At 31.5% G+C, this 54,789-nt stretch overlaps 6 protein-coding genes across 10 annotated transcripts; 4 read left to right on the top strand and 2 right to left on the bottom strand.

The window, feature by feature from the left end:
* Positions 1–1,164: 1,164 nt before the first annotated feature.
* Positions 1,165–10,326, top strand: LOC100776852 (COP1-interacting protein 7). Of its 3 annotated transcripts, XM_041010040.1 has the most exons (14): positions 1,601–1,681; positions 2,097–2,168; positions 2,299–2,478; positions 2,891–3,011; positions 3,089–3,146; positions 3,276–3,328; positions 3,401–3,456; positions 4,181–4,336; positions 4,467–4,663; positions 5,103–6,469; positions 6,666–7,619; positions 8,170–8,575; positions 9,717–9,782; positions 9,901–10,326. In XM_041010040.1, exons 8-14 carry the CDS (start codon positions 4,218–4,220, stop codon positions 9,957–9,959), a joined length of 3,168 nt encoding a protein of 1,055 aa, XP_040865974.1. In that variant the 5' UTR covers positions 1,601–1,681; positions 2,097–2,168; positions 2,299–2,478; positions 2,891–3,011; positions 3,089–3,146; positions 3,276–3,328; positions 3,401–3,456; positions 4,181–4,217; the 3' UTR covers positions 9,960–10,326. The 3 variants fall into 3 exon arrangements, with proteins under 3 accessions (XP_003519712.1, XP_040865974.1, XP_006574510.1); XM_003519664.5 differs by lacking the exon at positions 2,097–2,168 and having other exon boundaries at positions 1,165–1,681; XM_006574447.3 differs by lacking the exons at positions 1,601–1,681; positions 2,097–2,168; positions 2,299–2,478; positions 2,891–3,011; positions 3,089–3,146 and having other exon boundaries at positions 4,227–4,336.
* Positions 10,327–13,558: 3,232 nt separating this feature from the next.
* On the bottom strand, positions 13,559–15,350 carry LOC100817659 (probable 60S ribosomal protein L14). Its single transcript, NM_001377985.1, has 5 exons — positions 15,292–15,350; positions 15,089–15,190; positions 14,109–14,238; positions 13,913–14,025; positions 13,559–13,742 (listed from the first exon to the last, which is right to left on the bottom strand). Exons 1-5 carry the CDS (start codon positions 15,292–15,294, stop codon positions 13,689–13,691), a joined length of 402 nt encoding a protein of 133 aa, NP_001364914.1. The 5' UTR covers positions 15,295–15,350; the 3' UTR covers positions 13,559–13,688.
* Positions 15,351–17,287: 1,937 nt separating this feature from the next.
* On the top strand, positions 17,288–23,194 carry LOC100527133 (uncharacterized). 2 transcript variants are annotated; one of them, NM_001248465.2, is made up of 7 exons: positions 17,288–17,390; positions 18,380–18,509; positions 19,128–19,183; positions 19,457–19,587; positions 21,270–21,405; positions 22,011–22,142; positions 22,837–23,194. In NM_001248465.2, exons 2-7 carry the CDS (start codon positions 18,392–18,394, stop codon positions 22,870–22,872), a joined length of 609 nt encoding a protein of 202 aa, NP_001235394.1. In that variant the 5' UTR covers positions 17,288–17,390; positions 18,380–18,391; the 3' UTR covers positions 22,873–23,194. The 2 variants fall into 2 exon arrangements, with proteins under 2 accessions (NP_001235394.1, XP_006574362.1); XM_006574299.4 differs by having other exon boundaries at positions 17,376–17,554.
* Positions 23,195–25,055: 1,861 nt separating this feature from the next.
* LOC100776318 (CRIB domain-containing protein RIC7) lies at positions 25,056–28,784 on the top strand. 2 transcript variants are annotated; one of them, XM_003519663.5, is made up of 5 exons: positions 25,056–25,445; positions 25,770–25,936; positions 26,485–26,582; positions 26,675–26,735; positions 27,965–28,784. In XM_003519663.5, the coding sequence occupies exons 2-5, from the start codon at positions 25,879–25,881 to the stop codon at positions 28,375–28,377; spliced, it is 630 nt and encodes a 209-aa protein (XP_003519711.1). In that variant the 5' UTR covers positions 25,056–25,445; positions 25,770–25,878; the 3' UTR covers positions 28,378–28,784. The 2 variants fall into 2 exon arrangements, with proteins under 2 accessions (XP_003519711.1, XP_014628279.1); XM_014772793.3 differs by having other exon boundaries at positions 25,056–25,454.
* Positions 28,785–31,505: 2,721 nt separating this feature from the next.
* Positions 31,506–35,636, top strand: LOC100785231 (KIN14B-interacting protein At4g14310). Its single transcript, XM_003519899.5, has 3 exons — positions 31,506–32,814; positions 33,810–34,417; positions 34,904–35,636. Exons 1-3 carry the CDS (start codon positions 31,762–31,764, stop codon positions 35,433–35,435), a joined length of 2,193 nt encoding a protein of 730 aa, XP_003519947.1. The 5' UTR covers positions 31,506–31,761; the 3' UTR covers positions 35,436–35,636.
* Positions 35,637–36,945: 1,309 nt separating this feature from the next.
* On the bottom strand, positions 36,946–50,518 carry PHO1-H1 (phosphate transporter PHO1-like). The gene is made up of 14 exons (XM_006574446.3): positions 50,162–50,518; positions 48,190–48,481; positions 46,723–47,059; positions 45,171–45,219; positions 43,287–43,358; positions 42,972–43,101; positions 42,255–42,375; positions 41,317–41,566; positions 41,053–41,157; positions 40,860–40,904; positions 40,599–40,751; positions 38,169–38,447; positions 37,941–38,077; positions 36,946–37,390 (listed from the first exon to the last, which is right to left on the bottom strand). Exons 1-14 carry the CDS (start codon positions 50,390–50,392, stop codon positions 37,300–37,302), a joined length of 2,292 nt encoding a protein of 763 aa, XP_006574509.1. The 5' UTR covers positions 50,393–50,518; the 3' UTR covers positions 36,946–37,299.
* Between the last annotated feature and the right edge of the window lie 4,271 nt (positions 50,519–54,789).

Here is a 54,789-nt window from a genome sequence, read left to right as displayed (position 1 = left end):
TGAAAATGGAGTAATTTATAAAATTATAACAGCATAATTATAAACTTAAGCAAAGTGAACAGACATAAATGTCAATAGCTAGTGATAATGTCTATAATTCTATTATCCACAAATGTTATTATTGAACCCATGCATTCATAATAATTTCCAAGTCAAGCGACAGAAAAAGAAAGTTCTGGTATACATACATTGCAATTTGAATGATTTCTTCATTATTAAATAAGGAAGTTAAGCAGCTCAATAATGAAGTGAGATTTTAAAAGTGGTACATAGATCTTGGAGGACGATCGACGACCATCCACCATAACATGCTCTAACTAAATTAATTCACTTTAATGATATAGTTAAGATCAATAAACTATTAGCATATCATTAATTATAATAGTTATTAACTTATTATTAATTATTTATATGTTAATTTATTGGTCTACTACATTTTAACTCAATGCAAGTTTTAATTCTTGCTAAATAATATAAAATTGTTAAAATATTAGCCAATGCAATTATAAGTAAATATTCACACAAACTGTGATCCACATAATCTAAAGACGCAAAAGTTGCAATAAAATTGTGCTCGCGATTTGATTTGTTTTTTTCTTCTTGTTTGTGTTTTCTGAGTGTGCGTGTTGTGTTTAGTGTCTGTGTAGTTTTTGTTGATGGTGAAGAAAGAGGAGGCATGGTGGCGCCGCCGCCATAGAAGAAACAACAACGGAGGATTTGCGGCTGAAGGTTGAACTGTCCATGAATTCAAGAGAGATATGGTTTAAGATTAACATGTCTGATTATGCGAAAATTCAGAAGGGAAAACAGTTTTAATATAAAATTTTGTGACTAAAAATACTTTTGAGCTTTTTCTTCATACAAACATGTACTAAATCTATAACAAGTTTCCAAACATATTATAATTAATTTTCATTAAATAAAAAATTATACTAAATTAAGTAACTTTTAAAATAAATAAAAAACAAAAATATTTGCCACTTCACCAAAAATCAATTTTTGCATTCGTCACTTATTAGTTAATAGGGCGTCAATTCAACTTCAACGGTACTCTGCAATGGAAAACTATAGAAAAAACTTTTTGAGGGCAGCAAGGTAATTTCAAGCAAATAATGTCGATTTCGAAAGACAAGTATGTGTCTGATAGCGTCACTATGTTGCCGTTTGTCAAATTTGTGTGAAATACCGGCTCTGCCCTCACTGTTTTTCCACAGTTCCGAAAATATTTCACCCGTTTTTTTTTTTTTTTTTTTTGTGATATTTGTGTGTGAAGAAGAAATTGAAGGTTGATGATCCCTTCTACGAGTTGGTATCGAAAGAAGAACAACGTTGGATCCTGTCCTTGATTTGTATTTGAAAGCCATTGAAGAAGTTCTTCTTCAAAACCCCATTTTCTAAGCTTTATTTGCAACTTACCCTTTTTCTCTCCTTTTTGGGCCCCTGAAGCATGTTTTTGAAGCAAAGCTTGCCTTTTTAAGTCACCAAAGTCTAACCCCATTTTGAAACTTTGCCTTTTCCTTTTTGGGTAGTGAGCTTAGCTTAGCCTCACTTTAGAGACTCATGTGTGATCCCTGAGAAAAGAAAACCCAGTTGCTGGTTTTGGTACTTTGCTTTCTCTCACAATGAACTCTTCCACAAGGTTGGATTCAGCTGTGTTTCAGCTCACACCAACTAGAACCAGGTAATAATAGTGTTTGTTACCCCATTCATCAATGTATTTTATATCATTTTATTTATTTACCATTTGTGCCATTTCTCACTACAAATAGAAAGCAAGAACTAAGGAATAAGTTTATTGATTTTGTGTTTTTTTAAGCAGTTGGGCTATTTGATAAAGTGATTTAAAATGGAGATGACTACGTGTTTTTAGAAGTAATGATAACTTGAGTTAGAGGACTATGATTCATTTGGTTGTCAAGTGATTTAGTTCAGTTTTACTCTGAAGTGTGTTGAAATGATTGGAGCCAACGTGATTTTTGTTTTTGCAACTGGAGTGTGTTATCTTCCAGTTATTTATAAATGTTGTAGCTGATGGGTGCTTTCATCGGTGGTTAATTTGATATGTGATCATTATTGAAGTTCTTTGGATGGTACAGTGCGGTTGCTGATGAGCTTCAGTACTAGAAGAACTCGAACTTAAGAAATGGGTTACTAACTACTGAGAGAGTGTATGCTATTTTTACTAGTGTTTTTTAGGTCACTAATTGATCTATGCAAAAGCTCATTAAAAACGATGGTTGTAGGTGTTCGCTGCCTGACTTGTTTGATTTGATTTTTTTACCCTCCTCTCTAAATCAGGTTTGACTTGGTTATAACTGTGAATGGAAAGAAGGAGAAAGTTGCCTCGGGTTTGCTCAACCCATTTCTATCCCACTTGAAGGCTGCTCAAGATCAAATAGCTAAGGGTGGTTATTCAATTGTTCTTGTGCCTGAGCATGGCAGTGACGCCTCATGGTTTACCAAGGGAACTGTTGAAAGGTTTGGCTTGTTAGTTATCATAATTTTTTTTTGTTAACTATTCCTATCAATGCAACTTGAAATTTGAATTGACACTGATCTTTCTTTTAAATATGCTTATTCAATGTTGTGATTGCTGTCATTTCTTCCAGTACTCAACATGGATCTAGTATGCCGTTTTGGAAGTACTGTTTTTGGTGTAATATGTTCTTCAAAATCCCTTTTATATTTCTTGTGTTCTTATCTTTCAAAAGAAGAGGGAAGTACTGGGGAAATGACAATGAAACTATGCCTTTGAAAGTTAAACACATAAATTAAATGACTTGTAACTCTAAGGTTGGAAACTTAAAGTGTGTCCTCTTACGAATGATTCTAGGTGACATTCAGTTTCATATAAATTAGCATGCAGAACTAATTTCCTCTGCTTCTGTAGGTTTGTTCGCTTTGTTAGCACTCCTGAGGTATTGGAACGTGTGTATACTATAGAATCCGAAATTGCACAAATTGAAGAGGCAATTGCAATTCAAGGAAATAATTCTATAGGGATTAGCATTGTAAGTAAATATCTAACAATTTTCAAATTCAATCTCAGCAATTAAAGGTCTGTTTAAAGTAACTTGTATACCTGCAGGTGGAAGAATACCAAATAAAACATGTGGAAAGCACTGACGGTAATTTTGAAAGAACAGGTACATCTATTGCAAATTATTATTGTGTAAAACTATCAACTAACTTGTATTCAACAAATTTGGATATATTTAAAGCTTTGCTGAAATTTATAATTGTTTGCAACTAAGAAGACTTGCTGCTTTGCTCAGGCAGGAAGACTCAGCAGAATACGAATGAGGAGAAAGCTATTGTTCTTTACAAGGTTAGAAGGTCTTGAATGCCCTAATCTTATATTAATTTATCATTTTCTAATGTCTGTGTGGATATGTACCAGTCTGATACACTGCCACCTGAAACAAATGGAAGCACCAAATCAGAAGGAAACTCAAAGTAAATTCTAAATCTCTTCAACTTTTTTCCTTCTTTTGTATGATCATCCAGTAGGAAATTTTAATTGACGGTTGTGTATGATTAATATAAAATGCAGCCCATGCCTGACCTGAATATCACACTAAATTTTTTATCTAATTTTATTGGGGCTTTGTAACATTTGCTAATACATGGATTGCAATTGGGAACAATTGATTCCTTAGTGACTAACTTTTACCCTTGTTTTTTTGCCCTATGATAAGGCTTGTTGTATTGCCATTTAAAGTAAACAAATTTCTTGTAGCTTATTGTGATAAATTGTATTGTAAAATTTACACCAGCAGGTCAACAAGATAATATGCTATCTTGAAATCTTCAGGTCTTGTCTTATCTTTATGGATACTATGATTGCCAACATTTTCTCTGGCAAACAATAATAGATTTCTCGTACTTGGGGTTGACCTTCCACCCTTTCCAACAAGGTTATCTACAATTCAACATAAGGACTCCTTATTGAATTTAGTGGATTAAAATTAGCACTATAACATATGATAAATGAAGTGACATTGACTGAATTTTTGTTATAAAAATTAGTTAAGCTAACATACAAACCTTATTGTGTAGTTCACATATGTAGAATCGGTGCTTTTTAAAGTGTTGTACTCGTTGAGCATCTGTTCATTGTGTAAAATTGGTTGTTAACATCTGTGTTGTATTGTATTCCCTTCTTTATGTATTGTTTTAGACTTCAGCTTTTGAAAGTCCTGGAGACACGTAAATCTATGCTGCAGAAAGAGCAAGGAATGGCATTTGCACGTGCTGTTGCTGCGGGTTTTGACATTGACTACATGATGCCTGCTTTGATGTCATTTGCTGAATGCTTTGAAGCATCACGCTTGATGTAAAAATAATTATCTTTCTTTACCAATTTTCACCTTAAATATACCGATTAGTGAGATGTTGGGTTCTTGGCCAATTGGTTGATAACATATATGTGATTTCTGGATGATATTGCTGATGTCATATTTCAGGGATGCATGTAGAAATTTTATTTCTCTTTGGAAAAGAAAGCATGAGAGTGGCCAATGGCTTGAAATTGAAACTGCTGAAGTGACGCCCAATCATGCTGACTTCTCTGCAATAAATGCATCAGGCATCATATTTTCCAATATGGTTACTACTTCCCATACTAAATTGGACTTAGAAAGTAATGGGAAAACTAATTCAGGTACCTGAAAACTCCAGCACATGTGGACTTGTATATTTGCGCACTGTTTGACTTAGTAGTGCATACCTTTATATTAACCTGGGGCTCGAGGTCATTCAAAGGATTATTATTTTCTTGAGTGGATTAAGGGGAGAAAATAGTTGGAGGAAGATTCATTGGGGATACATGAAAGAACAAGGGTGGTTTGGAATCAAGCCATACACAAGTCTTATTATAGTGGGTTTTAGGAGGTTTTAGGTTCTGTGAACAATGCCTGCAAATTTGGGTTTGAGGGTTTGTCAATTTCATAGGTTCTATGACTAATGGAAGAAAGAATTAACTGGGGTTTTGTTGAATATAATTTTTTTATTCTGGTTACCAAGAATACTAGATCTGAGCCCGGTGTCTATTTTTTCTCTCCCTTAAAAATGTACTAACATTGTTGTTTACACATTTATAGATGTGTTTCCAACGGACAGACAACCAACTGCAGGTTACAAAGATGATGTTCAAGGTCATTTTCCAAATAATGGGTTTTCCTCCTGGTCTGTTCATTCTTCCCCAGGTGCTTTACCAATGTTTCAGCCATATCCAGTTCAAGGGATACCCTACTATCAGACTTATCCAGCAAACAGCCCATTTATGCAGCCAGTTTGTTCAACACCAATGGGACATAGAAGGCATTCCATGGATAATGGACAGCTTATAGAATCCGAAACTCGGGATGAAATGGATATGAAGAGGGAGCGTTCACTGACTGGAGAACGATGGAAGAAGGCTGGCCGATCAGGCAGACAGAAATCTGGAATGGTGGTCATTAGGAACATCAATTACATAACAAAGACAGAACGATCTTCGGGCAGTGGATCATGTTCAGATTATTCCTCTGAAAGTGATGGAGATAAAGATGCTCATGAGTCAGTTAAGACCTCAAAAAGAAGAGGGACCAGTGACAAATCTTTTAAAATGTTGAATTCATCTGATAAGGAAGTAACAGACTCTGGGAAAGATGCTGATGGAGGACAGTGGCTAGCATTCCAAAATTGTTTACTGAGAGGAGTAGATGAAGATAGACATGCCATTGACCAAGTTCAGTTTGATCAAGTGAGAAGAAAAAAACATGTTGCAGTTGATGATCCTATAGATTTTACGGAGCGGAATATGCATGAAGCTCGAGGAGGTGGAACCATAGATATGCTTAGCATTAGCAATGGATTGACCCGCATGCCTAGGTCATCCAATGATGTCTTGTTATCTAGGTCAGGACAGTCTGTTAATGGTAATTTACATTCTTCCTCAGATGTGGCATCTGTCAATGGACAAGGTTATTCAAGCAATAAATTGGAAAGGAAGTTGTTTCACGATACGAATGATGACTCCTATATAGTCAGAGTCAAAGATTCAGGAAATTTTGAGAGAAATGCTATTGACATGGACTCCGAGTTCCCAAAGGTGTACAGGAAGGAAGAAAATACTTCCAATTATCAGCCAGATGAATTGAGTTTGATGCCTGAACGAGGAGCAGAAAAGGGGTCAATGGGTTATGACCCTGCCTTAGACTATGAATTGCAGGCTCAGTCTGGAAGCGGTGCTTTGCAAGATAAAAAAAACAAAGGTTCATTATTAGCTCACACGAAACTGAGATCTAAGATGTTGGATAAAGATCTGAAATCAAAACCTACTCCAAATAATTCTGATGTAAAAAAGACTGTTGGGCCAATAAGGAGAGGAAAGACTAATAAACCAAGTCCATTGGATGAAGCAAGAGCACGCGCTGAAAGACTACGGAACAACAAAGCTGATCCCCAAAAGCTGAAGAAAGAGAAGGTAATCTATATTCCCCTACCTACTAATCCTCCTTTCCCATTTCATATTTGTATTGCCTATGCATAACATAAATTTGAAATAAACTTAACATTATATTTAGTATGTTTAACATTTAGATAAATAAGAGATTCATGTTTCAAGGTCATTCATATGTTTCTCAAATCTATTTATCTTCTCTTTTGTTTATAATGATTAGGAAGAGGAAGAGATAAAACGCCTCGACGCTTTAAAAATGGAGAGGCAAAAGAGAATTGCTGCCAGGAGTAATTCAATTGCCACCAAGTCATCCACGCCACCACAGCAAACCAAGAAACAGATTCCAAGGAAATTTTCACCTAGCTCTTATATAGGATCCAAGTTTAGTGATTCAGAGCCGGGTTCATCCTCACCCTTCCCAAGATTTCCCATCAGAATTGCTTCTGCTGGATCCAGCGAGTCTTCAAAAGCCCCAAAAACCAGCAGATTGAGTACTGGAAGCCAGTTAGCTACAAACAAATTAAGCCGATCAGTGCCTTCTCTGCCCGAATCTAAGCTAGAGAAGGGTGATGGTACAACTGATACTAAGGCATCGATGACAAGACTTAGAAGATTGTCAGAACCTAAAATGAGTACCATTCGTCATACTTCCTCTGTCTCTGTTAAACCACGAGGTGCTAGGACAACTTCAGTGACTAAAGCAGCTAATGAGACTGAGATCAAAAAGATTTCTGCTATTGTGAATCATGATAAAAGCAAGACTGCAACCCTTCCCGAACTAAAAATTAAAACACCTAAAGCTAATAACATCGTCCAAAATAAATCATCAATTAAAGAGAGGACACAGAAGCTGAATGTTAACAAATCTTCTATGAATTCAGAAGGTGCCGTGCTGAAGAGAAATGAATTTGGAATTTCATCCATTGATGATGAAGATGATAATCCTATAATTGAAAAGAATGTTGTAATGCTTGAGCGTGAAAAAACTTGTGGCCCCAATATTAGCAATGACAAGTCAAAAGAAAAAACAGGGATGCCAAAGAGACAGTATGACAATGATAAAGTGATGGAGAAACCTGAGACAGTGTCAAGTTATGTTGCTGTTCGTGCCCCAGTTTCAGTAGATATGGAAACCTTGGAGAACAAATCACATGTGCTACCCTTATTGTCCAAGGTGTGTTTTCATAAATTTATTTATTGTTAACTGTCTTGATAGTTTATACTCTTGTAATCAGTATGCATAAAAGAAAAATATGTTAAAATGATCATGAACTATTCGTGAATGTTCTGTCTGTCTGAAAGCATATGATCTTTTAAACAAATAACAGTAATTATGAAATACTGAACAAATTACAGTAACATGTTTTTGTGTGAGGCTTGAAACTGCAGCTAATATGTTTCCTCTAATTTATTCTTGGCGAAGCACAAGCTTGTACTGCCAACTTTACATCCTTTTTTTTAAAAAAATTGTGGGACATTATAACATAAAATCAAAAGCAGGTACACATTTTTAAAATTTTGGTTTTCCTCGAACTCTTGTAGTATTCAGATATTTTGTTGGGAAGAGAAGTCTATGTTCAATATTAGGATAAATTTGCTGATATTTGATTTTTAATGTCAGGAATGATATGTTATTTTGTGGTGTAGTTTATCTTGAATTCTCCATACATGAGAAAAGTTCTTATACATCAGTTAATTTTGAATATATTTTCTTCCAAAATCAGGTTAAAACAAATGATACAGATAAAGGGCATTCAAAATCATCTAGCATTCATATTACTGATGAAGCATATCATGCCCCACATGCTCGAGTTTCTTCTTTGGAAGATTGTTGCACACGAAACTCTGAGCATGGTAAAGTACCTACCACAAGCTTGGACAGTGCATCACTTGGTATGGAGACTTTTAGATCACGTGTGTCTGATTCCAGAAACTCAACACTTGAGAAGATTCCTGAAGTGATTGAGAAGCCTCAGGTAAAGGAATCATCGAAAGGGTTGAGACGGCTGTTAAAATTTGGAAGAAAGAATCACAACTCGCCTACTGCTGGACGTGACATGGAATCGGATAATACCAGTATTGATGGTTCCGAAGCAAATGAGATTGGAACTAATGGTTCCTCGAATGAAGGTAGCATGATCCTAATGGCAACCAGCATATTACCATAGTATATATTAGGAATTACATTTTTAGAGCACTTTTTGATATATGGTAGTACACTTTCACTTCAAACAGTTCTATTCTACAAATCACATTGTTGATACCATGATCCTTACAACACTCAAAACCTTGTGTTCCGACCAATTAGTTTAAACTATAAATCTAAAAATATCAAATACAATTTTGATGTGTCTTTTAAGGACTAAATTGTGGACTCCAAACCCCTTAGTTCAAAGCTGCCAGTACCTAAATGAGTTCATGAATCTCCCTCCCCCAATACTCAACACTGACATACACTCTCCTTTCCCTTCTCATTTTTAGTTATTTAATTTGAAGGCCATAAAAAAGTTAAATATATAACCATTTTGGTAACATCAAGCTATACCTGTGAAGATTCAAGATTATGACATACAACATAGCATCTCATAAAATCAAATTTTTGAATGATTAATGTATTCTCTGGCATATGCATTTACCTGAACTGCATTGCATGTTGGTTAAACCAACATCATTCCAGTTGCTGTCATGGATTGCCATATTGATCTGGTATTGACTTCACTTAAACCAACATTCAGAAATGGTTTGCTTTCTCAATACTAAAAATTGCAAGTTACTTGAGAAAGTATAATGAACATAAATAACCATACTAAGTGAAAATCCAAGGTGCATTTGGCTTGTTTTCTGTTTTCATTCAGTGGATATATTTTTCACTAATAATTACAAAATGAGACATTGTTTTCATTTTGTTTTCCATTTTCAAGAATTTGCATAGGGAACAGTGCAACATCATTTATTTATTTCATCACTTCCGTTGTTCTTGACAACACTGAAACAAAGTGAAAATAAACATAACACATCCCGAATAACTGTTCCTTTTTCTTTTTTCTATTTTTTTTTAAAAAGATGTTATCATCTAGATATAGTACTGAAGTTATAGCTTTTGCTTTGTCTTTTCATATATTCATCCTTGCTCCTTTTAATAAATGTCTTGTGAATATTATTGTCATGTGACAAATTGATAGAAGGTCACACCATATTGTGTTTTATCTGTAACATATGATTGATATACTCAAGCTGGCCATCATATTGGGATTTTGCTGTGTTTTCTTAGTTCATACTCTGAAGAATTTGATCTCTCGAGATGATACTCCCACAGCCAGTGCAACTCCTCCAAAGTGTAAGCACTTGCTCAATTTATTCAAGTGAACCTGAATAAACTCTTGCTTTATCTTATCATCTAGATTCCTGTTAATATTCTGAATATGGAACATGTTTAACACATCATTCTTTTGCAGCTTCTCGCTCTTTCTCCTTGTTATCGCCATTCCGAAAAGCAACAAAGGAAAAAAGATAATGATGGCTTGACAGAATATATGCTGCTGCTTGAGGTTGACACAGTGACCATTTACTTGATTCTTTTAATTTTATTTTTCCTTTTTGGGGACCTCAATGGTCCTGTGTGTCTAGTACTCTAGCTGAAAATATTTTGCTTTTGGAATCCAGCTATTAACAAAAGCAATTTTAGGCCCTTTTTTGACAGCCCTTTTGAGCTTACCTTCTCAAATTTATTGGAAATCTAGATGGGGAGATTGATTCTGAATCCTTAAGGAATTGGTTGGTTCAGCATCTGGTAATGTAAATTATGCCACTATGTTTTGACATTAGGAAAATCAATTATCGTACTTTTCAATGAAAAAGAAAAACAAACATTTCAATGTATAGTTTTGGTTGGCATCTACTTGGATACGCATTCGATTATGTTTAATTGTTCAAAACTGATTTTATCCAGCTTTAATGGACCTTAACCCTTCTGCAATCTTGATGATTGCCACAATTTATGTGATCCTAAGGAATCATGAAACATTAGACTATAGGTGATATTTGTTTCTAAGTTCTGTAATTACATTTTTAAGAACAATATCATTACTCATTAGGATTGGGTTGTTAAGACAGGGTTGTTTTTCATTTTATTGTCTATCAGTTGCAAATCATCAAATCTGTTTTTCAATCTTAGTCACATCATCATTTAATAGTGACAAAAATTAAAATGGAATAAAAAGTTTATAAGAATCAACATGAGAAATTTATTTAAAAGTAAAAAAAATGAGAATTACCCTATATCGGCAGTTGTAAGTTGTCGCGAAGACAAAATTTTAAGGTGGTTATGACGTGGTTTGTTTGAACCGTTGCAGTGCATGGCCTAAAATAATTTCACATCTTGTTTTAATTTTTATTGATTGAGTTAAATTCCTTTATAATTTTAAAAGTCCTTTTGAAGAGTTTTTATTAATAAATGCTCCGTTGTTTTTAATCAGAGTTTGATGAATATACGTTGTTATAGTAAAAAAAATTATATTGTTAATCAAAAGTTATCGTTGGTATAATTTTTAAGAATTTTTAAGTTAATTATTGTAAACTCAAATAAGTTTATTATAATATCATAACCTATAATTAAATGATAATTTTAAATTATTTTAAATGAATAGCTTATTTCTAAAATGGAAAACTCTTGGGAACATGACAATTTGTTTGTATACATGGAGTGTCACATAATGAAATCAAATGACACAAAGGTGATTTCATTAATATTAATTGGACAGAGTTAACGGTTGAATGTATTTATTGTACTTTTTTCTATTTTTAAAATTAAATTTTATTTTTTCATCTTTTGAGGGATCTAACTATTAGTTATCGGTACAAATTTGAGTTTTTTCCGAAAGTAATTATGAATTAGGCATAATAATTAAATTTAAACTTATAAATATTTAGCTAATCCTGACTCAAACTTTAGATGAAAAAAAACTTGTTTTAACTAGAGTTGAGGTCAAGCTTTCTTCATTATGTAGAATGGAGTCGAGTTCAATAATAAAGACTGAGGATGTGAAACCTTGCCCTCAAATTTGTTTTGCAACACACGTAATGACTAAATAATAAAAGTAAACTTATACAAATAAATAAAAATGTAATTTAATACTTGAAAAAATTATTTTTGTATGTGTTATTATTAATTTTATATATTATTTAAATTAAAACATAATCAATAACTTAATATATAATTCATTTAAAATTATATAAAAGTAAATTGTTTTTATAAATAAAAAAGAGGGTAGGTTGCCCACAGGTTTCCCCAACTTTGACAAAGATGAGGCTTAATTTTAATTTTAGGATAAATATGTTTTTGATTTTTATATTTTTGGTCAAACTTGATTTTAGTTTTTTTACATTTAAATTAATGAAATCAGTCGATCCCTTGAATATATGATTTTGTTGTATATTTTTAAAAGTTAGAGGGTTGATTTCATTGATATAAAAGTAAAAGGTCTAAAATTAAGTTTGAGTAAATTCAAGAGAAAAACACATTTTACTCTTTAATTTTTTTTATACTCATCTTAAACAATCTTAAGGATGCATGGAATTAAATTTCATTTCTTGATCACTCAATTAAACAATGACATGTCATATGTTAGATGCATAATATCATAGTAATGATTTTTTCATGATAAAGGTAAAACAAGAAATAATTACTGTGATATCTTGTTTTTCGTTTCAGTAGGGCAATTCATAGTAAAGTCACTTTTTAAAATATGCTATGTGTTCTCTTTTTGAATTAAGATGTTCAAATTTAAAATCCCTTTCACCTCTAACTCACTTTCAAGCAAAACCAATTTCAAAAAATCAAGTTTACAAATGCTCCTCTTAACACTAAATTTAATTGCAGAATCTTGTTCATGGTGTATACCAAAACCATGAATTACCTGGTATCCTTACTCACTAAACACCAAATCGTACTCAGTGTTTATCTCTCTCTCTCTCTCTCTCTCTATATATATATATATATATATATATAAAGTCAAATAAAAGTAATCACGTAAGTTAAATCACATCACACTCAACTTTTCTTAGTTCTCACCAACTCCTTTCAGAAACACACAAGAAAAAAAAAATGAACACTTATTTCAAGGACTCATTGGCGATTGAAGAGGGCCCAGAGTTTCAAGCGATTTGTTTATGGAAGGCAGGCCAAAGTCCATCTGTAGTGTATGGTAGATTTTATGCAAACACTATTTAGCGTTGATATTGACATGTACAATGTGACAGTGACCTCTACAATGTTGAGGTTAAAGATATCCACCAAAAAATAATTGATTCTTGTATGTTATCCAAAGATAATATATTTCCACAATCTTGCTCTAAATCTTCTATAATTCACAATAAATTTACAATGATATACATGAATTGCCTACAAAGGTTGATAACTAACGTCTAATGAACCCTCGACCTCAAACAAGTATTGTATTTTATAACATGTTTGCAACGTTATTCATCTCAAGTCACACAAGTTACTTATCATGTGTTGAAGATAAATTGGCTCTGGAGATTTAAGATACCACTGTTAATTGTTAATTGAGTTCTTAGTTAAACAAAACATGGTATTCAAATTAATCAACAACCGATTTTGGTTCCCAGCTAAATGAACTAATGTTCTTCGTTCACTTGTAGACAATACATGGTAAAGCCACTTAAAATATGCAAAATTCCCTTTCGATTTATGATGTCCAAATTCAATACCACTTTCACTTCAAAGTCACTTTTAACCAAAACAAATTTCAAAATCAAGTATATAAATGCTCCTCTTAACACTAGCAGAATCTAGTTCAAGATGTATACCACAACCATGACTAGCATTGTGTCAATTAAATAAGATTAATAAAGGAAGTCATAAATTAGAAACAAGCTTAATTTCAAAAGACGAAAAAAAAGAGAATAAATCCAAACACAAGAACATCTTAACGAGGAAGATTAAAAAGCAGTCCCTGCTCACATATTTGCATTTTGTAGCTTAAGATTTTAATAACATCTCAAAAACCAAAATATTGAAACATTTGCAAGCAAAAGCCAATGCGGACACCTGATATTGTAACAATGATATTGGGAGAACTGGCGATAATTCACTAACACAAATGATTTAAAAATAAACATTTCTAGGATGTCCCTCATTGATACATAAAAACTCATAGCAACCAAAAAGTACTAACTGAATGAAATTCATAACAAAATTTGAAAATTGCACATGATATAATGCCTATGATGCACTTTTCTTCAGCTTAGCAAGCTCTTGCCTAACAACAGCTGCCCTCTGCACAAATTAAACATTTTGTATATTAGACTTCTTCTGAAATTAAAATGATAGTATAACAAAAAAGAACAGACCCCTTTCTGTGAGAAGGGTAACACACTAACACTAGTACACAACTAAATAAAAAATTTTGAAAAAGAAAAAGTATAAACATGTACAATGAAACCAACCTTGATCTTGGCCAACATTATCTTGAACCTATCAAAGTCATTAAGGGATGCCCTCCTCTTCTGCACAATCAGTTTTCTGCCCCAAGAACTCTTCTCCCATCTGTTCTTAACATCTGTTCAATGAGAAAACAAACTGATGAACAAAAAGAAATGCTTCCAATAAAATAACAATTTCTCCGTGAAAACTTGTACCAACCAGCAGCCTCCATGGCTTGAATGAGATCCTTCTTCTTGGGGATCCTCTTAATATCGATCTTGATGTCAGTGAGTGATAGCCTCTTGAAGTTCACTTGGGACCTCACCATGTCAGGAGCATCAACAAGAGCCTGTCAACAAATGGTAGAAAAATTATGCTACATGGTTTTGACATCAAATACCCAAAAGCTGTAAAAAGCACATCCAACTTATCAATAATGTGGACACCTCTAATATTCAATGGAATTTGACGTTACCACAGCTCAAAATTTCATTTAGTGAGTTGATGCTACATAAGCAAAGTATACAAAGCCTAATGACCCAATTAAAATACAACTCAGAAAAACCAATAGCTTCAAAACAGAGAAATATAAAACAGCAAAAAAAAAACTAAAAGCATCCACTAAAATTAGCTGCAAGGTTGACCTCTCAAACTCCAACGAAATTTGATATTATCACATTCCAATTTAACACCAAGACCCATTGCTATATTATCACATAAAGTATACAAAGCCTTATGACCCAATTTAAACACTTCTAATCAATAGCTTCAAAAAAGAGACATAAAACGGAATAAAAAAACCTAAAACCATCCATCAAACATCAGCGAGGTGGATAACTCTAACTCTTTAAATGGAATTTGATATTATCACACAACAAATTGATACCAATACCTAAAACAACTAAGCAGAACCAATTGATGTTCACACAAACACACACAGTACAACCTTATGACCCAATTAAAAAACAACTAAGCAGAACTAACAGCTTCAAAAAACCAAAAACATAAAACAACGGATTAGTACAATTCTTCTAGCACCAAAAGCCAAGACGACAATTTACCAACACCCAGATGAAAAAAATATACTTTTTTGCTCCAACCTCGAGAAACCAAAACAAACAAAAAAGCACCCACCCAATGAACCTAATCAAACGAAAAAAAAATACCAAAATCAGAGAAAGAAAAGAAAAAGGGCATACCCTATTCTGGTCAATGACATCGACAATAACCACGAGCCTCCCATACTCTTTGCCATAGTTGATCTGAGCAACCCTTCCAATCTCAACGTACCTCTTGAAAGGCTGCAACACAGATCAAAGACGGAAAAAAAAAAATTTTTTTATCAGAAGAAGAAAATCCAGATGCAGAAACACGCAAGGGTTGAGAAAGTGAGGGAACTCACCATTTTCGGGTTATGGAGTCTCTGTAACGACTGCTGAAGAGGTGAAAGGAAGAAAAAAAGGTTAGGAGTTAGGGTTTTTGTCGACGCTGCAATTATAAAGGAGTGTGTTGAGTTGAGGAACACACGCATGGGCCAAAACACAACAGGGTCATATGTTTGTGTCTGAAAAAGATGTTGGGTTTAGGAAAAACGGGTTGTGACGAAAGCCCGGCAGGCCCAAACCTCACTGAATTTATAAATTTAATTTTGAATTTTATTTTAACAAAATATTAAAAACACACTCTCAGATAGGCTTTTTTGACTATGAACTTTTTATTATTTTAAAATTATTTGAGTCCCACCTTAAATATGATGTTATTTATTTTTTTCAAATATTTTTATTAGATTTTATAACTAATTTTTTAACTCTAAAGGTTTTTCTTTTCAGATATAATCTCAAATCCTTATCTTTGATATTAACTATTTTTAATTTTGAAGAAAGCTTGGAAATTTAATACTTGAGAGAGGAGAGAGAAATGATATTTTCTTAGAAAAAATAAATATTAAATTACTAGGTTTTCCAAATTTTCTATCACATTCATCAAGTTCATGGAGTGTTCACGTCAAGTTGCATCTCTAACATCTCTAACATAGTTTTGATTCATAATCAACTCCAAACAAGCATTATTTCATGTTATAAAATTTTTGGCAGCACATACTAACATCATAACATCATGCATACACACAATATATGAATCAACAACATATTTCACGACACTTAAACAACATGGCACAGCAACATATAATATAAACTCAAGCACCAAATCATAAAAATATGGAGTGAGAGGACCTTGGGGGCAAAGATCCATCTAAACCCCTCCATGCAGAATTTGCTCTTTGCTCGTTTTATTTTAGTGTAATTTTTCCTTGAAGCCTTGTTGCGAAACAAACAAAAAAATAAGCTACTTAAAATGTTAAGAGCTTTCATTATAAATTTTTTGGTCCAATTTTATCTGTCAATATTAATTATTAGTTTGTTAAATTTTATTAATAAGAAGGATTTAAATCCAGCTCTTGTTAGATCTAAACTATCCAATATAATAAATCTAGAGATTTAAAATACTCATTGTTTTTTATGATAACAAAAATATAAATTATCAATAGAATAGTGATTTACTTTAATATAAACACAATTTGTAATATATTTCTATCCCTTATTTTTTACAAGTGATCATAAAACTTATTTTTATTAACAATTATATTCAACATCCAATTTACTATTATAAATAAATGTGCAAACATTTATGAAGATTAGTAAGTGTTAATATACTTAAGTCTTTTCTCCTTTCAACCACTAAATCAATTATATAACTCATTCTGAAAGAAAATTATAGTTCTCTTGTTTTCCGATTAATACTTAATTTTACTTAATTATTTTTTAACAATAATAAATTGAGACTTTTTTGAAACATTGCTAACAAATTTAAAATAAAAATAAACAATATATCCAAGTTATTTATTTAATAAAAATGAAAAATTAAATATTAGTATTTTCATGTGTCCAATTTTTTTTACAAATCACATGACCAATATTTTGCAATGGAAAACAAATATTTTATTAAATTTTCAAATTGTATTTTTAATAATTTAAATTTGGGTTTATTATTATAAAAATAGAAAATATAATTTTATGAGTAATTCATCACTGAAGTAAAATGAAGTTTTAAATAATTTTAAAAACATTGATAAAAAATAATTTAAAAAATATAGTTTGATAAGATTTACATTCTTTAAAGTTGTACATATTTCCTATCAAGAAGTAAAAGGAAAATTAATGAAATTTTATGAGGATATAAAAAATAAAAAAATAAATCATGAATATATTTAATAATGTTCTTTAAAAGATTTTATGCATGAGAATAAAATCTAGTATACTGGTATTCCTGAATTATAATTTTTTAATAAAAAATATGCATCTTTTTTTTATAATTAAGGAACCAAGGAAGAACGAGAAAGAAAAGCGAGAGTAACTTCGAATCTGATTTTCATCCCTTAACACCAACGCCAACGCCAATTCCATTTAGATCACAGTCCCTTCGATTCCTGCTGCAACATACTTTGTATGCACATCATCTCTTCTCTATTTTGTCTCTTTCTGTTCATGGACCAATGCATGTTCGTTTGTTTCTAGAGAAAAATGGAATATAAATTTTGATTCTTTTGGAAAATTAGCAAATGGGTATTCTAAATTCTTCTTTTTCCTGAACTCAGTTTCAGTTTCTGGGTTAGTCCCTTGCTATTTTCTACACCAAGGGAAAGCTAATTAGCTGGAACAAGATCTGTTATTTATTTGTTTATTTATTTTATTCCATGTCATGGTTCTGTGAAGTTGTCATTTTTTTTAATTAAGCATCTCAAAGGGCGTCTCATCCAGAAATCCTAGGATCCAAACTTTTGTTCATTGAAATTTCCCAATCTCAGCTTGTATCGTAATATGTGTGTTAGGAAAGCAAATTGTGATGATCTTATAGGATTTAGAACTACTAGCTGTAAACAAAGTTTAAGCTTTTGATGTGTTATAAGTGCAATCAAGTTTAAATTCGCTTCTTTAGAACTACTTTTCCTAGGGTGATTTTTTTATTTGGATATTTGTCACAGTTAGAGCATGTTTGGGAGTTGGGACAGCTTATTTTTTGAGATTTCAGATTTTTTTTAAGTAAAAAAGCTGTTTAAAGAATATTTTATTTTCTATTTATTTTTTAAGAAATTCCCATTTTTCTATTTTACGAACTATCAAGATATAGGCGAAAATCTATCCGTACATTGTCCAGTTAATTTTATTTTTTCTTCACTTCTCTACTTTAGAAATTGTTCATTACAAGGATACATTATTATGTATCAGCTAAATCAATGACTATTTTCCACCTATGAGTTTGTATGCTTCCCATGGAAGTTCTGAATATTTCTTCCTAACTTCACATTCTTATATTTGTCTACTTGTTGGAGTAAGAAAAATGATATTTGTATACTTCAGTGACTTATATGTAGCTTTGACTTCTGAGAAGCTGATGCTAATGTATTTGTTTGGTCTTGGTCTTGCCATGTGCAGCAAAGCCCTAAAATGGAGGGGACTGTCTTCACTCCTGCACTGCAAGAAATTGAGCATGTAAAGTCTGATCAAGGAGAAATTCTGAGCAAGCCTTTCTTGGATGCGTGCAAACACATATTGCCTGTAATAGGTGCATCTTGTTCCTTACCTTGTTATTGGCACAAAAATAATAAAAGAAAAGAACACATTGATGTTATTTTGGATTATGGACATTTTCCAAAGCGTTTCCTCCATTTATTGTCTTTTTTTAATGGTTAGGGGCAATCCAGTTATCATTTTTTTTATATTATCTGTGGCATGTTAAATACTATTATATTTGCTAAGTTTTAATGAATTATCCTCTCTTTGAGCCAGGCAAGATGCATAAAGTGAGTTTTTCCATAATATACTTTTGTTGATCCTGTCCACTCAGCATTCATACCGAGATATTTTTTTCATCACAAAAATGTGGAAAATGTTTTGTTTGCTTTTAATTTATCTTTCTGGGTCACTTAGGCATCTATATCTTCATTTATAAAGACAGAATTCACGAAAAAGATAGCAGATATACAAAACAGGATGACAAGGAATCTTTCTAGATCCATGATTATTAATGTGAAGTTATTTTTATTTACAAGTCTAACTCTACAACTGCAACATGTCAAACACAATAGATTGTGAACCTATGCACCCAAGTTTAGTGCTTGCTCAAGCATTAAATGAATATTTGTGCCATGGTTAAAAAGAGCTAACACTTTTCATATGGCAGATAAGTTTGGAGCTGCTATGGCCCTTGTTAAATCTGACATAGGTGGTAACATATCGGTATGTTTTTGTCAATTGCTCAATCTGACTCGTATGTAACCATATGCTTTATCAGATACTTTCTTGCAGCTTTGGTAACATGGTATAGCTATACATTAGTTTTTGGTTGTGATTCATCTTGTTTTAATTCGTGGGTTTCTATCTGACTTGCATAGAAAGTTTTTCATTTTAACTTGTTTAACAATTATAAGTGTGTACATTATCTAAATCTTAATAATATCGGGATCATATGTTATTTGTTCTAACTATATACTATATTGATTTTCTTGGCAGAGATTGGAAACTATGTATTCTTCCAATCCAACCAGATTTAACTACCTGTACAGTTTGGTACAGGTAGAGGTTGAAACTAAAACAGCTAAATCATCATCCAGTTGTACCAATGGACTTCTTTGGCTCACAAGGTAATGAACATCATACAGTTGCATTTAACTTGTGTTTCATATTGGTATGACATTCCCAAATCTGTTATTTATAGAACATTTTCTAAACTTTGTAATAGGTTTGTATTTTTTCCAAGCATAGATTGCATCATGTATGAAGTTGGAAAGGTCAATAGGATAAAGATTAGATAAAAAAAATGAAAAATTACTCATCTAGTCCCTATAGTTGCACAAAATTTACCATTTAGCCTCTACACTAGGTAAAGTTTGTGTAACTATAAGGACCAAATGAGTAATTTTTCTGAAAAATAATTATGCATCTATACCTTGGGGTGTGCTTTCCCAAATTTGGATCTTAATGGACATGAAACTGGCCATAACTAAGAGAGGGTAGATAGAAATATTAATGTGTATATGCATAATCCATCCTTGTGTGGATGCAAGAATGTTTAACATTACAAAATGTGCCTTCATATGCTTATGTAACTTAGGTTGTGGATCAGCAAAGACCATGTCTGTCTCTTTCTTCTGAATGATCAAAAGCTAGAATTCATTTCTGGTTTGTTTGGAATAAATGCCTAAATGGTAAACTAGAATTGTGGACAGAAGCTTTGGAGTCACATGAATTTCAATTAAGTAAAAATGAGCATATGAAATGCAGATTCAACAGGACAAATGCTAGAACAAGCTTTGAGGTGAAAATTGGAGGTCATTCCTACCGCAAGTTACATGGTTTAGCTAACTTGGTTCTTCTGCACATAGTGATAGAAAAATGGAGGGAGATGTAAATTATAAAATTTAAAGTGGGTGGACAAACTTGAGAAATGCTTTAGGTCCTATTTGTGATCAAAGGTGTTTATCAAGCTTGTTGAAATTATGTGATTTAGGGTACGGGGAGAAGGAAATGGTATATAATATGCTCTTGATATTGTAATGTGTTACAAACCTACATATTGATATGTTGTCCATAAAACCTAACCACTAACCTTTATTAACAATAATCCTAACTAAATAGAAAACAAATGAGAGATATTAGGAAATGTGAAACTAGTAAAACAGGTAAGCTAACCGTAAGAGATAAAGTGCCAAAAGAGCATAAGCTAAGTGTTGCTGAAATGAGAATATTGCTGCCTTGTGAGAGATGAGTGGACATACAAGAAAGGCTAAAATCAGGAATGAATATTAGTGAGAAAGTAGGGGTAGCATCTGTGAGGGAGCAAATGATAAAATTTTGCCTAAGATTGTTTGACCATATGAGAAATAGACCAATAGAAGCTCATAAGAGATGAGCTAATCACATGAAGACCAATAGAAGCCCAGTAAATAGAGGTTGAGGAAGATCAAAGGGAACTCTTGGAGTAACCTTAAAAAGGATGTAGATCTAAATGACCTTTTTGAAGACTTGGTTTTTGTCGCTGTACAATGACGATCATTTAGCTTACCCCATGTAGTGGGAAACAACTTGTTTTTGATTGTATTTTTTTCCAGTACTATGATGAATCCTTTACACTTGCTTCAATTAGATTTTATCTTCTTTTATTTCTTTTGAGATTGTTATCGAGCTTCAGGGCTTATCTTTCTCATGTTGTTGAGGCATAAATGTGATCATTTTTATTTGGTGGTCAGAGACCCTAGCTAATGATTATTTTTTCATGCAATATTATTTATGATACATTTATTTCTCTAACATGTAAAATCTTCAGAGCAATGGATTTCTTGGTGGCTTTGTTCCGAAACTTAATCGAGCATGAAGATTGGCCAATGTCACAAGCATGTACAGATTCGTATAACAAGACTCTGAAGAAGTGGCATGGCTGGCTTGCTAGTTCAAGCTTCACAGTAATGTTCTTTTTGATGCTTTGTTGATATGATCTTGAAAGTTTTTGATAGAAACACAACTTAGTGATTTATTCAAGGTTATAAATTAGTCTTGCATGCCTAAGTCTATGGAATGTCAATAGTTGTGCATTGAAACAATCATCCTAAAAAACCCTGTTGAGTTTACCATTTGCATCATTGTGCTGTCAATTCTCTACTATCTTTTCTTGTTATCATGTGATTACTTCATATTCAATGCAGTATGAAATATTAACCATTTAGATTATTGCTTTATTTTTCCTAATTTTCAATATTTAGACATGCAATGCAAAGGTTTCTAAATAAAAGAGCAGAACGATGGTCATGCAAAACATTAAAATATTGACAGTAAAATTAGCCTACATCTTCTTGTTTCTTCGCACTTTGCATTAGCCTATTTAATTTAGATCAAAACATTTAAATACCATGCAATTTTAACTTATCTGTCTGTCTCAATCATTGTTCCCTTGTTTTGTGTTTTTCTGTTGTTTTATTTGTCTTTTTTCCATTGTTTTATTTATTTATGAAGTGACAGCATATATGGAACTGAATATGGGTTTGGGATGTACTAAATATTTGAACTACAGGTAGTCATGAAGCTTGCTCCTGATAGGAAGAAGTTTATGGACGTGATAGGAGGCACTGGCAATATCAGTGCTGACATTGAGAAATTTTGTACAACCTTTTCTCCTCTCCTTGAAGAGAATCACAAGTTTTTGGTAAGAACTAATATATCCTGGATCGTTTTTATGCTTAAAAATGAACGTAAAATGACATTGATTTGAATAAACTGGAACATGTCATTGAAATGTATGCCTCATCAAGTCTAGGTTGAGCCATATTCTCTTAGCGATATCTTTTATAAAATTAAAAGGATTTGAATATTGCTTTATTATTATAGCATATTCCATTGATAATCCTAGCAGTTCCATGAGAAAAATCATTTTATGATAGTTTAAGAAGTATGTAGGTTACTTTGTAATGACAATACATGACATCAATACACCAACCGCTGAACTAAATAACCGTAGAAAGTTGGAAGTTATTATGAGTGACTAATAGTGTATTTTGGCTAGTCTATACAAACTTGAAATGAAATGATTTATATTTGGTAAGTTGGTATACCATTTTCAATCAAATGCAAAAGCTACATTATTCATTTGACTACATTATCTCTGAGGGTACAATTAGGAAGAGAAAACATAGTAAAGATAATATAGTGAGCATCAATATCTGAGTGATGAGCATACAAAATGTTAAGAGGAACTATTAGTCGGGTTGCATAAAGAGGTTTATTTTGGTGGTGGGAACAGGGAGAGGGAGTAATCCTATTCTCAATGGTGTGCTATGTTAGCAGTTTTAACTTTTAAAACTTTTATCTCGGAGTTCATCAAACTTGCTCTTTTTGAACAGGCTCGATTTGGCTTAGATGATATGAAGGCATCATGAATCACAGATTCAGAAGTTCCCGATGAGTAGCTCTTGCATGCTCACACCCATTTCATATCTACTTTACTAGCATGATAAATAAGCATCGACTTTCATATTGTGCCTCTAAGTACTCTATTAAGAACAGTGTTTCTATGGTATCTCAAAATTTGTTACAGTTAGTTTATTATGAAGGTTAATGCTAGTGGAGTTTAGTATCTTCTTGATGATTTACCGATTGGCTAGAACCAAACTCATCCAACTTTGGTTCAGTATATGGATGGCTGCTTGGTTGTATAAGTCTGATTCAATTATAAAATTTATAACAACTGTTTTTATGAAAGTGATCTGCATTCTCTCTAGAATTTTAGATGTTTTTTGGAAGTAGTTTATCCCGACATTTTTTTTGCGGTTTGTTTAAGATATTTTGGTTGGTCTGAATTTATATTTTGAAGGTTTCAGTGGTCCACTTATACTACATATTGATTTATTACTTTATTTATATCCTGAATGCTAGTGAATAACAAATTGAAAATAGGAACACAAACTATTAAGTTGCAGTACTACTTTCATGTCCCTGTCTCCTCTCATTAACCAATCTCTAGTTTTGCTGAAAGTTTCTCCTACTTCTGTGTTTCAAGCCTTTAAATTTAGCCACTCATTAGAATCCCAAAAGCATGCTAAAAGCTTAGAACCCTGTAAACTCTCATGAGTTATGCAGTTAGAGCATGTTGCCTCCATGCTGCAATCATTCAACTCTTGTATTTTCAAAATCCTTGCACTACACACTTCTGAAAGTTGTTCAGAAAGAGGGTAATATGTCTCCAAGAGCCTTAATGTGTACAGTGTTGCACACAAAAATGTTGATAGCAGTATGACAACAAATGCAACATCAGAAGGGCAATCTGGGGAATCAATCAGCAAGGAGGGTGTGCAATTAGCAAAAGCAAAGAGAAAGATTACCAGGCCCGCATATCTCAGGGATTATGCCTGAAATTACAATGCAAATGAAGAGGAGTTGAGCTGGCACAGTGAAGGATTTGCTAGATTCGAATGTTCCCTGCAAGGATGCATCCATAACCAATTCTGTTATGCAAATATTCCTAGGAGATTTGGATAAATCCATTAGCAGTAGACATTATATATACGCTTGTAAATAACTAGCAAAATCAATAAAACAATTTACACTCCTCTCATTCTTACCCTGTTTTCTCTATTTCTCATACTCTCTGTTCTTAGGAGCCCCCTGGCCCTCGAAGCCCAGGTCACTAGCAGTGTTCATCTATCAAATGTTTTGATACAAGATTTGAGAAAATGCCACAGATGACAATTTCAATTTTGAAATTAGAAAAAGACGTGTAGGTATACGTTATGATGCGAAAAAAGTAACTAAGCGCTAAACTCGTAATTAGTGAAAATTCACAAAAAAACTCGTAATGAAATGATTTTGCCCTAATGAAACTCGTAATGATTTTACTGAAGAATGAAGAATACAAAAGTTTGTATCCATTATTTATTTATTATAAGTTTTTAACCTTATTTTTCCCCCCTCTCTTACTATGATTCCTCTTACAATATAACTGTTTTTGTATAAAAGCTCTTGTACAATTAGTATTGCCATATTAAAAATGAAAATATAAGATTCCCTAAACAAGAAAGCAATAATAATAATAATTACACTGACACTCCATATAATTTTTTGAGATTGAACAAGATATCTTACTTTTTAGTAACCTAATCAACAATTGTTTAAAATACATTACATTGGTATCCCTTGTTATACAAGAAACATATCACATCGTGTATCCTTGTAAGGGATTATTCATGTAAACGTTAAAAAATAGAAGTATCATATGCAGTCACGATCAAGAAATTACGAGATAATAATAATAATAATAATAATAATAATAATAATAATAATAATAATAATAATAATAATAATATACATATACATATACATATGTTTTTCTATAATATTTTGTTCAACGGTATATATACGAACAAATAAAAATGGACTTTTATCACAATTTCAAGTAAAGAAAATGCAAAGCTGAAAAGTCCCAATCCAACAATTCTCTTATATATAAATAGAATGACTTTAGCTTTAGCTTTTTTATGGTTCACCAATGATGATTTCTCAACCATGTTTCTCGTGCTTTCATTAGAAAAGAAGCCACTTCCCAATATAGCCTTTGCACCTGAAAAATGCAGTGCTACTTATCTGGATTTTCACCTAAAAATACGTTGAGCTACTGATTTTGATTTGGCTCTCCTCCGGTTAGGGGGATGGAGGATAAAAAACCACTGCTCTCTTTGTTTTCACTTTTGAGATTTTTCCAACCTGAAGACTCCCTCTTCTTGGTTGGTTTTTTCTCCTACACAACCAACCAACCAAGAACCATGCACATCTTTTTCTCTGCATAACTTCTCCCGCCCCTGCCAACATGACTTGCATGCATGTGTGTGTTAACTCTTCTTCACTTTTACATGCATGCTTGAGGTTTTGAGGTTTCAACATTAGATGGGCTTATAAAGTCATCATATACACACTCACATATATATATATATGGTTAATATAAATATTTGTTCTCAAGGTAAGCCAGGTTGGTGTTTCTGTTATAACCTTTTTCTTTTTCCTTCCTATCACTTCTTTTTCCGACCCAAAGTTTCCATCATGTAACATTTTCCCTGTTGGAAATAGTTTAAAACAATGGAAAGAAACATTAACAAAACTTTATTCTTAAAAGTCAATTGATTGAGAATGCATAAAAATTAAACTTAATAACTTTTTAGATGGTGTAGTCACTCGGTTTACTGTGTGATTAAGTAATATGGTCAATCAAATGATTAATTGGTACAAAGAAGATTTCTTATATGATCATTTGGCTTACTTTTTCTTTTTCTTATTTTTTTTCCAGAAGGATTTAGTTGATTCCATTGAAGATTGAATGCACTACCACCAGCACCTTTAAGTGGAAGGTTAATTTCTGGTGTAAATATATCAACGAGCTTTATCTACATAAATTAATGTCGACCAAGGTGAAAGGCATCCTTAAAGGACTTAGATACATATCCCAAATATTCGGTAAGTGCAATCTCCATTCTCAGAGAAATTAAAATGAAAAGTGCATTTTTCTTGACCCCGCGCAAGTGAATTTTATAAACATTTATATTTTTTTTCCTTTAATGGTGAGAAACATACACATGCATTTTTAAGAACGGGGAAGGTAGATAATGATAGAAGGGAATAATTTTATTAGGTTGCTATATTTTAATTTAACTTTTCTAGTTTTGTTGCATCTTTTGCTTCATGATGAAAATTTCTGTGTAAGGGATCACCAATTCAAACTTTTAAAGACATTCTTTTCTTGACATTTAGTGATAAATGTATTAAGAATTTTTCATTTTATTGCTGATACCCCCAGATTATTTCGATGCTTGATGGCACTAATTCAAAAATGTGAAATTAACTACAATTAATTTTGTTCTACTAATCTCTAATTAAAACAAACAAACAAAAAACATTGGAAAGCCGGGCTTTGTTCTTATTTTTGTTGGTTTAAATATGCTTACAATTTCAAATTTTCAAATAGTGTAAATTGTGAGTTTGTGAAAATGGTAATTATTTTGCAGAAGAGAAAGAAGAAGAATTTCAAATTGGGTTGCCAACTGATGTAAAGCATGTAGCACATATTGGATCAGATGATCCATCAGCAAATGCACCAAGCTGGGTATTATTCTCTTTCTCTCCTATACAAATTTTTTAGTTGATAACTCTTCCTTAAGAAACATTAGTTTGTGTGCAATTTGAAAACTTATGCAGATGACCGATTTCAAAGGAGGAAAAGAACCCCCATCAGGAAACCCTACTCAGACAGTTGAAGGTTTGCACATGTTTCTCTACTTAGCATCTTTGCTTGCATATAGGATTGTCCACATACACTACATTCTACAAACTAGTCATGATGCCAATAAATGGTCTATATAATATGATTTCTTTTGTGCACAATAAAGGGAGAGAGATATGAACTAGATATAGTTTTACAATGCATTTTGGGAGGGGAGGAAAGCATAGGTACATTTGTTTGATTTGGTTTAAGAGGATGAAAACAAGGGAAATAAAATATATGAATACTATACTACAATAGTTTATACAAATAAATCATCAATTGCATCTTTAAAATATTATTATTTTTAAATAGTCCTAATTAAAATAAAAAATTATATAAATATTTGTTTTACAGAGCTATATAAATAATTTTTCAAGTATTGAAAATCATGTTAAGTAATTCATCATGTTTTGAAACAAAATTCAAATTAGTTTTTAAATGTTAGAAAATATATTAATTTAGACACAAACTGATAAATATTCAACACTTAAACATTATATATCCAAAAGACAATCAAATTGATAATTCATTCAATTTAGAATGTATATAATATCAAAGGAGTAAAATATAATTTTAACATCTTAAAGTATCTTAAAATTTAATGAGTTTAATAGTTATGCACAATCGTATAAAATAATTTTAAGATAATAACAAATAAAAAATCATTATAAATGCTTCGATATTTTTTAAATTATGATATGTTGGTGACTATCACCAACTTTGTATAAAGCTTCAATAGTTTGTATTTGAAGTTTTTGAATAGCCTGCTATTTCTTATTTAATGTTAGTTCCTAAAAAAATTGTGAATTTTTTAGATTATATTTTTATATTGTGAGTGATTAAATATCACTGTAAAAACACTTTACAGTTTACACCATATATACAAAGAGTATTTTCTGTTATTCTTTCCGTTCCATAATAATTATCGTATAAAAATAAAAAATAAGTATTAAAATAATTATTATTTTAAATTTTTAATGTAATATTAATTATTACATTTTTCATTTCTATCCCGTGTATTATTAATGATGAACAACAAAAATTAAAAATGAATTAATGATTTTTCTTGATTTATGTAAAATTCATAAGATTAATTTTATAAAATTATTATTTGTTTTCATCTATTTATTATTTTTTCTTGATCAATGTAAAACAATGAGACCAATATAGTATTTGATTTCTTCTTCTTTTCTTCCTCTTACACGAGTATGTCATTTCTACAGAACGTGAGAAAAAGGCATCATCAAATTCCAAACGTTCCAAAATTCGCAACCACTTGATTCCTAAGTCTCGGCACAATTCAATCGACATTGATCCTGACGCACCCAAACAGAAGGCCACACGCCGCCACAATCGCTCTTCAGACCCCTCCGCGGACTCCTCCAACCATGAATCCTCTAGCGGCTCCCGCCAACGCCACCACCGTGGATCCAACCACGACCCAGGGTCTCTATCATCGCAAGAGATGCCGCCGACCGGCCCCAAAACCAATCGAAGAAAATCGAAGGCCTCCGAAGACGGTTCAACGAAGAAGCCCTCATCTCGGAGATCGTCCAAAGGAGATTCTCTAACTGATATTTCTATTTCAGATTTTGGATCTGACTCTAGGCCTGAAAGTGAGCTCACGACCCATTAGGGTTTAAATTGGAGTGAGTGTCAGTTAGAGAGTTATATAAAAATATGCTCTAATAATGATCAGAAAAATTCAAAACAAGATAACAAGACTTTAGGGTGTATTTGGTTTAAAGGATGAAAATAGAGAATATGAAAATATAAGAGAAATTTTTTAATTAAAGTAGAATGTAAAAGATGTGACTTTCACATAAAAAGTACAAAATTTCTCTTATATTTCTCTCATTCCATCCCAAATCAAACACAATCTTAGGGAGGGAGAGGAGAGGAAAAAGAAATGTTTGTTTTGCAGGTTGTAAATTATTACATGTTTTGATGCAATTGTTTTAATTAAAGGTGTGACTTCAATTCTTAATTTTCCTCATATTTATTATATTCTTAAAGTGGAGTGTAAAAGATGTGAGTCTCACATAAAAAGTATATTTTTTTTTTCTATTTCTCTCCTCTCATCCTAAACCTAACACAACTTCACAGAGGGAGATGAGAGGACTAAAAAATGTTGTTTTACAAGTTATAAATCATTATGGTTTTGATGCAATTGTTTTAATTGAAGGCGTGACTTCAATTCTTAATTTTATCATATTTGTTATATTTTATGACTTTTTTTTATATAAATTTATGTATTGATATATATTTTTTTAATTGGAACTTCAGTAATATTAGTAAGTTAATAACTAATTTTACTATAGTTGTAAAAAGAAGATCGATAAATTTGTACTTCTCATCAAACTAGTTTATGAATATTGGTCGGAAATATAACATAAAAGATGAAAACTAACTGCAGACTCTTTATCATTAAGTTTGTGTTTGTGTTTTTTTTTTTTATGCATTAAAAAGTTTGTGTTTGGATTATACGGATGAGTCACAGTTAAAACTGATTACAACTGATATTGAGATGAAAGTTGTGAAACAAGGTGTTTGATAAGGGTGAAAGGTAGGTAGATACAAGCTTTGAAAAAAAAAATGTGAATCCCTTAATTTAAAACTTTCATCTTACATCAAATACTCATTGTCAAAATTGGCCTTGAGAACACATGCTTTCATACAAAATCAATTATCTATATAATTAGTTATGTAGCCACTAAAACTTCCTTATTTGGTCGAGTTAGCAAGATAATTGATTGTGCGTTAAATTTGTAATGAATTTTTTTTCCATCTCAACTAAAAATGAAGTGAAAATTCAATTATTATGAGGATATAATGGACATTTTAGGGAATCATTATTTACCTATTATTTTAATTCAAATATTTTCTCTTTATATTTTCTTTGGTCTCAATAAAATACCTCAACTTTTTATTCTCTTTTTCATTCCTTCCACTTTCATTCTTTCTCATTAATACATCTTAAATGCGTGTTTGAATTACTGTTTTGACAAATTTAATCTTGGTTTTATCTTTTTTACTTCTATGGTGAAAATGTATTGGACTTATGTGACCGCATTTAAAACAACAAAGCAAACAAGCTATAAATATTTTGTGTGAATCTCACTATATAAAAAGTCCATATATACTATTGTGTGACCCATATAAAATTCACCAAATAATTTATTATATTTACAGTACAAATAACAAATGGATATAAAGGGAATACAATGGCAAAATGCCAATGCCATGGTTGTAAACCAAGGCAATGATAATTTCTTGGTATGCTCCTTCCACATGCCGAAGGGCACAACAATAGCAACCTCTTTGGCATTAAGATTCGGAAAGGCTGCACTTGAAGCAATAGCAGCAGCTTTATCAGATAGACTTGGTAATCCGGTGATTTTCCTTTGTCAATCATTTATTTCCAAGTGCATCTTGCTTTGATAAATATAAACTAGGAACTAGCCCCCAGAAGAACATTTGCTCCGAATGCATCTCAACATTGAGGATGAAGACAAATTAATTACAAGTACTACCAACATAGAAGATTAGTGGAAAAGGGCACAAAGAAGATAGCGTACAGTAATGGACCAATGGTGGAACTCATCCTGACCCTTGCTTCAAAATAATATTATAGTTGATGGTTTGTACTTGTATTGAATGGGACCATGATGAACCATATTTAACCTAGCCAGTTAATTTTCACTTTTTTCTTCTTCTACTAGCATACAAATACGTCAAATGGCCAGAAAGAGCAATATTGCATACACATGAACCAGACGATAGGCAATATACATTAGAAATCATATCATATCCTAAACATGACCAAAGTATGAATAGTAGATGATAAAAACATTTTTTTTATATGATAAGATATATTACATTACCAATCAGATAAGCAGAAAGGATCAGAAAACAAAACATCAAATCAGAAGCAGAAAGCATAAGAAAATTAAAAAAATAAAACAGAAGGAAAATAATTAAAGAAAACCACAGAGCATAACTGTAAGTCACTGGATCAATCGCAAATCATGTGTCATATGAAGGATCTTCTTCCTTGGGTTCCTATTTGATCATCAAAATGATCAATTTTCCACTCTTAACCCTATTCCACCTCCTTGAAATTTAAAACAAGGATTCAAAAGTTATAGATGTACATCACAATCATTGGTAGCTAAGTAAAAATAAACTTTGTAATTATAAAAACTTAAATACATTAAAGATCCTTAAAATACATTCAAATTTTATCTTTCTTTAGAGAAACTTTAAAAGTTTTTTTCATTAATCTTTTCCTAAATTAGACATCTCATTAATAGATTTGCCAATATTAATGACATGACATGTTATTTGAATTTTTTATTTTTATATTTAATTTAATAAAATATTTTATCTGTTTATTTTTTTTCTCCTTTTCTTTTATCTCTCTTTTTTTTTCAGATTTTCTTCTATCCTCCACCACCAATTATCCATTATAGACAACCATATTGTGTTACCGTTGTCATCATCACACCATGACCACGGTCCTCAAAGATGACAAACATGAAGGATTATCGTTCAAGAGAAGCGACTTGTTGGTGTTGAGAATCCATGAAAAATTTAGTGTTTATTTAGTTAGATTTGTGTTTTATTTTCATAGATCTAAGAATAAAATTTTACAATAAACACACACTTACAAAATAAATAAATTTTACACAAACCAACATTAAAAAAATGCAAACTTAAAGAGAAAAAAAAATTTAAGCCTAAATAATAACCCAACACGTTTCCTTTTTATTTTTTGATCATATCCTGTCTTCTTACAAAACCTACGAGACTAAAAAAAAAAAAACATCATCGTTCACTCAAATGAAGCGAGAAAGAAACAAAATTCCCGGGCAAAAATTTTGAAAAGTGAAAACTTGAGTGATTTCCCGCTTATTCTCCAACTCAGCATTCCAGCCTCTCCCAACCCAACACCATCAATTCATCACTACGCTCTCTCACTCTCTCACTCTTTCATTTCACACACTCTCGCGCTCCAGCCATGGCCACTCGCCGCCGCGGCGGCCACGATGCCGCCACCGTCCGTCCCCGTCCCCTCTCCGCCTCTCGCCGCTTCCCTTCTCCTTCTCTTTCTCTCCAGAAAGAAAACACCAACCCTCGCCGCTCCAATCCCAATCCCAACCACAAAACCCTCCCTCGCGGCCGCAGCTCCAGCCCCTCCCTCGACCGCCCCACCGCCCATAAGCCCACCAAGCCCACCACCACCGCCCCAAAGCCCAAACCTTCCACCTCCAGGTCAAGCCTCGAACTTAACAACAATCCCCCCAACGTAACCACCACCAACGACACCAAGTACTCCAGCAGGCTTCACGAGAAGCTCGCGTTTCTCGAAGGCAAAGTAAAGCGGATAGCTTCCGACATAAAGAAGACTAAAGAGATGCTTGACATGAACAACCCTGACGCCTCCAAGGTGATCCTCTCCGACATTCAGGACAAGATCTCAGGTATCGAGAAAGCCATTGTTCATGTCGTTTCTAACAAGGAAAGCGAAAATGGTGCGGTTAAAGTTGCTGCTAAAGACAAGAACTTAGCGAAAGAGTTGAAATTGAACACCGACGAACTCGAGGCAAGGTTGTTCCCTCACCAGAAACTGCTTCGGGACAGGACAGTGGTTAAGGATAAGGATAAGGACTCTGTGGTGGAGGCACAGAAGGTGCTGAGTCCGGTCGACGATAACTTGGTTGCAGTCGAGTTTTTGGCTCTGATCGGTAAAGAGAAAGACAAGGTGAATGCTGGGGAGGATGTGAAGGAAAGTGGTGGTGGGAATGGGCGCTGGAATGATAAGAGGAACAATGACATTGACGCGCTGCTCGGGGCGGATGAGAAGCTTGAGGATTTCGATGATGATCAGGAGAATAAGGAGAACAAGGAAGGTGTGGTTGTTGAGGAAGAGATGGATGAGGCTTTTAATTTTAGGCTGAATGGGATTGGTAGCAATGTTGCTACTGGTGGGTGGTTCGTGAACGAAGGCGAGGCTGTCCTCCTTGCTCACCATGATGGTTCTTGTACTTATTATGATATTACCAATAGTGAGGTATGTGTTCTTAGTTTAATGCCAGATTCAAAATGTCTAGCTTAATTTTCTATTTTTGTATTTGTGTTCACTTAGATTAGATTTAAGTGGTATGATGTGAAATTATGAATGTTCTCCACGAAAAGTATTAAAAGTTAATTGAATGGCCTTCCAAAATTATCAACTAGTGTTATTGATTTTGGTCTCCCCAAGTTCATCTTTTGATTTGAACGTAGATAGTGGTGAATAATGAGGTATGTCATTCAGATTGTGGTTAACTGCTGTCTCTTTTGATTTGAAAGGATAATATACTTAATTTTGACAGAAGTACTTTTGAAAAAAAAGTAATCATTTTTCATATAAAGGTTTCCGAATAGGTGCAAAGAAAGTTAGGCATGACATGAATGTTTAGTTTACCATTGAAAGGAATACTTGTTCATATTTGGAACTTATGAAAGATGGAAGAAGTAATTTTGAGCTAGCTGAAAATTTCTTTTACATTCAGGAAAAAGCATTTTTTTGGTTTGCATATAATTGATGCTGAATATTGAGATTGCTGATTCACATGATGGTTAATTATATTAGCTTTATATGTTGCTACCCGTTTAGATTTAATGGCGAGATTTGAATTTTCTTCATAAAACATAATAATGGTTCATATCCATATTCTGATTATTCTCCATAGAATGTCAGCAAGGGTCATTAAGTCTGGCCTCATCAAGTTTTATTTTTTATTTGAATGTAGTTAATAATGAACTGAGGTAGGTCATTCATATGATTGTAGATTATCATTTTTGGAAGAATAGTACTTTATTTTTTGAGGGCCTCCTAAAGGGATTTTGAAAAAGAAAAAAGCAATTTTTTTTAGTAAAAAAAGGGTTTTCAAACAGGTGCAAAGTAGCCGAGGCATGATATGACATAGATGTTTTCCATAAAAAAGTAATAATAGTTCATATTTGGAATCAGTAAATGAATGAAGAAGCATTTTTTCAGCTGACAATTCATCAACCTTCCAGGAAAAAGCTGTATATATGCCACCCTCAGAAGTTTCACCCAACACATGGAGAGATTGTTGGGTAATTCGTGCCCCTGGTTCTGATGGTTGCTCTGGAAGGTTTGTAGTAGCTGCATCTGCTGGCAATACTATGGACTCAGGATTTTGCTCATGGGACTTTTACACCAAAGAAGTGCGTGCTATGCAAGTTGATGCTGGAACAGCCTCCTCAAGAATTGCACTTAGACCGTTACCAAACAACATTAGAAGAAATTCTACATCTAGCACTGTTACAGTAGAAGCTACGCAGTGGTGGTATAGGCCCTGTGGACCTCTCATCGTCTCTACCACCAGCTCACAGAGAGCTGTGAAAGTTTTTGATGTTCGCGATGGAGAGCAAATCATGAAATGGGATGTTCAGAAGCCTGTTTTAGCAATGGATTATTGCAGCCCTTTGCAATGGAGGAACAGAGGGAAAGTAGTGGTAGCTGAAGCTGAATCCATTTCTTTGTGGGATGTGAACTCACTTACAGCTCAAGCTCTGCTCTCTGTTCCTACAGGCGGTAAAAAAGTTTCGGCTCTCCATGTGAGCAACACGGATGCAGAATTGGGTGGAGGGGTTCGCAAAAGGTGAGTTTGGTTTTAACCTTAACTTCTTGCTCCTTGTCTTTTACCTTAAATGTTCTGTTTCTGCATTTTGAGATCACTGTTTTATTTGGTGGCATGCTGCTTTAATTTTTATTCGACAAAACAATATACTGGTTCTGTATTCTTCTTTCTACTAATAGCACATCGAAAGCACACGTATCTTTACTCTTATTGTTGTTATCTTGTCATCATAGGAATGCCCCAGTGCAGGCCTAATATTTGCAATTCATCTTGTTATTTATTAAGAAACTGGAAAGGACCAAATAATGTAACATAACTACAATATATTCTCACCAAATATTAGTATTTAGGGAAAGTCATTCAATGTTGGAAAGAGCATTAACTTGTCTTCATGTAATTGTATAACATTGTTGTCCTTGAGGATAAGGGAATTTTCTTTAGTACTTAATGTGTTTTCACTGTTATCTTTCCCTACTGCTAACCAAGTTTAGAAATATAACATTGCAGAGTAAGTTCATCTGAGGCTGAAGGAAATGATGGTGTGTTCTGCACCTCAGATTCTATCAATGTCTTGGACTTTCGCCAGCCATCTGGTGTAGGCCTTAAGATATCAAAGCATGGTGTCAATGTGCAATCAGTTTTCTCTCGCGGGGATTCTGTCTTCCTTGGTTGTTCCAGCACAAGTTCAATGGGCAAGAAGCAGACCTCACTGCTGCAACAGTTTTCGCTGCGCAGACAAGGACTGTTCACCACCTATGCTCTTCCAGAATCGAATTCACACTCACACCATGCAGCAATCTCCCAAGTTTGGGGTAATTCTGACTTTGTCATGGGTGTTTGTGGCCTAGGACTGTTTGTGTTTGATGCAGTGAAAGATGATGCACTAAGGGTTCTCAACATGGACTACTCCAGTGATCAAAGTTTTAGAGAAGTAATTGGTCCAGATGACATGTATTGTCCTTCCTTTGATTATCTTGGATCTCGAGCTCTTCTGATATCAAGAGATCGACCTGCTATGTGGAGGCATCTAATAGTTTGATAGTTATGGTTTTCTAGTAACTACAAGCTTTACTTGTGTACAATTACAAAACAGGAATTTGCTTAAAGCTTAAGGCTGTGTTGCTGCTTTTGTTTTTTCTTGGTATCCTTTTTAAGGACTGAAGTTATACTTTAGAGGAAATTATGTTAGATGTGGATGCTTGGTTGTTAGTATTTTATGCAAGAGCCTTGTATTTTTCCAGGGTGACCACTTGTCACTGATCAAATCTGGTAAGGGGGGGGGGGGGGGGGGGGGGATCTCTATTTATATCAACCCACTGGTCTTCCTTGATTCTGTATATTTTCATTTTCAATCTATTTAGAAATAAAATGATAATTTGAAAAACTTCAGTTACACACTCACACCTGTGAAGTGTAATAGGGAGAGTGATTCTGAATCTACATTTGAATTTCGGATTTGGCTTAAGTATGTATGATCAATAGATGGTTGAATTGTCAGATGAATACTGAATGAGCTGAATTCGGTTTGACTAGTGCAACCTGAAATTGGTCCTTAATCATTACTTGGAGTTTCTTGCACATTTGGTTGACAATGTATGTTAACTTGGAGTTTCTGGCACTTCTAGATATTGCACTAACATATTCTCATGTGTGTTATATATAAAACACTTTCTTTTAACAAAATATATAAGGGGGTGTTTGGTTTGATTATTTTTTATTTTTATTTTCACTGAAAACAAAAAATGATGATAAAAATGTGTTTGATTGAATTTTTAAAAACATTTTCAGTGAAAATATTTTTTCAAACGAATCAAAAAATGGAAATGATAAAATATCATTTTAACATAAATCTCATTTTGAATAAAATAAAAACGCGGTTAATTTTAAGCAAAAAGACAAGAAGTTAATATATCATAAATTTTCAGTATTTTTATTTCCTAAAAATAAAAAATAAGAAGTCAAACTAAGTATTTTTTAAAATTCTAATATTTTGAAAAAGTTATAGAAAGTGTCTTTTGACCTGGGTGAAAAGTTTTTTTAGGGAAGGGTGAAACGTTAAACTTGTTACATAAAGTCATTAATTTAATTTAATTTAATTATTCAAGTACATTTTAAAGCATTAAATATGATTGAAGTTTTTTTATACAAAAATATGATTGAATTTTGAACAAATTAAATTCAGTCACAAATTTGACATTGAAAATGTATGTTACAGGAAAAATTAATTATTATTATAAGAATTTAATTTTGATATAATGTCAATATTAATATTTTTATATATTATTATCTAATTATTACAAAAGTTAATGTAACAATCATAATGATAATGTAATTTTTTTCATATCATTAATATATTTCAATTAAATTCATATTATAAACCATTATATTAAAAAATGGAGGACCAATATATTAAAAAATGGATGTATGATGGCCTATATGTTTGGAAGATCAAATTTTATATTTGATTTTAAGGTTTTTTTTACTGCATATTTGATTTTAAGTTGTCATTCTCATTTAATTATTAAATAATTCTTTTCAACTTATTTCAATAAACTAAATCAACACTCCTAATTTTCTTAATTGCAATTTACAAAAATATTCGATACACGATCTTCAAATTGGTTATTTAAAACCGATTTAGCAAAACAGAAATAGAAGACAAAAAGACAAGAATACATCCTTTTTTTTTTGTTACTAAGGATGTTGATCTAGAACGTGAAATTCAAAAGTTGTTTCAGCGAATTCATAGGACAAAATGCCATCTGTTTTGTATTCTATTTTTTGGCATTACATTTGGTGTCCAATGCATGGTGAGGGATGTCACGTTCAAAATTTTATTCCCTTGGGGCTATATTGCCTTATCCCTTTTACAGGACAATTTGTACACGTGTGAGAAAATCACTTCAGCTGTCTGAGTCTATGTCACGAAATGGTAGTGGAACTGCCTTCACTGCCCGGAAATGACCCACGTTGTTTAGATGCTCATTCTCCAACCTGTTCATAAAAAAGTTGTCAATTTCACAAGGAATTTAATTCACCATTTCATAACTGTCAAGGAAACAAAATCATCTTAAAAGCATATAGTTTTAAGATGATACATAATTTACTCCTTCCAATACACCATTTATTATTATTTAAAACTTATTAAAAACTACATGAGTGAAATTCATTAAATAATTAAAATTTACAAAATTTTATAATTTTTAATCAATTTTAGTAAATAATAAAAGTATGTCCAAAAGAATATCCATAATTTCAAAACCTTTATGTTCAATTAGTTTAGAGTTCTTTATTGTTTGTCTCATTTCCTAGTTATAGTATTGTGGCTATAAACTTTTTCTTAGCTATCGCCTAACTTGACCTTGTGGGATGATTTGGTTGTTTACAACTACCAACATATTATGTCACTTCAGATGTGATAATTGGAACACGACATTTATAGCCATGACCAAATGGAATTGATGTGCCAAACCAACAAAAACATTCTTTAAAAACGAAAAAAAGGAGTCATTTTCAAGCTTCTCTAAAATGTTTGAGAAAGGACCTGTAGAAATTCCAATGCCCTCGTCGAATAACCTCTAGTGAAGCCAACAAAAAGTCTAGTAGCCTAGTTTGAACAGGCCCCACTTTGAGGTGCATTATAGTCTCCACCCAAGCCACTCTTAGGACAACATTCAATGCCTGAAAAGTGAAATCCAACACCCCTTTGTGATTAAAAGACTAATTTATGATTGCAATATTCAGATCACAAAAGAGGTAAAAGAGAACTTACAATAGACATGTAGTATATGCATTTATTCTTTAGAATTAGATCATCTCTGAGACAAGGATTTTTGGATTTGGGATTGAAAAACCCCCAGTCCTTGAAAAAATCCCAATACAATTGGTAAAATGTGGCCACCACAGAAGTGATCAAGACTATAGCAAACCATAGATGGCTATCTTGCCTGCTATATGTGACTCTAGCTCCTGCTGCAACCATTGCTGACACATACTTCCCCATGTTAGCCAAATGGTTGACATCACGGTCATCAAACCACCTTCTTGCACACTGGTCATAGCATTCAAGTAGCTTATGTTAGTTGACAACATAATGAACTTTTACTTATTTCAATAAAAAGCTTTTTCCTTTTACTTAACAAGTGCCTTTAGCCTTAGGATACCGGTTAACATTTGTCTTTAGAAAATGTACAAAACTTAGATGAAGTTAAATAAGTGTTGATTGTGTTCTCCGGCCGAAATTGGAGTTTCATCTCGGCTTGAAGGAATGAAATCATTCACATTTTGGCAATATTAAAAAAACATTGCTAAAATAGTGAAAGATATGAATGAGTTGGATAAAAAGGAGGATGATGGTGTTTTGTCGGAGGAGGATATTGAAGTTAGGAGGGGCTTGCAAGAAGATTTTTGGAGAAATGTCATGTATAGTGAGTCTCTGCTAAAACAACAATCAAGATTCAAGTGGCTTAGAGATGAAGATTGCAATTCAAAGTTTTATCATATAGTAGTAAATTGGAGAAGGAGAAGAAATTTGATTAGAGGAGTTGAGGTGGAAGGGGCTTGGAAGGAGGAACCTAAGGAGGTTAAGGAGGGATTAATGGCATGATGAGAGAGGCCTGTGAAAAAAATATTTTTAAAAGCTATAAGGCGAGAGAGAAAAAGATTGATATAAGTTTATTACAATATGTGGATGATACCATATTTGTGAGCATATTTGTGAGGGATATGATTATTAACAATGTGATGGTGGTTAAGAGCATCTTGAGGTGATTTGAACTTGTATCCAAACTTAAATTTAATTTCCACAAAAGTAGATTTGGAGGTATTGGGGTGGAGCAGAAAGTGGTGGAGAGATACTCAAGATATATTGAATTGTAAAAAATATTTTTGAAAGTTATAAGGCGGGAGAGAAAAAGATTGATATAAGTTTATTTCAATATGTGGATGACACCATATTTGTGAGAGATATGATTATTAACAATGTGATGGTGGTTAAGAGCATCTTGAGGTGGTTTAAATTTGTATCCAAACTTAAATTTAATTTCCACAAAAGTAGATTGGAGGTATTGAGGTGGAGCAGGAAGTGGTGGAGAGGTACTCAAGATATATTGAATTGTAAAAGATACTTCAAGTGGCAACGTAGGAGAAGATCATTGGATTTGATTGATAGATACTCAAATTCATACATGGTGAATTCGGCATACAAAACTTTGTATGGTTCAAGGTTTGATTCATCTTAGATAGATTTTTTTAAGGATATGTGAAAAATTAAAATTCCCCCAAAGGTGTCATTTTTGTTGTGGAGAATATTCTTGAATAGGATCCCCACAAAAGTGAATCTACAATGTAAACAAATCAAAATTCAAGAACGAGAATTATTGTGTGCATTCTATAAAGAGGAGGTAGGTAGAGGATTTACCCCATCTATTTTTTACATGTCCTATTTCACACAATATTTGGAAACGTTGGTAAATCATTATGGGTTTGAATTCTGCACTACCTTCGTAGGTGTTGGATAATTTTTTGCAACATGCACATGCTTTGGTTGGGAGAAAAGCAAATGATTGGTGGGATGGTGTGCTATCCTCTGGATTCTATGGAGTCAGCGAAATGAAATGGTGTTTGAAGGAAAAGAATTTGACAGTGAGAAAGTTTGGCACAAAGTCGTGTATGGTCATGGTTGAAGGCTTTTTAAGGAGATTTTTCTATCACCTATCAACTTTGGCAAGCTGATCCAATTGCTTCTCTAGCAAATTTTAAGTTTGTAGGGTGATGGAGTACGAATTCTGGTTTGATTTTAGAGTTGAGGTGTTGTATCTTTCTTTATGCAGCTTTTAGTGAGTATATATTAAGATTCAACTCCTCTTTGATGTATTTATTTTTATTACTTGATTGGTTTTGCACTGTCAGATTATGCAGTGTTGTGAGAACCTTGGAGATGTAATTATTGTTAAGCACTTCTTGTACTATTTAATATATTTATAATTGCAGATAAAAAAACTGTGTAATAAAAGTTTGCATTAATGGAATATGTAGATTACCAATGTGGAACTCCAATTTTGATTGGAAAACAAAACAAACAACACATAGGGAATTGCATATAAGTTTTTTCCTTAAAAAAAATCAGTTAGCAATATCATGCCACCAATTCTAGAAGCAGTTGATACAGAATCTGTATTAACAATCAGCACCGGAGGCATACCTGTAATGCACGCCACCAATATGGCAAAAATGAGATAAGGTAAGTTATTTCTATGTATAGCCTTCCAGAATGGCATGCCTCAGGGTGGTGTGACTTGAAAACTCTAGCAAAAATGTGACAACCTGTTGTTTCCAAATGCCTTAGCAATGGAATCTGCAACAAATAGCATACAATTTAATGTTGATTATTAGTATGCATATTGAGAAGCAAAGGGAAACAAAGTAAACTTGTTGTAGGGATAATAAATTATATTAAGATCACCTGGCTAGTTAGTTGGTCAGCCATAAAAAAGTCTACCAGCAGAACCTGTAGGGATAGTAAATTAAATCAAAACAATGACTAGCTCAATTTTGTACATGACTATATGCATTATAGCATATCAATGTGTCTAATTGTACCAAGGAATATATGAAAGAAATTTGCCGATAAAATAAAAAAAATGAAAAAAATTCACCTTATAAAATGGAGAGCAAACTATGTTACGAATAACCCGGATGAAGCAAAAACGAGTAGGGCGATAAAAAATGTCAAATGGGCAAATGAGAAGACCTACAAAGAACTGAAAATGGCAGCTCATAATCAGCACAAAGACTTGAACACTATAAATTCAATTGTAAACCACTTTCTGGAATTTCAAGCAAACCAAGCTATTTATTTTATTTTATTTTTATATTCAAGGAACATGGAAAAGTAATACTATAATAGTCATTTGACTAACCAAAAAAATGATTCCAGGAATGGCATCAACTTGGCCAGGAGAAAAACCTCCAGCCCTTAGTAGCAGGTGTACCACCATTGCCCCAAACACAGTTGTCATGAGGGTAGTGCACATCAGAAATGCATCTCTGTGCTTCAGTGTTGTGCTTGGTGAGAATTCAAATATGAAATTATGGTTGATTCTTGTACTCTTCCACATGTACAGGTTGCATCCATACATAAACAAGTGCAGGCTTAATAATGCAAACACACTGCACAAAATCATTGTAACCATTCCTTATTGCAGATATAACATAGGTGTTTTTGTTTTAAATTCTGCAGCTTAGATGCTAATTTTAGTCAGTTCTTAGAAGTTTATTTATTTATTTATTTATTTTTCATTTATGTGCAGTTTAATGGTTCATGATTACAAAGGTGTGTTAGAAAAAATGAGTGTAGCTAAAACTAAAACAGGAAAACTTTATACTATCTCATTTTCATCCATTAGAAGAACTAGGCATGTATTTGATAATGGAAATGCTAAAAACTTTTTGACTCACTCTTTTCAACATAATTTATGTAATTGGTTGAAATTTATGTAAATTTCAATATATATGTGAGTTTCATTTGCTATTTAGTGGTCCCAAATTTCAAAGTGGCGGACCCCACATAAATTTCAACTAAAAACAGAAAATGTGTTGAGAAGAATGTCCCGGTAGTACTCTTCGTTTAATAATTTCTTGGCATCATGTAGAAAAATAAATAAATTATGGAGTTCTTATTTGATATTGTTTTGTCCTCTACCAATTTTTACTATACATGTCTTGAACCTCACAATACAATTCCTTATGTTGAAATAATTTTGATCAAGGAAGTAGGTGTTGAATAGTCTTGATTAAAATGGTATACATAAAAGTCATGTATGAAGTAAATTCAAAGAGGAACCATGCAATGTAGCACCTGGAAACTGGGTAGACAGCGTCCATATAAGCTGGTTCTGTACTAGGAGAGAATATACCACACATATGCGCCAAGATTACGTATACACAAAACAAGGATACAGAACAACCTGTACACAACCCTGTAGAGGAAGTAACATAGAACAATCAATGAAATGTTAATATAAGGGAAAAAAGAAAATTTGACCTATGAGCTATTAGTGAATGGGTTCACCACTCTTAATGGCCACTGGCTGGTTGCAATAAATTTTGGCTCATGTGGTAATTACATCATAAAGTATTATATGGTTTTGACTTTTGAACGCACTGTTAGGAAATAATGGGATAATAGAATGGAAACACTTTTCTTTTTTCTTAATATATTAGATCTATTATTTGACTGTTATATTATAGAAAATAGGTCATACCCGGATAAATATTAAGCTATCAACTAATTACTAATTATTTTAAAAGTCATATCGATTATCATTTTTTATTTATTGACCACATATAAAAAAGTTTTACACTTAATATATATATATAGTCATTAAACTTTTTATATCAAATAACTTAAAAGTTATACAAATGATAATTTTATATTGATTAATAGCATATATATTTTTTCCATTAATCATATATACTTAGATGATTAAACTCTATTTATATTCACCAGTTTGCACTAATAGTTGAAGTTGTTAAGGACACGAGTTAAGAGTTAGGGGAGAGAGAGGGGCATTACCGACAAGGAAGGTGACCGTATGAGAAACTTTTGGCTGTTGGGGTCTTAAAAACTTCATTGCTCTTTTCCTATCATTGTTGGCAAAGTGCTTTGTGAATATGGATTCCACTTCGTCCATTAGTCTAACAACCTTTAGTCAAAATATTATATTGCATATAACCAACAATTATTAGAAGGCCATGTAGTGTAAGTGTGTAACACGATCTCCTCACAAGAATTTGAGAAGGATCAAATCAGAAGGCAATGAAAATTGAATTTGTTTGTTTCTTTTTCCCCTCCTAGCTAGGGTATTTAGGAAAAAGAAAGCATATATACCTTGTCAGAACTAATGAAATGGGATCTCTTCACTTCTTTCATATAATTTGCAGAAGCCTTTTGATTAGACACCTGATCAAATGGCATATAATTTCGTTCATATAAAAAATTAAAACTCTAAGCTAATAATAAACTCTCTGTGACGGATAAATTGTTGGCTAAAATATAAGAAAGTCTCTTATTTTATTATTTTGGTTCTAAATTAGTTGCCAAATTTTTAAAATTTCTAAAATGATTTTCTTATTTAATTTATGAAAAAAATAAGTCTTTCAAAAAATTAATTATTTTTTATTTTTGAATATGATTTTAATTTATTTTTGTAGATTCAAGAAGTGAAATTTATTTCAATATTAGATTCATCTATATAAAAATTATATGAATAAAGTAATGTTTGAAAAAAAAATCATAAATATAATAAAAATCATGGGAAAAAATTAGTCTTTATGAATAATAAAAAAAGAAGGCGACATTAAATTTTTAGATCTGTGATTGATCTTAAGACTCATTTTTCAAGTATTTTTTAATTTGTTTATGTTTCTTTTTGTTCGAATATTAATTGACTTTCATAAATGAATCTAATAAGATAAATTTCACATCTTGAATCAATAAAAAAATATTCAAAATTGTGCCTAAAAATTCATAACAAACAGTTTTTCAAAATGATTAGTTATGGATCAAGTTAGAACCAAAATTAAGTTAATTAACTATTTGTATATTTTAGCCTAAATTATTTTGTTTTTTTTTGTCCGCGATAAATTACTTTATGTATCAATGCCAAGAACATGAATTAAATAGTTTAATTTGATCAGTTAAAAAATGTGATTATTTTATATATCAATGCCAAGGAGGTGAATTATTTTATGCATTGATACGGTGGGACTTAGCCAATCTCTACATAATATGTTATTAACTTTTTTTTTCATAAATTAAAAAAATGGTAGTTATCTATCATGCATGTGGAGATTAACTGCATAAGAAATCTCTACCCATACCCAATAACTATAAAGAGATCGAGAGGGGGAAACGAGTAACTGTTTCTCCTCTATATCTTAGTGATGCTTTGTGTGAGTCATTTATTTTGTGTTTTAAAACTAGGTTGGTTACATATTTAGTTGAGTATATTGAGATGTTACCAATGTTCTCAAAATCGGACGAAATACCAAAGACACTAGTTCAATTCAATCGAGATCAAATCAATTTTAATAAAATATATATTTTTAAAATATTTTAATATAATATTATAATAATGTTGAACAAAAAATAACGTGTATAAATTGATAATAATAAAAAGTAAATTTTACTTAAAAGTTTTATAAGTTATGATATTTCTTTTTTTCATAACTAAAATAACATCATTTTAAAACTTTTTTGTAAAAAAAACCAATTTTAAACAAAACCGATTAACCCATTAGATTTATTGATTTTCCACTTGTTCAACAGTTTTAGTTGATTTTATGATATGGACTGGTGTTCAGGAAGCATTGAATCGAAAACATGACCTATCCTGGGTGAAGCTGGTCAATCCGATCCCGTTTTCCAAATAACTGATGGAATTATGTAACTCACGACCTTCAGCCCGCAATTGCAAATTGGTTTGAAACGTGATGAATTATTTATGTAACAAAGAACATCTTTTAATGCACAACTTCTTTGTCTTTAGTCCTATAAGTACCTTGAGTACGACCATAGAGAAACACCTAGAACTATAAGCAAGATTTATGCTGACATACACAAAATGTAACCGAACGACGAACAAACAAAGAAAAAGAAATATATATATATATATATATATATATATATATATATATATATATATATATATATATATATATATATATATGATCATGAATGCATGTGTAGGCGAAGATATATTTGAATCCGTACCTTGTCAAATTTCTTGAGTATCTTTGTGAATGCTACCATATTCAATGAGCTGCAAAGAAGATAAAGTATGTGGTTAAAAATTAGTCATCAGTCATAAAAAAAAAAGGATTTAGTAGGGTATGGCCTATATAAGCTGCCATTCAATGAAACGTATATAATATTACGTAATGTAATGAAAACACAGTGACATTTATTGGCGTGAGCAAAACTTGAAATTGATACGTAATAATTCTTTCACACCAAGAAAGTTTCGTATTTTAATTACATCTTAGCATGTCACTGGTCTCATCATGGATCATCTATAGCATGTAAAGTTGTCTCGACTAGTCCAGCAAAAGAAGCAATGTTTTATGCAATCGCATCACCTTCTTTTTTTTCTACCCATAACTTTTCCAATGCTTGCCTTTGGCCATTTTTTATTATTTAGTTTGGTGCGTGAAATCATAAATGATAGATATTACACTTCTAAGTGTTTCCTCCCTAGAATATTTTAAGTGACTTTTTTTTTATAAAAATTTAAAATTTAATTATGTACTTGCATTTGAATTAAGACTACTGTTTTGTTGTTGAGATAAAAATGTCTAATTAATGTTATCTTTACGTCTTTTATCATTGTAGCAAAAAAAATTGCACACAGCCATTAAATTTGAATTTCTTGGTTAGAGCTTGACTGCTTGATCAGTTGTTGTTTAGAAAGCCTGATAGTGTTAATTGCTTCTTTTTGGCTTCTACCCCATCAAATTAGACCTGAAGAATAACTTTTAGAATACATTTTTAGTTTAGTATGAAAGAGTTTTGAGTATAAAAGAAGAAATTATTTGGATTGGAATATATATATATATATATATATATATATATATATATATATATATATATATATATATATATATATTACTAATTTTTCACTAAAAATAATATATCAATTAAGACAGCAAAAGTCACACATATATTATTGATTTAAAGCACTTAATAAGGATTTCCTTAAGTAGTGTAGTTAATAGATATATAGGAATACGAAAAGTAAAAAATAATACATAAATAAAGACTTAGAAAGGATTTCAAGTTTTGGAAAGGAAGTGAAATAAAAAAAAGGTTAAATTATAAAATTGACAAGAAAGGTCTCCAATTTGGATTTGTTCTCCATTATTTTGAAGCATGCATGATTGGATCTATTAGGGTTACGGTTCACATTTGCCTTTAGATCCTTAGAGAAACGTCTTTGCCCATATAACCCAGCTAGCACACCAACGTCCATATACTATATCTATTATCTACCAATATCTTTTTCTTACGTGGTGTTTTGAAACTCCATGCAACTCCCCGGTCGATTAGCCACATAAACATAGTTCTTATCCTTCATTCGAATTCAAGGCTATATATACTCCCCAAATCAACATTCATTATATTCTTTCCTATGTTTTCCATCTTACAACAACATTAACAATATAATGAAATATACCTTTTTTTTCGGGTAAAAAAACAATAATAATAAATAAATAATGAATCAAAATAATAATAATTAATCATAATTAAGTGATTAAAAAATAATAACCTGTAAGTTTTGAGAAGGCCAAGACCTTTATAGAGCTCTACAAATGCACTTCTAATCATCTTCTCAGCACACTGAATTTTTCTCTTGTTAATGAACTCTCCACCATACTCTGGTTTAATTGGACTGTTCACCAAATCCTCCCACAACATGGAAGTAACAGCCGTAGGAGTGGTGGCTGGAATATCAATTCTTAAGGCCATATGAGGCTTTCCCTTCTTCTTTGTCTTTACCCTCATTGCCGAATTCGCAAAACTTAGACCATTTCTTTCCAACGTTGAGATTACTTCATCCATTTGTGAAACTTCTGAATTATCATGAATTGATTCGCCAATACTTTCTACATAAACAAATACATATTATAACATGGAGGAATATTTACAGAAATATATATATATATATATATATATATATATATATATATATATATATATATATATATATATATTTTTTTTTTTTTCTTTCTTTTTTACGAATTAATTATTGCATTTTTGAGCCACGCGTAGTGATGCCTATTATTCCAAATTACAAGCTTAGAAATGCAATTTCCACACATCGCACGTCTTTGAGAAAAGAGACGTTATATATGATGAATTATATATATTGGCTGCATGAATTTTCTTGTGTGCAAACCAAAGGTTCAAGTTGTAAAGTACTCATGAAAATAATTATATTAACATTTTTTTAAGTATTAATTAATCATATTGAAAATTTAATCATAATATTAATAACATATTAAGCCTACTTCCAAAAGAAAAGCCATCAGCCAATAATTGAGAACCCAGTGTTAATGATTCGAGCCCATCGTTATATGTAATTAAAAATGTGTGTTTTTAATTTTTAGTGTGGGGCTTATAAAACGGATATTTTTAAGTATAAGAATTTAAAATAAAATTTTAAAAATTAAAACATAAAATCAATTTTTTTATTATTATAAATATATTTAAATCATTTAATATTTTATAAATTATTATTGTCGATAATTTTTTTTATGAATTTAATGTACACTATATTAGCTGTTTTATTGAATGGACGATAAAAATACCAATCTATATTAAAAATAAATTGAACATAACTAACCCCTAAAAATTACTTCTAGAGAAGAAGGTTGTGTAAGTTTTACAAGTAGTTTTCAAGCTATATTATTAACGTGGCTCACATCTTAACATTTCTCTTCAACTTTTATTAATTACTCAATTAGTTGAAGGTTTGTTCTTTTATTTGGTGTAAAATATTTACGAATTTTGTTGGTAACTATTTCTTATAAAAAAATTTAGTTGATCGTTATTAATAAAATTTGTATTCTTAGTTATATTATTTTATTTAAAAGATTCAAATTCAAGATTGGTTTCATTCAGAATAATCACATATTGATAATTGAAAGTTGGTTTGTTTGTTTTTTTCCAATCCATGAAATTTTATACTTAACAAGAAAAGAATAAATAAAGAAATGACGGGAGTAATTTGAACCTTGGCCTGGAGGATGAGGAAAAACTCCAGTATTAGAAGGCTTTAGCGACGGATTTTTCTTGTGTCGGTCGCTGAGAATTTGCTTAAGGTCTAGCAAGATGTTAAGCTGCTTGCTCAGCATTTCTCCTCTCTCAATGAACTCAGTCTCTTGCTTCTTGTAGAATTGGTTTATCTTGTTAAGCTCTCCATCCAGCTTTGCAAAAAACACTTGCACTTCATCCTCTTCTGAAAACAATTGTGCCAGCTCAGTTTCATACACTTCTTCACTCTCTTCCGTTGTTTTTCTCCTCACCTGTAACAAAAAAGTATTACATATCCATATTTCTACAGAGAATCAGTGCGTGTACTTGTAATATAAATATTTTTTACATTATCATTCAATTAGAGACGAATTCAAGAGAGGACAAATAGGAACCTTAGCTTACCCCAATTCTTTAGTATCCTTTATGTATATATTAAAAAATTAAAATAAAATAATAATAAAGAAAAATAAGTTTTTGAGTTGATATTTACTTAACTTAATTTAGCAATGAATTATATATCTAGTTTTACACAAAATATTTTTGTTAAACTTATTATTTATTAAATAAAATAAATTTTTGTTATCTTTTTTTCAATAATGATCTTTTGCATTTTATTTTGCTAGGGTGTGCACATGACAATGGTTTCGTGATGGGTATTGTGCAATAGTGTTCCCACTATCGCCATATCCGTTGTCACCTTGATTTCGTGAGAGAATGAGAAACTCAAAGCAAAAGCAGAAAGAGGTTTCAGAAAAAAAAAAGACCACTAAACTCTCGCTTTTTAGCCCTTAATGCCATTCTCACATTCTCCACTTCCCCTTTTTACTATTATTTTATTCACTCCATTAAACACATATATAGTCAGATTCATTTATTATTATAACGATAAACATTTATTTGGATACAGATTCGAACTTCAATGGCTTATGTATAGAAATATAAAAAATATTAATGATACATTCTTTAATATATTTTTATTATTGATATATTTTTTAAAACGTCAATTTAGTTACCTCATGAATAAGTCATTTTTAAAGGTAAAAATAATTAGCAGGTTACTTGACATTCATTCAATAACATAACTTCAATAAAATATAACAAAAAATTAGGTGTCAAAATATTTTAAATCTCATGCATATTATTGTTTTTCCAAACCCTGGTTGCTTCTATTCATCATAAGTTATTTATTTAACAAATGACATTCATTCAATAACATAACTTCAATAAAATATAACAAAACTTTAGGTGTCAAAATATTTTAAATCTCATGCATATTATTGTTTTTCCAAACCCTGGTTGCTTCTATTCATCATAAGTTATTTATTTAACAAAAAATGCATGATATACAAGCACTTTTATATATCAAATATTATATTAATATCATACATTCATACTTATATATATTTTTTCTTTATCTCTTTAGGTGTTATGTTGGATAATTTCCACTATTTTTGGACCATAAAGTAATAGATTTAGATTGTAGTGTGCAACCAATAGATCATTGACTATTTTCATCGCATTACGTTTTCGTGGTTGATATTAACCAGAACTAATTTACGTGGCTGTTATACAAACGTAATTTCAAACCCTTTGGTCAGAAAACGAGTGACTTGAGCTATGTTAATAGGAAACCAAACTTTGTATTAATTGTGTTAACTGTGTTAAAAGCCTCGGAGATATTTCATTGTCCGAAAACGATGTCATTTGTTTCCTCTCTTTTCAGCAATAAGGTTATGCACGAAGGCTCAAAAGACACTAGGAGACAAAAACACGCAGACAATCATAGACACACGCAAAAAGGTTTTAGACATATCACTAGAACTCTCATATTTTACCGGAACCACACCAAAAGAATGAGCTGAAAAATAACAAACCAGAAAGCACACACAAGCTTTATTAACTATACAATGATCTTATTACACTTTAGTGTATATATATATACACTTTACCTGGATCATGTCTTGTTTATGATTGTTGTCTGAATTGCAGAACTTGTTGGTTATGAAGCGAAAGGAATCGAAAACGGAGCGACCAAAGGTCTCTTCTGGGGCTTGTAATTGCTTCGAAACTCTATTGAGTTTGATCCTCTTTATGTGTTTCTTGAGCTGCCTGTAGTTAACAAAGGCCTCCTTCCATTCTGGTATTAGTTGAGCTTCGAGCTCCTTTGAGAATTTCACCATTTTTGGTTTGGTTTTGTGTGGTGAAGGGAGAAAGGAGCTAGCTAGCTAGGGTACTTGTGGGGTGAAGAGGAGGAGGAGAAGGAGAAGAACTTGCATAAATAAATTGGGGTGTGAGATTGAGAATGTGATCAAGGGGTTTTATAAGACTAGGAGCCGTGTGGAAAACTTTTAAGAAATGCATGCTTATAAAATCGCTTTTCTTCATATTTGCTTTTAATTACTGTTTCCCTTTATAAAAAAAGTATGTGGGATTAATAAATATAATGCTTGTTGTGGGTTGTGTTTCGTCGGAAGAAAGGAAATACATTGAGAAATCAAAGATAAATAAATAAAAAAATTGACAACAACTCAAATATTCTATTCAGACATGTGAATTAGACATCCTTGATTGAAAAATATGATGTATGAAATATAGAAGAAAGAAATAGAGTAAAAATAAAAGTATAAAAAAATACTTGAAGCTTTTTAATTAATAAATAATGGATTATGTTAGGTACATAATTGAATTATATTTTCCTTGTAATTGACTATGTTTCCCTTGTACCATATATTTTGCATAGCAACTTGTAGACAATTAATTATCACCATTGCATATTTTCATTTACTGTTTATTTCTTTGCAAAAGGAGAAATTAATAAAAAGGTGCGGGACTCACCTTTTTATTTCTCTCATTTTATATTTCTTTTTTATCAAACATATTTTATTTTCTATTTTCTTACCTATTTTTTTCTCTATTCATCCTATTTTTTCAATATTTCCGCGATACCAAACTCATTGAACATACAGTGGAATTAAGGGAAGCATATTCAGTGAGGTTGCTTTCATCACAAGAGAGTGAAAAAAGTGAATTATGACATTTGGATCAAATCACAAAAGATTAAAATAAAAGATAAATTTAAGTTATGTGATTTTTTAAATGATTATATAATTACCAAATAACTTTTAAGTAATCATAACTATTCATGATTATATGATTTAAATTTACTCCTCTCATCCTTTTATTGTTAATGTCACCATTTTTAATTGAGTATCTAAAAATGATCTTCCAAGAACATTTCTACTAGGTGTTGGAAAATGATATTTGAATATATTATTTTAAGGTTTAAATATATTTTTAGTTTTTTAATTTAACGTTTTTTTATTTGTCTTTGTAAAATTATTTTGTTGTTGTTTTAGTTTTTATAAATTATGTTTGTTTTTATTTTTGGTCCTTATAAGACATTAAATTGTGTTTTGAATAGTGAGAAAAATGTATCTAAAGTGTCATGAAGATGAAAAAAAAAACAAATATACTTGTAAGCATTAAAAACAAAAAAATAATTTTACAAAAATCAAAAGTAAAAAAACACTAAATTATAAGAACTAAAAATAAATTTAATTTATATTTTTATTAAATTTCAAAATATAATTCACTTTGACAAGTTTATTATGAAAAATTTGAAGATTTGAATAACCAAGATAATACAAGTCATAAACAATGAAGATCGAAGATAAAACCTATTAGCAGGTATGATTGTTGGAAGTTAATTATTAAGAGAAATTTGTAGAAGTCATTAATATATAGTAAGAAATTGATGTCTATAATATATTAATATATATATATATATATATATATATATATATATATATATATATATATATATATATATAAAATGTAATAATGGGTTGGAACTTAAACATTTAGACTTATAATTATTTAAATTTTCTGCACTTTAATTTTCCAACACTTACATTTTCAAGCCTCTTAAATTCATTTGCCATTCACATGATAAATGTTATTACTACAACAATTTTTACATCAATATTTTTTTTTTTGTCTATCTCTCTCCTCATATCATCTATTGCTTGTTATAATGATGAAGAAAGATAGATATAAAAACTAATGTTATATATATATACTTTATTGTATGTGTATGGTATATATCTTTTTACAGTTCTTACAAATTATTTTCTTGCCCATTTATATTTTCCTCAGTATATTTCCATTTACTTTAATTGCTTCCATTTTATATTTGATATATTTTAATTGATTTCATTTAATTCAATAGTACGTCGTTGTATATTCTCAAATCTGTAGCTTTTGCAAGGATTCTCACTCACTTATGGGGCATTTTATAGGAGAGAAATTTTTTACTTTACCTGAAATTCTAATTTGGGAAAGTTTTTTTTATTTTTTATGTTTGATATATATTTTCAAGAAACATATTCTTTGAGAAATTGTGATTACTAGGAATTATTTTTAACTCCCATTATCACCAAAATATTCCCGTGGAGAGATGTGAGAATCCTACTTTCTCAAGTCTAATTTTTTTTTATTATAATAAAAATATTATGCTACTCTTATTAAATTATTTAATGATAAATAATTAAAATTATTGATAAAAATATCATGTAATTCTTTAATTCCGAAAAAATTTATCTAAAAATTCTCAATAACTAATAAAATAAATTTTCTTCACTGCCCAGAAAGCATGATACCTATGATTCATGATTCTTACAAATCATGATTCTTAATTAGGCATGGATTTTTTCCCCTATCAAACGTCTCCTTAAAGAAAAATAAGATCTAAAATAAGACTAAAGATAAAAGATTAAAAAGATAATAGATAAAATTGTTGCCTCCTTCTATTTACTAGCAGAAACACAAACATGCTTGTGTGTTCTTATTTCTATGGTGCTAAAATTGATGTGTATATTAATTTTAATTTAATAATTTATTTTACGTTTGTCTATATATGTGTGTGTCAGATATATATAACTAATCAATTTTTTTCACTTAAGCCTTTACTGTTTTCAATAAAAAGTTATTGGTAATTTTTGTGGAATAGAATTTTTTTGTTGAAAATGTTATAAGATGCCAATTGAAGGGTAAAATATGAATAAAGTAAGGCGTACCCTACAAGTTGTACGCGAAGAAATGCAAGTAGCCTTGAATTTTATTTTATTTGTTATATTTTTCATGATCTATGTCTTATGTATTTTGATTGAATTAAATTATTAGTTTTAGTTTTACGGTTAATCAGTTTGGAGGCTGTAATAGAAGTCATAAATTCTTCTTTTCATGATTAAGTAAGAAACAATGCTTTGAGATTATATTGTTTAATAAGTTAACATTATAGTGTCTTTCAACTAAATTAAACTTTAATTTTTGTTTCTTCGTTTTAAACGGTTACAAAGGCTTAATTAGTTTCCCTTGGAATGAACTTAGCTGTACGTGTATTTCAAATTCGTGGATGGATGAGATGAATTCACTTTACCTTCTCGTATTAAATTTTAATGGACAGAACCCATTCCCCAATTCTAAACACAACAAACCACTAATTCAAAAAAAGAGAAATAACACATTAGACTTCTTAAAATTCAGAAAATGATAATACCCAAGCCAGTAACTTTGCTTCAAGATGTGGTAAATTAAAATTTAAAAGGTATTTATGCAGTTCTTTTATTTTATTTTATTTTATTTTTTTAAATGATTTTCAGAAAGTTATAGTTACCCAATCTGCAAACCAACTAACCAAGCGACGGAATAAAAATGCACGTACGTTTGCTTTCTGATTGTCTTACAAAATCAGATTTTTATGGTAACAATGTTGAGATAACCGTGTAGTACCTTACCTGACCACTTATTAATTCACAAAAAGAGAGAGGGAAAAACCATAGAGTAAGTGTATAGAGGGAAATTCTAAGTACCTACTTAAAAAGTGACAAAAGAAAAATGGCATTTCAAATATTGCATCAAGCTCTAATCTTAAAAAGCAACACGTAAGCATTAAATGACAAATTGCATGGCTGATGCAGTAAAAAGGTTACAGGATTTTTTTTAACGAATAAAAGGAATAAAGTGCATGAAATAAAAAGAGCAATTAAACTAAATGCTAATGTATTTAAAGGAAGTAAAACACATTAGCATTTTAAACGTTTTATTCTTTTTTTTTTGTATTTTTCCTTTTGAAATCAAATTTAAAAGAATACACAATTGATCATAAAAGTATGAGATACTATAAATTGCATGCTTCACATAACACATTATTCTAATATAACTCACTTGATTCAATATAGTCAAACATTTCGAATAAGATAGATAATAAATGATATTAAAATTAAAGGTCCCTACCTAGTGAGGTACACACCCTGTATATGTATAGAAGATGTAGAAAATTAGGTGTAATTTGTTGACACGTTTTTTTGTTGGAATAAAATTTATCGTTTTAAGTTTATATTCTATTTTACTATTATTTTATTATTATGTACCAAATATTGTTCCAACATGAATGCTCTTGTTAAAAAATTCTCAAAACATATAAAATGGGCTAGCAATACATTCCTCATAACATAATTTATTATTGATTAAAATTTATTGAAAATTATACAGGTGGGGCCTGCCGCGCACTCCCCCG

The sequence above is a fragment of the Glycine max genome, chromosome 2 (genome assembly GCF_000004515.6).
Source record: "Glycine max cultivar Williams 82 chromosome 2, Glycine_max_v4.0, whole genome shotgun sequence".
In the NCBI taxonomy this organism is placed as follows: Eukaryota; Viridiplantae; Streptophyta; class Magnoliopsida; order Fabales; family Fabaceae; genus Glycine; species Glycine max.
This window is presented reverse-complemented; position numbering and strand designations above follow the sequence as displayed.

What these genes read in the sequence shown, in the direction of transcription:
- LOC100776852 (XM_003519664.5), top strand. Translation starts at nt 1,623, where the DNA reads ATGAACTCTTCCACAAGGTTGGATTCAGCTGTGTTTCAGCTCACACCA. An exon ending in ACCAAGGGAACTGTTGAAAG is followed by an intron (nt 2,479 to 2,890) that starts GTTTGGCTTGTT and finishes CTGCTTCTGTAG; the next exon opens with GTTTGTTCGCTTTGTTAGCA. An exon ending in ATTCTATAGGGATTAGCATT is followed by an intron (nt 3,012 to 3,088) that starts GTAAGTAAATAT and finishes GTATACCTGCAG; the next exon opens with GTGGAAGAATACCAAATAAA.
- LOC100785231 (XM_003519899.5), top strand. Translation starts at nt 31,762, where the DNA reads ATGGCCACTCGCCGCCGCGGCGGCCACGATGCCGCCACCGTCCGTCCC. An exon ending in ATGATATTACCAATAGTGAG is followed by an intron (nt 32,815 to 33,809) that starts GTATGTGTTCTT and finishes TCAACCTTCCAG; the next exon opens with GAAAAAGCTGTATATATGCC. An exon ending in GGTGGAGGGGTTCGCAAAAG is followed by an intron (nt 34,418 to 34,903) that starts GTGAGTTTGGTT and finishes ATAACATTGCAG; the next exon opens with AGTAAGTTCATCTGAGGCTG.
- PHO1-H1 (XM_006574446.3), bottom strand. Translation starts at nt 50,392, where the DNA reads ATGGTGAAATTCTCAAAGGAGCTCGAAGCTCAACTAATACCAGAATGG. An exon ending in TCCTCATCCTCCAGGCCAAG is followed by an intron (nt 47,060 to 48,189) that starts GTTCAAATTACT and finishes TTGTTTATGTAG; the next exon opens with AAAGTATTGGCGAATCAATT. An exon ending in ATTGGTGGCGTGCATTACAG is followed by an intron (nt 38,448 to 40,598) that starts GTATGCCTCCGG and finishes TGCTATGACCAG; the next exon opens with TGTGCAAGAAGGTGGTTTGA.
- LOC100817659 (NM_001377985.1), bottom strand. An exon ending in ATGTCATTGACCAGAATAGG is followed by an intron (nt 14,239 to 15,088) that starts GTATGCCCTTTT and finishes ATTTGTTGACAG; the next exon opens with GCTCTTGTTGATGCTCCTGA. An exon ending in TAATGTTGGCCAAGATCAAG is followed by an intron (nt 13,743 to 13,912) that starts GTTGGTTTCATT and finishes TAATTTGTGCAG; the next exon opens with AGGGCAGCTGTTGTTAGGCA.
- LOC100776318 (XM_003519663.5), top strand. Translation starts at nt 25,879, where the DNA reads ATGTCGACCAAGGTGAAAGGCATCCTTAAAGGACTTAGATACATATCC. An exon ending in ATACATATCCCAAATATTCG is followed by an intron (nt 25,937 to 26,484) that starts GTAAGTGCAATC and finishes ATTATTTTGCAG; the next exon opens with AAGAGAAAGAAGAAGAATTT. An exon ending in CAGCAAATGCACCAAGCTGG is followed by an intron (nt 26,583 to 26,674) that starts GTATTATTCTCT and finishes AAACTTATGCAG; the next exon opens with ATGACCGATTTCAAAGGAGG.
- LOC100527133 (NM_001248465.2), top strand. Translation starts at nt 18,392, where the DNA reads ATGGAGGGGACTGTCTTCACTCCTGCACTGCAAGAAATTGAGCATGTA. An exon ending in ACACATATTGCCTGTAATAG is followed by an intron (nt 18,510 to 19,127) that starts GTGCATCTTGTT and finishes TTCATATGGCAG; the next exon opens with ATAAGTTTGGAGCTGCTATG. An exon ending in TTGCTAGTTCAAGCTTCACA is followed by an intron (nt 21,406 to 22,010) that starts GTAATGTTCTTT and finishes TTTGAACTACAG; the next exon opens with GTAGTCATGAAGCTTGCTCC.